The sequence below is a fragment of the Phaseolus vulgaris genome, chromosome 8, assembly GCF_000499845.2.
Source record: "Phaseolus vulgaris cultivar G19833 chromosome 8, P. vulgaris v2.0, whole genome shotgun sequence".
In the NCBI taxonomy this organism is placed as follows: Eukaryota; Viridiplantae; Streptophyta; class Magnoliopsida; order Fabales; family Fabaceae; genus Phaseolus; species Phaseolus vulgaris.
Genome location: NC_023752.2, coordinates 59839843 through 59909386, shown reverse-complemented (window position 1 = coordinate 59909386; position 69544 = coordinate 59839843). Strand labels below are relative to the sequence as shown.

General features: G+C 31.5%; 10 protein-coding genes across 13 annotated transcripts; 4 read left to right on the top strand and 6 right to left on the bottom strand.

Annotated features, from left to right (window-relative positions):
• The first annotated feature begins 2686 nt into the window (after window positions 1-2686).
• LOC137824403 (uncharacterized) lies at window positions 2687-4091 on the top strand. The gene is made up of 4 exons (XM_068630039.1): window positions 2687-2838; window positions 3072-3203; window positions 3335-3505; window positions 3798-4091. The coding sequence occupies exons 1-4, from the start codon at window positions 2761-2763 to the stop codon at window positions 3888-3890; spliced, it is 474 nt and encodes a 157-aa protein (XP_068486140.1). The 5' UTR covers window positions 2687-2760; the 3' UTR covers window positions 3891-4091.
• A 7784-nt stretch (window positions 4092-11875) lies between these two features.
• Window positions 11876-17091, bottom strand: LOC137823419 (putative tRNA pseudouridine synthase). 2 transcript variants are annotated; one of them, XM_068628537.1, is made up of 9 exons: window positions 16789-17091; window positions 16665-16700; window positions 16229-16341; window positions 15967-16115; window positions 15146-15290; window positions 13688-14110; window positions 12828-13253; window positions 12508-12574; window positions 11876-12186 (listed from the first exon to the last, which is right to left on the bottom strand). In XM_068628537.1, exons 1-7 carry the CDS (start codon window positions 17039-17041, stop codon window positions 12834-12836), a joined length of 1539 nt encoding a protein of 512 aa, XP_068484638.1. In that variant the 5' UTR covers window positions 17042-17091; the 3' UTR covers window positions 11876-12186; window positions 12508-12574; window positions 12828-12833. The 2 variants fall into 2 exon arrangements, with proteins under 2 accessions (XP_068484638.1, XP_068484637.1); XM_068628536.1 differs by having other exon boundaries at window positions 11876-12169.
• A 1227-nt stretch (window positions 17092-18318) lies between these two features.
• On the bottom strand, window positions 18319-22478 carry LOC137823417 (putative tRNA pseudouridine synthase). The gene is made up of 8 exons (XM_068628535.1): window positions 21997-22478; window positions 21832-21867; window positions 21201-21313; window positions 20954-21102; window positions 20609-20753; window positions 19471-19908; window positions 18562-18977; window positions 18319-18463 (listed from the first exon to the last, which is right to left on the bottom strand). Exons 1-8 carry the CDS (start codon window positions 22217-22219, stop codon window positions 18460-18462), a joined length of 1524 nt encoding a protein of 507 aa, XP_068484636.1. The 5' UTR covers window positions 22220-22478; the 3' UTR covers window positions 18319-18459.
• A 941-nt stretch (window positions 22479-23419) lies between these two features.
• On the top strand, window positions 23420-31573 carry LOC137827034 (protein TIC110, chloroplastic). Its single transcript, XM_068633230.1, has 15 exons — window positions 23420-24043; window positions 24137-24196; window positions 24391-24514; window positions 24620-24688; window positions 24794-24892; window positions 25178-25244; window positions 25623-25687; window positions 25808-25902; window positions 26121-26248; window positions 26333-26433; window positions 27225-27441; window positions 27696-27850; window positions 29562-29687; window positions 29777-30751; window positions 31101-31573. The coding sequence occupies exons 1-15, from the start codon at window positions 23577-23579 to the stop codon at window positions 31341-31343; spliced, it is 2991 nt and encodes a 996-aa protein (XP_068489331.1). The 5' UTR covers window positions 23420-23576; the 3' UTR covers window positions 31344-31573.
• Window positions 31574-35457: 3884 nt separating this feature from the next.
• On the top strand, window positions 35458-37805 carry LOC137826511 (cationic peroxidase 1-like). The gene is made up of 4 exons (XM_068632495.1): window positions 35458-35704; window positions 36264-36455; window positions 36890-37055; window positions 37156-37805. The coding sequence occupies exons 1-4, from the start codon at window positions 35492-35494 to the stop codon at window positions 37539-37541; spliced, it is 957 nt and encodes a 318-aa protein (XP_068488596.1). The 5' UTR covers window positions 35458-35491; the 3' UTR covers window positions 37542-37805.
• Window positions 37806-38543: 738 nt separating this feature from the next.
• LOC137826510 (peroxidase RIP1-like) lies at window positions 38544-40753 on the bottom strand. The gene is made up of 3 exons (XM_068632494.1): window positions 40437-40753; window positions 39995-40189; window positions 38544-39360 (listed from the first exon to the last, which is right to left on the bottom strand). Exons 1-3 carry the CDS (start codon window positions 40653-40655, stop codon window positions 38800-38802), a joined length of 975 nt encoding a protein of 324 aa, XP_068488595.1. The 5' UTR covers window positions 40656-40753; the 3' UTR covers window positions 38544-38799.
• A 2774-nt stretch (window positions 40754-43527) lies between these two features.
• Window positions 43528-46853, bottom strand: LOC137826509 (peroxidase RIP1-like). The gene is made up of 3 exons (XM_068632490.1): window positions 46119-46853; window positions 44554-44748; window positions 43528-44285 (listed from the first exon to the last, which is right to left on the bottom strand). Exons 1-3 carry the CDS (start codon window positions 46359-46361, stop codon window positions 43725-43727), a joined length of 999 nt encoding a protein of 332 aa, XP_068488591.1. The 5' UTR covers window positions 46362-46853; the 3' UTR covers window positions 43528-43724.
• A 3383-nt stretch (window positions 46854-50236) lies between these two features.
• LOC137824275 (biogenesis of lysosome-related organelles complex 1 subunit 1) lies at window positions 50237-52185 on the bottom strand. Of its 2 annotated transcripts, none has more exons than XM_068629842.1 (3): window positions 51931-52185; window positions 51639-51844; window positions 50237-50548 (listed from the first exon to the last, which is right to left on the bottom strand). In XM_068629842.1, exons 1-3 carry the CDS (start codon window positions 52043-52045, stop codon window positions 50459-50461), a joined length of 411 nt encoding a protein of 136 aa, XP_068485943.1. In that variant the 5' UTR covers window positions 52046-52185; the 3' UTR covers window positions 50237-50458. The 2 variants fall into 2 exon arrangements, with proteins under 2 accessions (XP_068485943.1, XP_068485944.1); XM_068629843.1 differs by lacking the exon at window positions 50237-50548 and adding an exon at window positions 50629-51247 and having other exon boundaries at window positions 51931-52160.
• Window positions 52186-55649: 3464 nt separating this feature from the next.
• Window positions 55650-59151, top strand: LOC137824293 (peroxidase 4-like). Its single transcript, XM_068629868.1, has 4 exons — window positions 55650-56157; window positions 57460-57642; window positions 57783-57951; window positions 58447-59151. Exons 1-4 carry the CDS (start codon window positions 55933-55935, stop codon window positions 58842-58844), a joined length of 975 nt encoding a protein of 324 aa, XP_068485969.1. The 5' UTR covers window positions 55650-55932; the 3' UTR covers window positions 58845-59151.
• Window positions 59152-61593: 2442 nt separating this feature from the next.
• LOC137825851 (U-box domain-containing protein 4-like) lies at window positions 61594-69042 on the bottom strand. 2 transcript variants are annotated; one of them, XM_068631637.1, is made up of 4 exons: window positions 68819-69042; window positions 64523-64808; window positions 62104-64077; window positions 61594-62014 (listed from the first exon to the last, which is right to left on the bottom strand). In XM_068631637.1, exons 2-4 carry the CDS (start codon window positions 64796-64798, stop codon window positions 61955-61957), a joined length of 2310 nt encoding a protein of 769 aa, XP_068487738.1. In that variant the 5' UTR covers window positions 64799-64808; window positions 68819-69042; the 3' UTR covers window positions 61594-61954. The 2 variants fall into 2 exon arrangements, with proteins under 2 accessions (XP_068487738.1, XP_068487739.1); XM_068631638.1 differs by having other exon boundaries at window positions 64523-64803; window positions 68819-69017.
• Between the last annotated feature and the right edge of the window lie 502 nt (window positions 69043-69544).

Genomic DNA, 69544 nt, shown 5'->3' with positions numbered 1-69544 from the left:
TATAATGATTATGATCAGCTGACGTCACATCAAACCAAGCATAACCAGGATACCAAAACTGTCAACTTCTCGTGATTCACAAACTTTTTTCCATAAAAGCCAAACAATCTTCATTCCTTTCAAACCACAACTTCGAAGAAAAATCCTAAAATTTTCTTCAGCACCAAAGAAGACACCTTATACAAAGAAACATTTTAACAAAATTAATAAAAAAGTCCTCTCTTCCCACGACAAAATTCTACCTTTCTATCTACCGAGTGTACTTTTAATTTAAAATGTACCGTATAATAAAACAAATCCATGCATAATATATTTCACATAATATTTTATGTGATAAGCTCATTTTTCTCTTGCGTACTCTTTTAATTTGAGATTGGGATATATATTACTGATTTTCTCAAATTGTATGGTTTCTCTAATTAAAATTGTAAATTGTTTCTCTATTTTACTATAAAATATAAAATTGTTTCTCTTCTTTCATCAAATTCTCTAGTATATTCTATCCTAATTTGTTCCAACTTGCATATCTAAACTAAATATATAAAAAAAATCCTTATTATAAAGATACTCAATAGAAGTAAGGTATTGGGTTGCAGTACTTTTAGTAGCATTCAGATTTATTTATTGTTTTAAAACAGTGAAGGGAATTGAGAATTTTGACAGGAATCCAAAGTGAAAAGCTTTAGTTAAGACAAAAGGAGGTTGATTTATTTTTCCATTTACCTGTTTGAAATTTCAAAGAAACTTTTGTGAAGAAATAAGAAAATGCCAGCAGAAAATCTAAAATGTAACTTTTTTTTTACGATTTAAATTTGATGGTTCCACAACAATGAAATAAGAAACGGCAGATTGAAGACGACATATCTTGCAACCTTTTTAACTCTAAGGTTTGGAAAGAAACTGAAAAGAATTGGCAATTGGCATCGAATTTTCTTTCTCATCAACACATCTATAATAAAAAACAAAGTTTGTTTAACTTTTGTTGGTAGCAGAAGCCAAATGAAGAACAGAGGGAGAGAGAGAGAATCCCTTCCCCGTGAGAAATGCTTGGAGGCATCCAAAGATGGCACATAAAACTGTAACATGTTTTTGACACTTAGCTTGGCTAGTTGCTACTATGGATTTGTGTCTCAATCAACAATGGAGATTCCTTTCCAGCATGTAACTTAACCAATGCATCACCATCTCTTTCATTGCTTTATCACGTTGCCATGCAGAAAGAAGAACGTTTGTTTTCTCAATGCTCTTCTTTTACTGACCCCACACGCTTCATCTTTCGTATATATCTGTGTTTTGCATACAGCCAAGCCTTATTTCACACGCCACACAACTGTACCACCACCTTCCACATTCTCCATTTCCATTCATCCTTCTTCATCATATATGTTTCACTTCACCTTCAACTATCTAAAACCATGTTTATACATTTTCTTTTATCTTAACAAATTCATTATGAATCTGGTTTAAGTTGAACAAAAACTATCTTGGATAGCTTTTGTTAGATTAAATTTATACCTATGAAACCATTCACACATGTAGATAATTAATGTCAATTAAAAATCCCTTTTACAAATTTTGATTCAAATATGCAAAAATGTTACTCATTTATATCCTTTTTAAATTAAATGTGTTTTTTAGATACCAAGAAGTATAATACATTTTCTTAATTTTAATAAAATATTTATAATACTTCTAAATTGATTAAAGATAATGTGAATGTATAATGTTGGTTTGAATTTGACAATGACATTTCAATAGAAATAAAAATATTTAAAAATTATAACACTTAAAAAAGATGTGGGGGATATGTTTTAAATGAGGTTTGAATAATTCATCAATTTGTATCTTATACTTTTTTAATTAAAAATCATTATTAATGGAAACTTTATAGTGAAGTAATCTTAACATCTTACAATTTCATAGGAATTTATTCAATTACTATCTTATAATATATCTGATCTTAACTAATGAAAAATTTTAATGTTGAAAAGAAGATTTGATCTATTTTTAAAATATATGTTTATCAGTTAAAATTACCAATAATAAAATATGTTTCAATATTAGATCAAGATAGAAGATGATTCATACCATGGATGATATATGGAGTGATCTTAATATGGGTGTGTAATATCTTGAAGTTTGTGGGATCTTATCTGCAATTAGTGTCTATGGTGGTCTCCAAGGGGTAGAACCACTTGATATCATAATTAATGGTTTTTTTTTCATTTTTATGAATTGTTCTAATATTGCAACAAGAACATTAATGAACAATCAATTTTGTACAAACATAACATTTAATATATGTACAATGTTACATAAATATGGCATTGGCTACTGATTTTTCTAACCTTGACATGATATCCCTCCAACAATTGCATACCATTAAGCCCTTGAAACAGTCTCAACTTGAGAAGTGAAATATGTTTTCATGTAACACTATTAATTAATTTATAAATATATCTGGACTAAGAAATATGCTGCATATCAAAACAGCTAGCTAAGTTTTAATCTGCTGATAGAACAAATTTGACTCTGGTGATTATGAATTTAGCAGGATAAAAAAAAACAAGTTTGTCCCTATAAGTTAAAGGTTAAAACAGTTGCCACCTACGGTAACTCCATATCTGTTTCACATGTGACCAACAAGATTCTTTGTTCTCGTCCTTTTCACTAACCATACACTTCTGTTTTGGATTTCTTTATATATAGTTCACTTCATAGTTTGTGTGTGCATGAGAGAGAGAGAGAGAAAGAGAGAAAATGGTTTACAGGGTTCACAGGAGAACAGTACTGTATAGGAGCATACAAAAGCTTCGTTCAATCACTAACTCCAATGCGGTGATTAATTACTCATTTCTCTTTTCTCCCTTTAATTATCTGATGTAGTACTGCATCCCTTTTAGTCAAAACTTCTCCACTCTTAATATTATTCTTATTTGAATAGAACCTTTAAACTTTTCATTCTACTTACTTTCTTGTTTCTTGCTTCTTTTTCCTCTAAATAAAATATGTATGTTCAAGAACTGATTGAGGTTATGTTGAAATATGATGGATTTGCTTGGTTGATGCAGCGGCGGAAAACCTCTCTGATACTGAATGCAACGAAGTACATACGTGGTTTAAAGCAAAAGTTACAAGAATTGAACCAATTAGGAGTTCCTGCTGCAGCACAAAATGTCATCGACAATGGTCCAATGCCTGTGGTATGTATGATTTAGTTATTTTTTTATCAGTAAAGAATCAATAAAATAAAATAAGTTTCAATCTTTATACAGAGATTTCAGGAGGAATCTTTTGTGTGATTGCTTTATGGTTCTTGGTGGTGTTTTTGCAGCTTAAAGTGGAAACTCAAGAGGAGGGGTTTATGATCAAGGTGGTGTGTGAAAGGAGTTGCCAGGGATTGTTGACATTCATATTGGAAGGCTTTGAAAGGCTTGGTCTTGAGGTGCTGCAGGCTAGGGCTTCTTGTGTGGAGAGCTTCTCTCTAGAAGCATTTGGAATCAAAGTAAGTAATACTAATAAGGTGAAACACTCACTCAAACATGCAAAGCACATTTCAGACAGAAACTAATAATGCATGGAATTCTGAATCATGAATACTGTCACTATCAGTGAATCTAACCAGAAAGGACTAGGTTCCATATTGATTTTATAGAGTTGTCCATATTTAACCTCCTATGATGTCTACAAGATAATTGTTTTCAAAAGAAATTATGTGGGAAGAAATATTGACACTACAATGTGACCTCAATTTGGATGAAGTCACTGACAAATTGGATTCTTTGTTGATCTTCCAGGAGAACAATACCCTCCATGTGGATGCACAAGTAATTGAGAAAGTGTTGTCTCAAGCTATACAAAATTGGAGGGAAGTTACAATGCAATGTTGATCCAGCAATGAACCTGTCTATGATAAGAACAAGTTTTCTTTTCATTGTTTTTCAGTTGATTTTGTTGCTTCATGTTCAAATGGGTTGGAGTGTTAGTCTTAGCCCAATCTAGTGATTAGATGTGTGTGGTATGTATCTTGTGGCAATGGTGACCAATCTTCTTATTGGATTATATGCAGCACACTGTTATTTTGTTTCCAACCCTTTTGTTCTGAGTGTGTCAAAGAGGTGATGTAAATATTATTTCAGATCCAAAAAACTCTCATTTCGGCTCATTTTAATCAAAAATTACTTTTAAGAAAAAGAATTGAATTGTTCTTGCTTCATTTTGGAAAACGCCAATTATGTTGCTCCTTGACATTAATGAAACCAATCAATATAAAATAAGTTTTTTTCCAAAGTCTCATGATATATATAACTTGAAAGTGTATACAAACTAAAAGGACTAACATGAATAATATCGATTAGAATTAAGTAACTTTTTAACTTTTTCTATAATTGTGAATTTTTTTATATAATTATAAGTAAAAAACATTATTTTGGTCTTTAATAAAAAGTTTGATTTTTTTGTTTTGATTCCCATTGTATACTAAAATCTGATAAGTGAAGACATATTTGTTAAAGTGACACAAAGGAGTAGAAGTTATACACGTATTCTTTTTTTTTTGGGTGTCAGTAACTTTTTATATTTTGTTTTTCTATCATAAAACTTTTATTTCTACCCTAGTTTTATTATATATTAACACTACTTAGGTATGAATTGTCTCTTAAGTGACACGTCGGTTATTCCTTGGAAGTGAGACATTTTTAAATTATTTTAAGTGACACGTCATTTACTCATTGGAAGTGAGACATTTTTAAATTATTTTTTATTAAAGAAAACAATTCATCAATTTACTAATTTCTATTAAGTGATGACACATCTCTTAAAGTAAATCATCAACGACCTTTGAGGCTCGGACACTTCTTCGCTCGGACACTTCTTCTTAAATGGCGTATCCGCGTCGGACACATGTATCTGTGTCGACACTCGTACGACATTCGTAGGATACTTATCGGTGAAGTGTTCAATTCAAAAAAATATTTGTTGAATTTTTGAAAATTCTAGCACAGTTCTAACACAATTTTAAAAGGTATAAATAAAAATAACTTTCTAAAAACTCAAATTTATTGTATAAATTTTTATTATGATTATAAAAATAAGAACAAATTCTTTTGAACCAGTCATGAAAAATATCTTTCTACTCCCAAAAGAATATGGAACATACTTTTGCACATAAATATTTATTTTCAATTTATATAATTCAAAATTATATAATATATAGATATGTGTCCCCGTATCCTACATTTTAGAGATGATACGTATCTCCGTGTCCGTATCCGTGTTGTGTCAGTGTCCGTATCCGTATATGTGCTACATACAACTGAATATAACTTTATATATATATATATATATATTATTTTAATTTTTTTTGGTCCAAGTAATTTTTAATTTTATTTTTGGTTCCATAAAATTTGTTTACATTATTTAAACCGTGAATTATCTATTATTTGGTGACCTTGTACACATATATTTGTTTAGAATTATTTTCTTTTAAGGAAAAAAGAGAGTAATGGTTTCATGAATGACGTTATGAACATCTATTAAGTGATGACATATTTGTTAAGTGACACGTAAGAATAATAAAAATGATGTAAATAACTCAGTTTTCTTCCTTTAAGATTTGAACCCTTTTTATATTTGAAGATAAAATTTAAAGAAGAAGAATTCCAGAAAAAATAAATAAATATTTATCCTTCTTTTATGTTCACCATATTCAATGAAAAATTTGAAAAAAAATAAAGATATAAATGCTAACTAATAGAAAATAATTTTTTTCCATAACATTAATTAATTTTTTAAAATATAATATTTTAAAAAAAATACATAAATTATTCTAATTTCGTTGATATTGTCATTTAACAGACAAATAAACATAGAGACTGAAAAAATATATAAAAAAGACTAAAATGAGAAAAAAAAATTACGAGTAAGAAATTTTAAGAATTTATTCAGAATAAAAAAAAATTACATGGCAATTTATACGCATCTGCGCACGTGTCAATTAATATACACATCATCACTTAATGGATATAGATAAACAGTAAATAACAATAACAATAAAATTTGTTTACCTCATTAGTTCAACCATAGTTACCCTGAAGTCAATATGAACTAAATATATATTTTAATATTCTATAATATATCAACTTAAAAACTAATGTAAGAATATTTAGCAGGGTAAAATTTTGAATTAGTATAAAAGGATTGATTTGCATGTCCTAAAAGATAAATGTATAATAAATAATTAAATAATATTATTTTATATGTTGTTCATTTATAGAATTTTTTACTTGTTAAAAAGAACTATAAAATATTTTTTTAAAAATCATATTAGTAACAATTCAAATTCAAATGATTTACAATAATTTTTCATAATTTGTGAAATTTTTCCTCTTAAATTTATAAAAATTCATAAAAAAAAAGTTAATTTCATTGTAGATTTTTATATACATTTTGTAAAATTCTACAAAAATTTATATTAAAAAACTTTGGTTGCTAATTAGACACCAATTTAGAAATCATTTAACAATAATAGAAACTAATTTAGAAAAAAAAAAAAAAATTAGTCTCTAAAATGGTCTCTGATTTAATCACTATAGCAAACTAATTATTTTTTGTCTCTAAAAATTAGTTTCTATTTTATGATTTTCTTGTAGTGTTAATCCTTGTGGGGTCAGTTGAGAAAAGTGATCCTATCAACTTATTTTACATAACTTATTATAGGTCCCTAGATTTTGGTATAAATTACTACTTGAAAACTGCCTTGAATATAAATTTTCAGGCAAGAAAAATTAATGTTAACCTTCAGTAGTACCCTAGGTTAGAAGGTTTGAACGTGGTGGGAATGTGGTCTCAATTTTCAATTTCTCTTACAAGGATGTTATTTGATGAAATTGTTTGATTATATGTTGTGCGAATATGAATAAATATTAGAGTTTTACAGTTTGGAGGTTAAATATTGTTTTTGAAGTTGAAAATGTTCTTGAATGTTATGAATTTTTTAAAATGTTATGTGATTGAATGATATGTATTATATGTGAATGATGAAAATTATTTCAAATTGATGTCATATATTTGGGATAATGTATGAGTTATTGTTTGATGAAAAGTCTATATTTTAAAATATCAGGTTGTAAGAAGTTGATGAAGGAATTCTTACACACCGGATCCCATTGTAGACACTCAATATTGGATGTTTGAACTTACCCTGATCTTTAATGTATGGATTAGATGTTAGTATCTCGTATGAAAATACTTAATGAGTCTTCCGGAAGACGATTGATTCATGTGTAATCAATATGATTAAAATGAAATCAAAGTACGGTAAATTGAAATGAAATTCAATGATTGTGATTAAAAATAGATCCATGTGTAGTTTATATGAATGATGTAATTGATATTGAAATTTTATATGACAACATTTAAAGAAATTGTTATGAATGATTAGTCTGATTGGTTATTTGTGCATGAATTAAGTATGTTATGAAAATTCTTTTCATTAACTTACCCTTATTTTTCTTATTGTGTTGTGAATTTCGATGATTGTACTACGTAAACAAGCAGATGATTATACAAGTATATGAGATTATGGAAATCTTTAGGATCTTAATTTGAGTTTTGTATTGTAAATATTGTATTTATATTAGTCCTAATCATGTATTAGGATTTTTTTTAAATACTCTAATCTGTATACAAACCTACAAAACTTGTATTATAATAATTAGTTATATTTCAGGGATAAAAATTGTACAACTTTACAATTTTTTTTAGTTTGACTTATATAAAATTCAATTTTCAATATTATCTTTGCCAAGCCTAATAGTTAAATCATATACTAAAAATAATTTTTTTGAGTATCATACATAATATAAAAAAAAAATAGCTATACACGTTTTAAGAAATCGGAGAGTGGGCATTTGTACCACTAGTGAGAAAGATAAGGGAAGCTTAGGAAAAAAAAACCATTGAGTGTGTTTTACTCAATCACAAATTTCATAAGCTATAATTTAATGGATAATGATACATCGAGAATTAATTTTTTATTTTTTTATGCGATCACATTATAAGTTTCAATACTATTATTTTAAAATTTTTTATATTCTTTAATTTCAAATATATACTTTATTATACATATTTATTTTTAAACACATCACATCAAAAGTTATATACAATCTATGTAGCACAAACACGGACACTGATATGACACGGACACGAAGATATGTAAAATCTCTAAAATATAGGACATGAGAACACGGATCTATATATTATATAATTATGAATTATATAAATTGACAATAAAGATTTATGTGCATAACTATGCTCCAAATTATTTTTTTGAGTAGAAAGATGTTTTTCATGACTGATTCACAAGAATTTGTTTCTTATTTTTATAATCATAATAACAATTTATACAATAAAGTTTAAATTTTTATAAAATTAATGTATTTTTCCTTTTTAAAATTGTGTTGGAACCGTATTAGAATTGTCAGAAATCTAACAAATACTTTTTGAATTGGACACTTCAGGGATACGTGTCTACAGGTGTCATACGAGTGTCGGTGTCCGATACCCGATACTCGTATCGGACACCGACACGCCATTTAAGAGGAGTGCCCGAGTTTCATAGTGTACAACTCTAAGGATTATAAAAGAAAAATATCATTTTCCATAATTTCATCGTCTATGATTCTCATCTATTGAACGATTGAACAAGGTTAAGCAATTTTTGTAATATGAAAGAGGAGAATTGACAATGTGGCATCATGGACCCGCCACTCACGCCAAAAGTAACCCATTTTCTTGTACTATTTTTTATCCAACCAATCAATTACTTTCTACACCATCAAACCTATTTATATGTGAAATAACAAAAATATTCTTAAATAAAAGAGGAGATACAAATAAAAAATTATTCTTGGAACCCTTTTTTCTAACACGTCTCTGCATTGAATCTCTGGAACACTTCTCCAAACTTCATAAACCCTTGTCCAGAATGCGATTTTTGTTTTCTAAATTTTTTTCCACAACGTATTTATTTATTTATTCCAGATTTGTTTTTCTAGAACGATATTTTAATTTTTAAATTCTATTCTAGAACTTTGTTTTCAAAACTCAATAATTTACTTTTTCAAAAGGTATTTTTCGAATTTCAAATTTTCCAATCCAGAATGAAGAGTAATTTTGAAAAATTGGAATATGGACCAGGTGCAAGGTGCAGAAAGAATTTGCCTCAATCAAATTGGTTGCTTAGTTACAAGACTTTTGACTCATTAATTTGAATTTTGAAGGACCTTTATCCCCACTTTAACGTTTCTTGCCAAACACATCATCCTCCAGCCAATGGAGGACCTTTCACTGACTTCCTCATTTCATAATCATATTGCACTCAAATCTTATGAAAGCTAGCTGTTACCAACTTTTATGCAGATAATGCTGAATTCAGATATTACAGTTTCATTCTTATAAAAGAAATCAACCAAAGCTTCTAATTTTGTTATTCAAATAAAGGATTTCAGAACTTTCTGTTAAAGTGATAATATACAACAGCAAGGATGTTTTTGATTCATAGTTCTAATATTAACTATTAGATTCAACACTTAACATTAAGCCAAAAAAATTATTAATAGTTAAAAGATAAGTTTTTCTACTTAAAAAGATAACCCCATAAGCATCACAAACAATTATCCTTAGTCCCCTTTTACAATTGTGTAATTGATATTCAACCAAATCCAAAATTGGTATAATTAGGATTGAGTTATTGAACTAAGGAAGCTAAAAAAGTTAATCTTACATTTTAAGTTTTTTATCTTACATATAAGTTCAGATTAAAAAGTTCTTTATACTTTAATAACAACACATAAGTCAATTCTAAGACACTACTGAATAACAACAAATGAGTTCAAAGTGGGTGAAAAAGGGAACAAAAGTAGAAGAAAAGCTTAAACACTAAATTGCAGAATTTAAAATTTAAATAATTAAATCTGACGTACTGATAGAGTTAGTTTGAATTGAAAAGGATAAATACAATAATTGAACAAGACAACAAGTTGTAATTAATTTTGTTGAAATTCATCAATTTTAAATTACTTTGAGTTGCTGTGATTATCAAGTCAAGTCACCCTAGGTAGACAGGAACACCAGAAACGATATACATATGTGTGTGTGTGTATATATATATATATATATATATATATATATATATATATATATATATATATATATATATATATATATATATATATATATATAATAAACACAAGACATTCATCGATCCCATGCAAGTGTTGCCTTCACACATTTTCACATCCTCGAGGAAACGCAAACATGAAATTTTTTTGGTTTCTTCAATGCCTGTTCTGCATGGCTATGCTTCTCATCAGTCCCTCTGTTGCTCCCAAGTAAGTAACTACCTTTCTCAACAACGCCTCTTACAATGAAGTAACTCCATTTGGTTTATGAATGTGTGAGAGATTGTCATAATACTTCCTGAAGTTAAAATTACTTTCATTTGAAATATACAATTTATTATTACTTAGTTACAACCATTATTATATATAATCTCTAACAGATATAACAGCAGGAAACTATTCTGATAGACAGATTTCAATTGAGAGATTTATTTGATATTTTTCTAATTCCAATAGATTAATATGACAATATCTCACAGATTCAGAAACCAAGTAAGGGTTTACTCTTTATCAAATCCTAAAAGAATTAAAAATATACTTATATATATATAATTCTGTTTAATCCTAAATAACTATGTTCATGGTTGAAATTAGATGGGTTGTTTTGTAACAGTGCACCAGCTCCTCCTTCAAGTGGTGACTTGAAGGTGCCAGAAACACCCCCCCAACTGCCACGCAAGGTCTCTGGTTCACGCCCATGAAGAATTTCCAGATCAGCTTATATATAAAGTTTGGTTCTTCTATATGTAGTACTATCTCTTTTCCTCTAAACCTTTTCTTGCTTGGGATCACCAGAAATAAGCATGGACTCCTATGTCTTTAGCTATATATGTAAAATAAACTTTGATCTTTCTTGTTGCGTGTAATAATAGTACCTCCTGTTAATTAACTACTAGTGCTTTCAATAAATATTGAAAATCCCTGGGTTAGTACAAGAATATTAGTTCCAAGTTAAGACTAAACTTGCCTTCAAGAATTGTATGATTAGTAGTAATTTACTGTTGGATTTTTTACGAAGTTGAAGGGACAGAAATATCTTGTTTCAATGCTAGTTTGGGACATAAAACATGTTCCATGGATGATAGGTACGCACCAAACAGCAAGCCAAATAGTTTATTTCAGTAAATATGAGATGAATGGCTTTATTTTCAAAAAAATTCCCAAGTTTTCAGCAGGTGCAAATAATACAAATATCAGTTCCTTGCTTCTTATCCACTGATTGTCCTATAATTATCTACACAAATAAAATAAATTTATGAATTTTTAGTTCCTATAGTTCATAACAAAAAGATGAACTCTTTGTTTGGTGAGGAGAAATAGGTGGAAAATAAAAATGTGAGTTTGTTTTGACTAAGAAAAATGAGTTGATAAATTAATATATGCAAGATCCACTATTTTTTATCTTATTTTTCGTCTATTTTCCTTCACTTGTTGTTTTGTTCAATACTTTTCTAACTAAAAATGTTTATTTCCATGCTATTTCTTACTTTGATTCACATCTTCTATTTCTATCCATCCATTCACACAGTGGACATTTTGAGTATGATGATTCAATTTCTACCAGTTATGTTTACAAATAGTAGTAATATAGTAGGTATATATTAGTTTATCTAAATAAATCAGTCATTGAGAGAAAGTAACTTTGTAAACATTCAATAATATGAACTACTGAAAGTGTAGATCTACTTTACTAGTTTTCTCAAGTTTAAACTTTAGATGTGCATTGTATTAAATATTTTAAAAGAGAATTTAATCGTCCCCAGTGATTATACCTGGATCGGATAGAACTGTCGTCAATAAAAAATAGTTTGGTCTCTACAAAAAGAAGCTTGTAATGAAATTTTAGCTATATGAGCTTAAAAGTACAAATTAACCTAACTCATTTAAAAAATGAACAAAGGTCAAGTCACATACACGAGAGAGGCTATAACAGGATACCCTGTAGGCATCCAATGGATTGACTAACCTATTCGCATCCCCAATTGGTCCTGCAAGAGGTATGTAGCTGAAATGGTAAGTTTGAGCATAGCTGAGAACCCTTTGCAGCAACTCTTCAAAGTTCAAACACTCAAAATGGTACTCTTACGTAAAGGGAAAACTTTGTTACTCTAAGAAAAGAGCTGATTTAATACTGAATAGAACGTAAGAAAATTCTCCTGGGACCATAGGAACGACTTATTGTCTCCTTTTCTTTGCAATTTTCACGAAACTTATCAAATAACATGCTCATTTTATCTTATTTTTAATGATTCAAATTACACATATCTCATATATAGTCTGTGCATGTAACATATGGTGGAAACTGGAAAGTTAGAATCAGCCATACCTTTCTTGAGAGCGATGGAGTGGTGCATAGGCTTGGCTTGGCTTGTGTAGCCTTTCATTTCATCCCACTGAAATGGAAAAGGAATTTAGTTAGCAATTAGCAATTGAAAACAAAACTTCATTATCTACACAGCTTTGCATGTAGCTGTGTTCAATTGACTTGACTAAATGTGGCATGATTTTCATTCCCTACACTACATCTTGGCAAACAATAAGAATGGCCATGGATGATTTGATCAAGCAAGCAGAACAAGAAAAGAAAATGCAGTTGGCCCACAAAGCAGAACAGATAAAATGTGGGTACAAATAGGACATGTATACCATGATTCACTGTGTGTCTGACGCTGACTTTACCCTGAAATTTTCCCTCCATGTCTTCCAAGCCTTTCTGACTTCATCCAACTCACCATCTGGAATGCTTGAATAGTTTTCCAAATTCTCAACCCATTTTTCCCAAGGAGAGTTTGATGAGTCTAGGAACTTCGACACTTCAGGCAAGACAACACACGTGTAGAACTCATCAACTGCTTTGAGAATTTGTTCTGATTCAACCATAGACACCATTTCTTGCCGTGTAAAGTTTCCAGCTTTTGATCTCATTTTGAAAGCATTTCCCCTCAAAATCAGAACTTCTGGTGGAGCAAGTGGGAGGACAATCCGTGAAAACTTGTTGAGTGACACCGAAATGACGTCTTTTGGGATTAACTTGCGCTTTACAGCCACAGCAGTCCCAACCATTTTGCGTATCTGATTAGTCATTCAGTTAGTGTGATTGTGTGATTAAGGTTAATGTAAAACAGGTCATCGGAACCAAGAAGTGCATAAAGCTATATTTTGTTATTTGAATAGAAAAGTGCCCAATGTACAGCCCTTTACAGTGTTTAGATACCCAATGTAGAACTGGTTATCAGAATACTAAATATTTCAAGAGAAGAATGTATGAATGCAGCAAACACACCGAAGTGTCCAGTTAAGAAACCCCAGTGTTGAAGTCATAAAGGACCACTAGTCAAATTCCAAGAATGAAGAAACAAATCCTATTTGAATTATGTCCTATAGGCACGCAAAAATTAAGGTTATGAATGGTCATATCATAAAGGACCACCAGTCATGTAATAAAGATTTAAATTAACAGTGTGTCAAAATTAAACTCTTAGGAGTCAGAATCAACTAAGACTTACTTGATGTAACATGAACGAGTCCCCCCATATATGGATCTCTACATAATCATATCCCATAGATGTTTCCAACTTCCCACAAGAACAACGAAAAACATTTCTGAAATGGGAAGCATTTAATCTATCTTTCTCATCTGGTTCGTGTAGCCATCTTGCACGAACTACTACATTAGAGTTTTGACTACTCAAGCCATTGGATTCACTAGACTCTGGAGGCTTGTGGCTCTCTTCCTTATCACTTAATGTGGTTGGACTGCCATCCACAAAATCATAATCATCACTGTCGTCACTCTCTGATTCAAAACCTGATGCCAAACTAGATGATCCTAATCTGTCTGACATGACATCACTTCCAGATGATTGCCTTACTTGGTATTTTTTCCTGTACTTAGATCGAACAGTATAATTATGGAAAGGATGCTCTCCCTGCAATAATAACATCAGCGAATACAAAAAGTAAATAAATACCTGATTTTAAAAATTAGAGCCAATTACAACTTTAAAATCATTACTTTAGCCTCCCCTACTATATATATGACTCCTTTAAAATCACTATTTTTTTCAATTAGTTTTCACACATACCCCTTGAACGATTAAAATTATTTCACAAGTATTCTATGTTTTACAAATATTATACAGGTACCCCCTATATTTTACAAAACTAACATACAATACCTCTGTCTCATATCCTGTGGTAGAATGCCATATATGGACCACAAATGTTTCTTACAAAACATTGTTCAAACAAAATGCATTACAAATTTTGAAAATCGCCACCATTGACCCAGCCCAGAATTAAAAAATCCCTCTCAAAAATACCTACTACAAACAGAGAAAACAGATTGTCCACAAATATAGTGAAGGAGAAAACGCACAAGGTGTCCAATACTTCAAACTGCAGGGCCATGGTTGTTTAATGAAGGAGATAATGACACTTTTTACATTAAAAACTTCATTAAAAATCACGTGCAGATCACATAATGTGAATAGTAAACAAAGTTAACATTGTTTGCTAGGGAGGGATACAACTATAACCAGATCAGAAAAGTTCAGAAATTTTGTGTTGGTGTAATTACATCAAGCTTTAAAGGGTGTCTCAGTAATTTATTCTAAATGGAGCTAACACCATTTGCAAGGAGGGAGTGCAACTGTAACAAGGTCACAAAAATTAGAGACTTTTGTGTAACATAAAAAAGGAGAAAATACAGCTTAATTACAACAAACCTCCGGAATGTGTTATTTTAATTAGCTCTAAACATTGTGTATCAATGATCTTCTTCTCTTGTTAACAATACATAAACAATCGCCCATTACAATTAGGTTTGGCCTATACACAGATTGAAAATACAGCAAATAAAGTTAGAAGCAGCACTTGATAGAAACTGAGATCTATACTAGAGAATTTATGTCAGGAAAAACCATTCAGCAACTAAACAAAAACATAAATGAAAATGAGTATACCTCAAAAACATTAAGTATACTGTTGAACTCTGAAATATGAAAATCAATTTCATCCTTGCTAAAATGACTCTGGATTCCTATTATATCAGCAGGGAGGAGATAAGAATATTTCCGCAAATTGCACTCCCTTCTAGGATCAAATCTCCTAAAACAAGCCAAAACTATAAAGCTATAAGTAACTGTAAGAGAGCAGCAGTAATTGAAAATCAAGGAACACTTGCAATTTGTGAGTCATCTAAAAAAACATAAGTCGTACCAATAGTCCGAAAGAAAATATTTTTTTTTCTTTGTGCATAATCCCACCGGTTAGTTCTATTCCCACACGGTGGGGAAATGGCTTTGGTTGCTGTTATAATTTTCCCACGGATGACAATTTAATCTGAACATTTTTAATTATATACATAACTAAGCATACAGGATTTGTATAACACTTGCATGATTTGTGAAACAAATTGGGCTTTCAATTTTCATACTGAATAGAAGCAGACATAGATGTGTCACGTCACGTGTACTTATAAAGTGGGTTCAGAAGTAAGAGCTCATATATCCTTTAAGATCGTAGTTGAGCAGTCAATTGTAAATTAATTTTCCTATATTAACATTATCAATTTCCTAGTGACAAATGTTAGGGTAGCATCCCTAATCAAATATCATTAAGAATGGACAAATAATGAGATGCAGGAAAAAAAATCATTTAATCTATCGAACCACAAGTACGTATGCATACCAATCAGCATACGAGAAGAGAAATTCAATTATGAAACAACCTCAAGAAATCAAGCATTACAATGTATATATATAACCAGCCAGAGATATCTTACTTCGTTGAAGGCAGAATGCTAAAAACTCTGATGGTATAAGGAAGATAAGAGTTAATGCGGTTTGCTAGCGCAATGCCATAGTCATCACCTTTCCATGCATTCTCAGGGATTTCCATCTTAAAGGATATCACTGTTGCCAGAGAGTGGACCTACACAAGCAAATCATACAAGTGGGAAAAAAATGAAGATATGTAAAAACACAATAACAACAACAAAACCAATTCATAAAAGGAATAACAAGAACTTCAAGAAGGTTACTCACTCCTTTATCAGTTCTGCTACTGCGGCCCCATTTCACTTTGTTCAAGTCCCCAAAATTACTATCACGCATGCCACCGGCAGTGAAAATCGCAGTTTCCAGTTCTTTCTCAATAGCTACATCATGTCAAAATTCTAATACTTTAGCAACACTCCATTGATTCACACACATAGGCTTAAGTATATATATGCCAGCAGTCAGAGTTTACTTTAAAGAATCAAACTATGTATAAATTCAAATAACAAACACACATTTGAATTTCACCACAGTACCTGTTAGGCCATATTCATAACACAACATGATTCCAAATTCCAAAAACACTTGCCTACATTAATGAGCTACATCCATCTTCATAATTTCAATTTTCAAACAAGAACTAATACTTTAATGGGAGATTTTCTACCATAACCAACAAGATAATAGAGAAAAATGGTCTTACTGGATAATGTGTGTTCATCCCGTTGTATCTGCAGGCCTGCAAATAACCCCATGAAATCAAATTAGCCAGATTTTAAAAAAAGAAATGAAATTTGAAAGAAGAAAGAAAAGGGCTAGAGGGTTACCTCTAAAATCTGTTCCAACATATCCAACCCTCATTACAACCTTTTTCTTGAGGAAAGGTTCCCATTTGTTAGAAGGGGTTGGAAGAGAGTGAGTGGAAGAGCAGAAGCAATTGAAAACAGTTGGAGGCAGAAGCAGATATGGCAAAGAACAAGAAGGGAATAACATTGCTACCAAAGTGGATCTTTTGCTCTGTCTTACACGAGTTGGAACTGAAAGAAAGTGAGGAGAAGAAGAAACACAGTTACTCATCATTTTCCAAACTTTCTTTCAACTCAATCTATTATGCTATGCACTGCCAACATAACATCTTCGTGGTACGCTCACGTTAAATAGTGCAATTATCGTACTTTTTCTTTCGCTCTATTTTAATTTTCGGTTTAATTAATTAATTACTAGGTGTTTCAAGGATTTTTTTTAATTGGATTTGTATTTTCTTAAAAAAATTATTAATTGCAATTGTGCAATTTTGATACTCCTGTTTTTAGTTGTGTAAATTTGGTTGCTTTGCTATTCTTGTATTATTATAATGAATGTTTAAATTAATATTAGTTATAGATTTACATTGAAATTTTGTCATACTGGGAAGAAATACATTCTAATGACACCACGTTTTTTTTTCAGTTCTAAAATAGACAAAAAAAATAATTTTTTTAAACGAAAAAAATTAATGGTTTAAGTATAATTTATGAAAAATATATATTCACTTGTCTTATCAAATTGTAAAAAAAAAAATCATATAAAAATAAATAATATAATGATTAAATTAGTATTCTATTTACATATAATTTTATTACAAATATGAACATAATAAAGAGTATGATTACTACTTTATTAATAACATAAGGGATATATAATGTAATTTTTTTCTTATAAAGATTTTCCTCAAATGTGATATTGTGCCCATGGTTGATCGGATAAGTTTGCACACATGGTAGTCATACAACACAAGTTTTTGAAAATCATGAATTAACCTCACAATGATATCAGTTAAGACACTGGAAAAAATGGAAAAAAAATAATCTATATAATAAAATCATTAATTTTTTGTTTATAAGAAAATTCTTTAGTTTTTATATTTTTATATTTTTTTTAATTTTTTAAAAGTTTTAGAAATATGTTATTTTAAAATAAAATAATAGATGTAAGTGTCACTTTATTAAATATATAAGAAAAACAAATGTCATTAGTTCAAAACATTAAAAAAAAACTTTCCATATTAAAATTAGAAAATGTGTAAATCATTTTATTAAAAATATAATTGAGATGTGCATTTATTTTAAAATTAGAGAAGGTGAGAATATATTTAGAATGACCGTTGAGGATCTAATGCAATTTCTTCTTTTATTATTGGTCAGAAATCAACCCTCATCTCTAACTCAGTATGAGAGATTATTCAATCTGTTTGTATGTAGCTAAGGTTATTATCATTGACTAGAGAAATTTTCAGCCTCTGAAGTTGTCATTTATTGCTCATATGTTCAACTTGATGAATTCTTCAGGAATCATTTCCACAGGGCATTCAAACCAAATAATTAAAACTCATCTTTGACTATAAATTCTTTCAGAACTAAAAGTATTGAGCAAACATGATTATCCATTGATAGATCCAAGACCAAGTAGGCTGAATAAATAGCGCAGGACAATCAGAACAAAAGTATTGAATTCCTTCTTCACCTAATAGCAAGAGCAGAATAGAAAAATTCAGGTGCTAGCCCATGGAAACTTTAATTGAGGGGTTAAGCAACCAAATTCAGAATAGGAAGAACAATCACCTCCTCTGAATGCTGGTTCTACTTTCGAGATTTTCTTGTAACAAATTCCAAGCCTTCCTGACCTCATCCAGCTGATCATTTGGTATGCTTGTGTAAGCATCCAATTTCTCAATCCATTCTTCCCAGGGAGATCCTGATGGGTCCAAAAATTTTGAAACTTGAGGTAGCATAACTGATGTGTAAAAGCCATCCACTGCCTTGTTAATTTCTTCTGATTCCACCATTGCCTGCATTTCAGGCCTTGTCACATTTCCTGGCCTTGTTCTTATTGAGAATCGGTTTCCCCTTAATATTAGAACTTCTGAAGGTGCAAGGGGTAGTATAATTCTTGAGAACCTTGCCAGTGATAGCTTTATAATATCTTTTGGCAGTACCTTGCGTTTAACTGCCACTGCTGTCCCAACCATTTTTCTTATCTGGTTAGAGTATAAAAGGTCAAATCACAAAGGTTATAAAAACAAGGAAGCAGAATACATCAACAATTTAATTCAATACATGGAAACAAAATGACAGTGGATGCCAAAATCTCATTTAAGGTTTGACAGATCATGCCATGACTAAAACAAGCAAATAGAGGTTAGTTGGTCAATCATGATCCTTACTGAATAACCAGGTATTGCAATAGTATATGCAACTTCATCATTTGTCAGAATATCAACTTTCATATTAAGTAATCAAATAGCAACTAGGAAATAAAATCAACTTCATTAAATACTGTGGGTATAATAAATTGCTTAGATCAAAGGGGGCTAAGTTATCCAGAATTTTCATAAATCAATACAAGTAAAGCATAAAAAGTTTACAACAAAAATGCATACTAGTGTCTATGCATGTGAACCTTAATCCTGGGGTATTCTCTAAGAATAAAAAAGTTAGAGAGGACTAATATGGGGCAAAGATAAGAAATACCTGATGCAACATGAATGACTCTCCCTGTATGGATATCTCTATGTAATTATATCCCAGTGATGTTTCCAGCTTTCCACAAGAGCACTGAAAAACTTTTCTGAAATGGGAAGCACTTAATCTGTCTGCTTCATCAGGTTCATATAACCATCTAGCACGAGCAACCAATCTAGAGTCTTGGCCAGGCAATCTATTTCCATTCTTATTGCTAGAGCCAACAACAGGTTTACCAAAATTATGAGTTTCTGAACACTTCTGGCTTCGGCACTCTATATTTTCTGTAAATGCCTCGTCAATTTCAAAATTTTCTTCCTCATCACTGTACTCACATTCAGACTCATATGGTGGCAACCTCTCTACACTCTTTGATGACAATTGCTTATTAGGAAAATGTTTCCTGTACTTAGCCCTAGCCGTATAGTTATGGAAAGGATGTTCCCCCTATGAAAGACAATTATAGATAGTAACACTAATATCAGAGAAACAACATAAAATATCAGAAAGCCTGATCCTAATATAGTCAAAAATCTAAAATTTCTAGCACACTTTCAGGAAACACAGCCATCTGGCATCCATGTCCCAACTAAAAAACCATCTAGTTAAACTGATAACAGAAAGAGGAAGAACTAGTGAATGTTTTGTTTATGTTACGCTTTTAAACTAACTGCTGGGTCCATACAAAATGTTGGGTAAGGAAGGAGACAATAATGTGATATATTAATACATGTATGAACCATCAGAAATTAACTAATAACAGGGGAAAAAAATATTCATTACTACTCTCATTGTTTCTTTTCAATTCACAGACTTTTGAAAGATTTTTGTTTCAGTTTAACTGTCATTTTTAAAATTTATCACAATAATAATTACTTTGTTGTCATCTGTACTCTTTGACTCTTCACCTAATCTTTTGCATATATGTATTTATTGTGATGTAAAAACGAAAAGGGTAAAATAGAAAATCTTATAAATACCTTGTTAAGATCAAGAACATTGTTTACAATTCATGGTTTGTCGAAAATAAACTTAAACTACACTTAAAAAGAAACAGACGGAGTAGCATTAGTAATTAAGAACCAAAATAAATGGAGGTTTTTCTTTTAACAGATAAGGGAGGGAAAGTGAGACTAGAATACCACACCTCAAATACATTGAGAATATCATGGAACTCTGATATGTGGTAATCAATTTCATCATTGCTGGAATCGCTTTGAATACCAATAATTTCAGCAGGAAGAAGGTAGGAGTACTTTCGCCAAGCACATTCCTTCCTGGGATCAAAGCTCCTAGGTCAAAGACATAAATCAAATAATTAGAGAAAGGGACCACCAAAGAGCAGCCGGACCTCACAAGTCTATCATTAAAAATTGAAATATGATATGCAGTACATTATCATTATATAAAATGTTCACATCACAACAGATTTCAGTTCAGAGATTACTCCATATTATGAATACTGAAAAATGATATCCATTCCAAGCCTTACCTTTGTGAGGGCAAAATGCTTAAAACTTTGATATCAAAGGGAAGATAAGAGTTAACATAATTTGCAAGGCCAAAGCCATAAGGGTCTCCATTCCAAGCATTCTCCGGGATTTCCATTTTAAAGGATACGATTGTTGCAAGAGAGTGAACCTAATATATAGACAGCATCAAATAGAAAAATCAGACTACATATGCACCAAAATCAGAATAGTACACAATACAAATCAAAACGACAGTTCACAAATTACTCCTTTGTCAGTCCGGCTGCTTCTAGCCCATTTAATCTTCTGCAGATCCCCAAAATTACTTTCACGAATGCCACCAGCCTTGAATACGGCAGTTTCTAGTTCTTTCTCAATAGCTTCATTTTTTTTAAATCACAACACTTTAGAAACGGTCGACCCAACTAGCTAGGTGGATTGAACCACACATGTACTCTACAAATTTACATTATACAGCCAATACAGATAAGAGAAATGCTAATAACACACTCTTTAACTTACTCTCTTAATCGTCTCCTTTATTATTAGCTAATTTTTTTTGAAAATCACAAAATTGTATGATTTCACTCTTTCTTCATGATTTTGTAGTATGTTTTTGTTAGTACTCCTGGAACACACAGTACTTCCTAGTCACTAATGCGTTGACACCAAACACGAAGAGTAAAAGATTTAAAAGTAACAAGTTTTTACTAAATTTTCAAGAATCCTTCAAATTAAAAAAAAGAAACTACTTTTTAAATAAATTTCATTCCTCCCCCTCCCTAGGTAGAGCATTTCTACAAACATCTTAGACTCAAAAAAAAAAAAAAAAGTCTTGTTCTTTCTCTTCTCAACCCCATATGCATAGAGCAATAAGGACAAGCAAAAAGAATCATACTGGAGAGAAAATGTTCATCGTGCTGCATTTGGAGACCTGAATGAAGAGTGAAAAACAAACAAGCAAACAAGAAATTAGACACGAGACGAAAAAGGGCATCGTAGTACGAGAATATTGGTGCTTTAAACAAAGATAGGAACAACAGGGTATGCTAGGAAATTGGACCTCGGTAATTGGTGCCAACATATGCAACGCGCATTACAACTTTTTTCTTTCGTGAAGGTTGCCATGACTGTGAAGAAGTAGAACAACAGCAATGGAATCGTGTCCTTCTCTTATTCTTCCCAAAAGCGGGTGCTACTGTAAAGGGAGCTTTCCTGAGCAAAGGAAACAATGGCACCCGCAAACACCAACTAGCCATTTTCGCACTCCACACCTCAGAGTACATTATGAACACTACTCCAACAACGTTGTTAATATATTTTTGAAAATATTATACTCTTAGTATCTTAGCAAAAAAGTTCATATTTGGCTATGTTTTATTTAAATAATTGCGTTGTAGTTCTCAACCAAAGGTTTAGATCATGATTTAAAAGATCCTATTATACTTTATAATAACAAGAAAATATCAATTGCAATCACTTGAAGAATTGAATTAAACTTGATACACTTGTTCATATGCTCACTTATGTTCGCAATTAAACTTTGGATAAGTAATCATAACCATACATTAGTAGTTATTTATAAAACAATTGTTGTTATGTAGGTTGAAATTTTATTTTATTTTTATCCTTTTTTTTATGTTAGTTCCTAAGAGTTCTTAAGTAAGAATGGGCAGGAATTGCAAAAGAAGATAAGTTCAACATTTAATAATAACATTTGAAAATAATAAATGTTATTAAATATTTAGATTAGTGATGGATAGTAAATCTAAATTAACACATATACTAGTTAATGGTTGTATTAGTCTAATATTAAGTACAAAATCTATATTTAAATGATTTAGGACATCTCGATCATGTATAAAACATTTTACTATATTTAAGTGATATTTACATTGCATATTGCATAACTGAAATGTTATAGATTTAGGTATTTCAAACATATATAATACAGATTGTGTAAAAAAAATATATTTATAGCTGACATTTTCTTTATCTTTCATATTCCAATAATATATAATTATAGAAAAAAATATTAGAAATAGTCCACTAATCTCTAATTATAGAAACAATATTAGAAATGGGAAGAAGATATTATTCACGTTCTTCCCTAGAATCTAATAATCATTTATTCAAATAAACCTTGTGTGGAATATTCCATTTTGAAATAAATCACTAAAGTCATATTGAACACTTTAAATAAATGACTAAAGTCATATTGTTGATTGTAGTTTAAAGTTTCATTCTCTCAACTAAATATAATATTTAAAAGTGTTAAAGAACACTTTTTAACACCAGAAATATATTGCACTGAATTAGTAGAAATCTGTAAAAGAATTAGAAAAAGTTGAGTCTTCTACCTTATTTAATGGTTGAGTCTTGTCTAAATATACGCACGCAAATGCGAGGGTACCCAAAAACTTTAGAATAAGTGTTGATGTGCCACGTGTAGGTGTAGGATTTAGCTTGTTCATAAGATTATAAACGAGGAATAGCCCAACCCAACCCAATAACGACGTTATCTACAAATCTACCCTTCTTTCTATCTTCTCTTCTTCTCCCTCTTTTCGTTAAACCCTATAATCACCACTGCACTCCACTCTCCCCTCTTCTTCTTACGACGTCGTTTAAGAGGGAAAAACCATGAACCTCTCCACCCTCACCTCTTCCCACACCCAACGCCCTCTTCTCTTGCCCTCTCCCTTCCACTCCAGACGACGTCGTTTCAGAGTCTCCCTTCCTCGCTGTTCCTCCGACACTGCCTCCGCTCCTCCTTCGGCGCCGCCACCGCAGCAGCAGCGACCGCCCAAGGACCTCAAGGGAATCGAGGTCCTCGTCGACAAGCTCTCGCCTCCCGCCAGACTCGCCACCTCCGCCATCGTCGTCGCTGGCGCTGTGGCTGCCGGCTATGGCCTCGGCTCCCGCTTCGGCGGTAATCGCTATGCCGCGCTCGGTGGAGCTGTCGCTCTCGGAGCAGCTGGAGGCGCTGCGGCGTACGCTCTCAACGCGTCGGCTCCGCAAGTCGCCGCCGTGAATTTGCACAACTATGTCGCCGCGTTCGACGACCCTTCGAAGTTGAAGAAGGAGGAGATTGATGCCATTGCATTGAAGTTAGCTTCCGTTTCTAAAAATGACCGTTCATTTTTTCTCTGGTAATTTTGTTCCTGCTAGAGTGGTTGATTTTGTATTGGTTAATTTTCCAGGTATGGTGTGAGCAAGCAAGACGAGGCATTCAAAGCTGAGATTTGTGATATATATTCCGAGTGAGTGACAAACTAGTGTTGTTGCTATCATTTAAGTTGAAATTTATGATATATTCTGTAGGTATACAAATTATTATTATTGTCATTATTAATGAGTTATACTTGTTAACGTGTAGGAGTATTGAGTTATATGATATTTGGCTGTTTAATTTTTTTTCACTGAATGATTAATTTGTTTATAACGTGTGGTTCAGGTTTGTCTTTTCTGTGTTTCCTCCTGTTGGTGAGGAACTTAAAGGTGACGAGGTTGATAGGATTGTTGCCTTCAAAAATTCTCTGGGAATTGATGACCCGGATGCTGCTGCTATGCACGTGGAGGTATTTTTGTTTTTATTTTATGTGCATATGTGGAGATAGATGTGTGTTATTGTGAGAGTGGAAGCGGTCTGTGTCTTACTGGTTTGGTTCTTGTTGATTCCCTAGATTGGGAGGAAAATTTTCAGGCAAAGGCTGGAAGTTGGAGATCGTGAAGCTGATGCTGAGCAACGCCGGGTAAGTTTGTTGTGTTGTAATGTTATCTTAAAGGGTTGGTGGCAATACCATTTAGATGAATAGTGGATACTTGGAGCTTGACCATTGTTGGAGTCTTCAGTGCAGGCATTTCAAAAGTTGATATATGTTTCAAATCTTGTATTTGGAGATGCATCGTCTTTCCTTCTACCTTGGAAGCGTGTGTTCAAGGTCACCGATTCCCAGGTATTTGTTACTTATTTGGTAATGGTATGCTGGCTTGTGCAATGTGATATTATTATGCAATTGTAATAAGATTTGAAGCATAGGCTCATAATTGTCTTTGGGCATTCGCTTATTAGGCAGGAAGAACTAATTTGCTGCATAAAATGCTTTTGCCATTTTTGTAAACAGTGGCACGCTGGCATGAATGTGGTCACATTTCTCAATAATTTTTATCTGTCCTCATTGTCATTATTTCAATTGCAGTATTTTTTGTTATTTTTCATTTGACTATAATCTATTTACCAGATTGAAGTTGCTGTACGTGACAATGCACAGCGTTTGTATGCTTCCAAGCTGAAATCAGTTGGCAGAGGTAAATGTGTAGTCAGTATTCCTCTTGGTCTTTGCTTTCTATTACTGTAACAAAGTTGATCAACTATCTGAAGTCACAATTTTATGCTTTAAAATTTTGCTTATTAATGCAAGAAGATAGTCTGGCACACTTTTACTATCTGTAATATGTATAGTAGTGGAGAAATGACTGTGAATGTTACCCCCTTTTTGTGGTTTTGCATGCACTTCTTATTAAATTATGCTTTAAACTTTGTTTGTATTTATCTGCTATACTGGATTTTATTCTTTAATTCTCTAGAATTACTGCAATCGAAATTAATGAATTCTTTCTATAGCAAATTTTATAAGTTTTAAATCAGGTTTTCTTCGAAAGTGCTAACCAATAATTTCTTGCCAGATATTGATGCAGAACAACTTGTTGCACTGAGAGAAGCACAACTTTTATGTCGCCTCTCTGATGAGGTTCATTTTCATTATTTCTTCTTTCATAAGTCATAGATAATTTTCAACTTCTATGTCCCTTCGTCTCACTATCAAATAGTTCCTTGGTATAGTATAATTAAAGGAAATTTTTCATTGAAGCTTGCTGAGAACTTGTTTAGAGCGCACGCAAGGAAATTGGTTGAGGAAAACATTTCAGTGGCAATTGGCATACTTAAATCTCGCACCAGAGCAGGGTAAGATTCATGATTCTTCTGCCTCAAAATATTATTGTTCGAGGGATTAGTTCAGTGCCAGTTTTCATTAATTGCTGAACCAATGATGGTTCCACATTAAAATTTTAAATCTGGACATCTTTTTCTTACTTTTTTTTCATTAGAGTTACTATTCATTTTTTAATTTTTACAAATGATGCAAAAATAGGATTTTCCATATCTGATCATTACTTTTTCAGTCCTGGAGTTAGCCAAGCAATTGCGGAGCTTGATGGGGTATTGGAATTTAATAATTCACTTATCTCATTTAAGAATCATCCAAATGTGGATCGCTTTGCCCGTGGTGTTGGTCCAGTTTCTTTAGTTGGTAAGCGATGTGATTATTAGGTGTCTATGTTCTTTGCTCTTTTTAATCTAATTCTTGATGTTTACCAATTCATTTTTGGCATAGGCGGTGAGTATGATGGTGACAGAAAGATAGAAGACTTGAAACTCCTATACAGGGCTTATGTTTCAGATGCTTTGTCTGGTGGTCGCCTGGAAGATAGTAAGGTAAATGACCATGACAATTGGATATTAAGTGTGAACTTGTTAGCATGTCTTCTCTCAATACACTAGTTTATTTTGAAGTGGAGTAGTGTTTTCCAGATTTATGTTCTGACATCAGATTGAGTAAGTTATTTTCTAAATAATGGGAATATTCAGTGGCTAGTTGGACAAAGTAAATGGTACTATAGTATATCATGTTTGATGTATTGATTATCTATACTTATGGTCTTCCACACTCCCATTGGTTTAATAGATATTGAAGCCTAGCAGTTTAGCTTTAATGGTCATTCGTAACTGTCTCGCATGTTTGATCTTTCTTTTTGGTGTAGTACCAAAGCATGATTGAACAGGTTGTTCAGTGCATGCTGCCATATCCATATTGTTCAGTGCATGCTTATTTTAAATATTTCAGCTACAACAGTATTTATTTTCCGTACAAGGTATCTGTTTAATGGTTCAAGCCTACTGGATTTTCACTTAATGGAGCATTTAGCATTATAAAACAATGTCCTAAATCCTTGCTTAACACTTAACAACTTAAAGATTTTTTAAGTCAGGTGGTTTTTTTTTTTTTACTGTTATGTACAAGCTTAAGATTCCCCTTTGAAATAGACATGTTCTCTAATCTTCCTTTCATGAGTAAAATTCAGATGAACAAAGACGCAACAATGTTGAAAACCATGATATCTGTCTATAAAGAGTTGTTATTGATACAAGATATGAAACTTGACCTTGACAACACTGTTTCTTTGATATAAAAAATTATATTTTGAATATATTGTTATTTGTTTCAGCTTGCTGCACTAAATCAGTTAAGAAATATATTTGGACTGGGTAAACGTGAAGCAGAAGCCATTTCACTTGACATTACATCGAAGGTATATCGCAAACAACTTTCACAGGCTGCTGCCGATGGTGAATTAGATATGGCAGATAGCAAAGCAGCCTTCCTTCAAAATCTATGTGATCAACTTCATTTTGATCCACAAAAGGCCAGTGAACTTCATGAAGGTAAAACTCATCATGTTTGCAGTTATTTGGAAGTTGATTATATTCGAGGCCTGGATTATTGAACACTTAATTTATATTTATGTGCAATTCTTAAATCTTAAGATTGTAAACTTGCAATGTAATATTCAATTCTGTTTCTGCTTTCTCAGTTGTTAAGGTGGTTATCATTTTACATGATGTATCTGTCGTTTTTTTTTAATATTATATATTTATTTGATTATAACAAAATCTAATGATAGTTTGTTATTCTTAAGAAATTTATCGGCAAAAGCTTCAGAAATGTGTAGCTGACGGGGAGCTCAGTGAGGAGGACGTTGCTTCATTGTTGAGGTTGCGTGTAATGCTCTGCATACCTCAACAGACTGTTGAAGCAGTGCATTCAGATATCTGTGGCAGTATGTTTGAAAAGGTAGTTGATGTTTCTTTTTACCTATCTAATTTCTTTTTCCCTCAGGTGTCAACTTAGTGAAATTACATATTTCCTGCTATGCAGAAGTAGGATTCATCAATGAATTATAACAGACTGAGAATACTATTTAATCTTGTTCATGGTACTGTCAACAATAGTTGACATGTCAAGTTGGGTGGCTAGCTGTTTGTAGAATATTTTAAATCCTGGATAGTGGCTTGGTCCGACGTAAAAAAGCTTTAGCAGGATATCCACTATTTTTGGATTTTTTATATAGTTATGATAAATATTACTTAAAAATTAATGATATTCATAACTACTGGAAACATAGGTGCCCTGAACAAAACAATCACCTAAATACCAACAAGTTAAATACTAGTTTTGTAGATAGGAATCATCAATCATCTTCTAAATCCACAACCTTTTTAAAATTTTCACTACTATTACAGTTGTAGATTTCCTTTTTAAAACGAAGTGCCATTACCGCTGCTGTTCAGCCAGCTATTTGGTCTGCTACAGCTGCTACACTAACTGCTCTGCTGTGACAGTCCCTGTAGTTGGCAGGGCTTCTTTGAACCCTGCCATGCCTCTAAAAGCATAATATTTAAAACCCTGGTTGTAGGAGGCATGTAAGAGATTCATTCAGGATACACTAACTGCTCTGCTGTGACAGTCCCTGTAGTTGGTAGGGCTTCTTTGAACCCTGCCATGCCTCTAAAAGCATAATATTTAAAACCCTGGTTGTAGGAGGCATGTAAGAGATTCATTCAGGATATACTCGGTAAGGAAAAAAAAAGAAATAGAGAGAATGGAAGAAAAAGAAAGAAATAGAGAATGGAAGAAAAAGAAAGAGATAGATGAGGAATGGGTAAAAATAGAGGTTGTTTGGTTAAAAAGAAATAGGTGGGAATTGAATAGAAATAATTTTTTTTTGTTGATATTGTTTAATTTATGATTTTTTAATATTATTTTATTTATTTATTATTAAGAATTATTATTATAATTTTTACTATTTATTACTATTATCATCATTATTGTTGTTGTTATTATTCGACAAGAAAGATTTGTTTATTATGATCGGGGATTTATTTAACAGTCAAAGAAAAGAAGGTTATTATTATGGCAGCTGCTGCACCTGCACTAGTAGCGAAAATAGAAAACACATAATCAATTAAATGTTGCAGAATTGGTTTCGGTGCAGTGATAAAAATGACTTTCCGGTCAAATCTCTCTATTTGCTGTAAAGAAACTCTTTAATATGGGTCCCATTTACTTATATTTCCTTCCTTTTCCACCCTTCTAAACAATCTATTTCCACTCTTTTCTTTTCTCTCTTTCTTTCTTTCCGTTGTACCAACCAAAATTTCTCGTTTGAGGATGTGTTTTCACCTTGGAGGGTCGTTCTATTATATGATAAGTTACAACTATTGCATTTTAGTGTGGTGATAAACCTTGTAGCTTACATGAAATATACACTGTTGTTACTTAGGCTGTCTATTCAATTTGTAGACCTGTATCTAATTACTATTAATCTGTTTTTTGGTTGGATTATCTTAATCAAACTTGTACAAGTCTAAATTACCTAGTTAATGACGTTGACGTGAAGAAAAGGTTTTGTTCTTTTCATGTTGTTTTAGCATGACATGTTTCAGTCTCTGCCAGAATGTTCTAAAGTTTTTTGAGTTATTTCTAATGCATATTTCTTTGATAGGTTGTCAAGGAGGCAATTGCATCAGGTGTTGATGGATATGATGCTGAAATCCAGAAAGACGTAAGAAAAGCTGCACATGGCTTACGACTTACAAGGGAAGTTGCTATGTCTATTGCAAGCAAAGCTGTGAGTATCAAGTTACCAAGAAACCCAATACTCTTTTATCAAGATTTGAGTAGGCTTAAATTTTACTCTGGTGTTTTTTGGCATTACAGGTAAGGAAAATATTTATTAATTACATAAAACGGGCACGAGGAGCTGGAAATCGTACAGAGTCTGCAAAAGAGCTAAAGAAGATGATAGCTTTCAACACCTTAGTTGTAACTAAGTTGGTTGAGGACATTAAAGGGGAGCCAAGTGAGATTTCAACTGAAGAACCTGTGAAAGAGGAGGACATTACACAAAGTGAGGATGACGAAGAATGGGAGTCACTTCAGACACTCAAGAAAATAAGACCGAATGAAGATCTTATGGAAAAGTTGGGCAAACCTGGCCAGACAGAAATTACTCTTAAAGATGATCTTCCTGAAAGGGATAGGACTGATCTTTACAAGACATACTTACTTTTCTGTCTAACTGGTGAAGTGACAAGGGTTCCATTTGGTGCTCAGATCACTACAAAGAAAGATGATTCTGAGTATCTTCTTCTAAATCAGCTTGGTGGGATCCTGGGATTGAGTGGTAATGAAATAGTGGAAGTGCACAGGGGTCTAGCTGAGCAAGCTTTTAGGCAACAAGCTGAGGTAATTTTAGCTGATGGACAGTTGACGAAGGCCAGGGTGGAGCAGCTTAATAACCTCCAGAAGCAAGTAGGCTTACCTCAAGAATATGCTCAGAAAATAATCAAGACTATCACCACTACAAAAATGGCAGCTGCCATTGAAACTGCTGTAACTCAAGGGAGGCTCAATATAAAGCAGATAAGGGAACTTAAGGAAGCCGGTGTTGATTTGGACAGTATGGTATCTCAGAACTTGAGAGAGATCCTCTTCAAAAAAACTGTGGATGATATTTTCTCATCTGGTACTGGAGAGTTTGATGACGAGGAGGTATTTGAAAAAATCCCATCAGATCTCAACATTAACAAAGCGAAAGCAAGAGGGGTTGTTAAAGAGCTTGCAAAAAGTAGACTGTCCAACTCGCTCGTTCAGGCAGTGTCTCTACTGAGACAGAGAAATCGCGAGGGCGCGGTAAGTAATACTCAAAGCTTCATGTTTGATTATCTAAATTCACGTTGGAATGTGAGGGTAACAAGATTTTAGGTAGATGTTTACATCTTTACGTTTCACAATAAGAAATTTATTGTGTCTAAATCGGTATGACTTGAACAATTTTTAGTAGTTTTTTGGCACTTGTAGAAAATCTCATACTAAATTTTATCAATACTTTATTTCAGAATAAAATTTAATAAATTTTAACCAAAATGAATTTGAAAAAACAACTTGATTCAAAATCAATTTTGCTAATGTTGATTTAAACAGATTTTTAGGTTGGTTGTCATGAATAACCAGGTGTGATTGCTTCTTGCCTTTTGTGCAGATTTCTTCACTCAATGACTTGCTGGCTTGTGACAAAGCAATACCCTCACAGCCAGTTTCATGGGAAGTGCCAGAAGAGCTTGCTGATCTATATACCTTATACTTGAATAGTGATCCGGCTCCTGAGAATCTGTCTCGCTTGCAGTATCTATTGGGTATAAATGATTCAACAGCTGCTGCTCTTGGGGAGATGGGAGATAGATTGCTCAATTCTACTGCGGAGGAAGAGAACTTTGTATTCTAGTCTTCTCATCAAATGTTTTGTCATTAGGCATACATACTGGAGAGACCGCAAGTGCTCTTCATTTTGCCATTTTTTTTATCGGTAGCAGAAACAAAATATCAAAATATCACGATGTAGAAATCTTTGGATTAGAGATGAGTGCAGTGCAGTGTTGAAATATTAGATGATATTTTTGAGACAGTTGACTTTATTAGCTGTTATTTTGTATGAATGAAAATAAGTTGTCATAATCGGGCGAGGACAAGTTCTTTTCACGGAAATTGTGAGCTAGTGGTTGTTTTCAAGTTTATGACTCAGCTTAACTCTAGGGCTTTTGCTTCCTGCACCTCTCAATTGGGTAAAATTGATTGAATTGTCCTTTTGGGTTTTACATTTTTCTCTCTCCTTTTCCACTCTACTTTATTGTTGTGTTTGTTGTTACACTACACTGTTGTTACTGTTATTGCTACCTCAAGCTCGTTCTGGAAAGCTTATTTTAAATTCTATGCGTTCTGAAAATTTTAATTTGGAATCTTAGTTTGAAAGTTGTGATGGAAATTTTGTTTTGAAATTCTTATTCCAGAAATTCTGAAAACTGTGTTATGGAATCCTGAAGTCACTTTAAAGAAAGATAAAATAGTCATCTTAAAAATACTTCACTTGGTAGTATCTAGTCATTGTATGGCATAAAAAGTTAACATAGTTCTAATGAAGGTGTATTCACCGTGCAACTTAAATGAAAAGCAAGGAGATTTTAGACAATCAAATACTTGAAAGTTATGGTGCATCATATGAGATTTTAATGTTGTTAAGAAATTAGAAGAGAGAAGAGGCAGGAGTCACGGAGGGAATAATAGAAGTGAAGTACCAACCCAATCATTATCACCTCCACAACAATTTATACACTCACTATGTAACATAGACACTGATACGGACATGAAGATACGTATAATCTCTAAAATGTAGGATACGGATACACGGATCTATATATTATATAATTATGAATTATATAAATTGACAATAAAGATTTATGTGTCCAAGTATGTTCTAGATTATTTCTTAGAGCAAAAATATGTTTTTCATGATTAGTTCAAAATGATTTGTTTCTTATTTTTATAATTATAATAAAAATTTATACAATAAGTTTGAGCTTTTAGAAAATTAATGTATTTTTTCTTTTAAGATTGTGTTAGAACTGTATTAGAATTGTCAAAAATCCAGCAAATACTTTTTGAATTGGACACTTCACGGATACGTGTCCTACAAGTGTCATACGAGTGTCAGACACCGACACGAGTATCAGACACCGACACACCATTTAAGAGAAGTGCCTGAGCTACACAATTTTTTAATTTTAATAAACTCTACTTGCCAAAATAAATCAGTTTACAATAGGAACATTTTTTTTATTGTTACATATAATTTTAAGAGTTAAATATGTTATTTGTATAGTAAAATTGATTTTCTTATCAGTTTGAAACTTTATATCTTTTGAATAGTTATAATAATAAAACTATTGAAATGAGTCCTTATTCGTTTTTTTTAAAAAAATGTTAAAATATTTTATGATAGTTAAATATTATAATATTATAATATATTTTAGGTTGAAGATTCGTTTGTTACGTAAAAAAATTCTATTAAGTAACTATTTCAATTATTTTCTTATTACAAACACTATAGAGATCTAAAGTTTGAATTAGTAAAAAAAAAAATCAATTTCCTAATTTTAATTTTATCATTGATATAAATATATATAGGCATTTCCTTTTAGAACTATCTTCCATTTTGTCATATATCTATAACCCTAATAGCATACAATTCTATTAATAAATAGTCAAACTGACCCTTATCCAAAGTTAACAAGAGTTTGTTTTTGCTTTGAGTGAAAATTTTGTAAGTGCATGCATAGGAATTTGAAACTGATGCATGATTTGGAATAAGGATTAGTGGGTGTTAGCATAATGGAATAAAAAGTACTGGGGTAGGTATTATTGCATATACCCAAATTCTAATGAAAATGTAGCATTCAGCATGCACACAAGGTAAACTATCCTAAACAGTCAAATATATGCTTATGCCACTCATTAGTTTTTTTTTCCATATAAACTTCTTCATAAATATTTTTAAAATTTATAAATGGTAACCAATTTCCCTATTAATAAAAATTAGTAAAGTGGATTGAATGATATGATTAAATTAAAATATAAAAATGATGACAATTTTTATTTCTTTAAGTCAATTTTATATATAAAGGTCTCCATTTATGTTAACATCAAAGTTATTCTTACTAAGTGCTGTTTAGAGAGAAAATTCGCAATTGATTCATTATCAACCACTCACCAAAGTCTATTCTCAGTATAATGTATCCAATATTTCACAATGATTTTGTTTTATTTTATTTTTTTTAAGTACAAATTAGTGACATTATCTCCAACTTTTGCTTTAGAATTGACTTGTGCAGCCAACTCACTTTTCACCTGCTTCTAAGTTCTTCACTTACTCGCACATACCAAATTTAAATACATGCTGTTTACTTTTGGAAATTATTATTATTATTAATATTATCATTATTATTATCATTTGAAGACATAGAGGCAATAGACACTTAGAAGTCATAGTTGAAACTAACAACACTTGGGAGTTACAAGGTTTGGCGGGTTTGCAAAACTTGATTTCTAAAGTTTCTCAAATAATTTTGTTGACTATACTTTGATACCTTTTATCATATGTTCACACTCCAAATTCATTATATATATAATACATATTTTACTATATATATATTATAAATATTTTACTATGTTTCAATAGTCTTATACTAATTAAGAGTAGAGATTAATGATAATTTAAATACATATTTTTTCTTTAATTATCTGATACAATTTTAAAGAATAAAATTATAATAAAACTCAAATTTCAGAACAATAAGTAAACAAGTGTAAAAATATTTCTTACAAACTTTTGCACTCTTACAAAAGTCTTCAAAGATATTTAATTACGACAAAGATAAGTATACAGTGATTAAAACAAAGAGTTGTTACCAAATTAATATCAATCACTGAGTTTTACTTTATATATACTTATTTCCATCTTCACCTTAATTAAGAACAATTTTTTTTTCTTATCGTTTTAGGATTTAATTTGTACTAATAAAAATTTACAATGATTAGTGAAAGTAATACCTAATCGAGCATTTTGGCATAAAAGTCTAGTCTTACGACAATGGAGTAAAAAGTGAAGGAATATTTGACTAGAAATGAAATTTGGTAGCATTTGTAACTACTAAGCAGCATTCATGAAAGATTAGGCAATATAGTCCAAGCGTGATGGACCCAACTAGCTTCAGCTGTTTTCAATTACGCAACCAAATCTAATAATAAATATTAATATTAACATTGATGAAGATCCCACATCGATTAGAGATAAGAACGTTTCATTGTATATAAGTGGGTGCAAACCTCAACTTCCATGAGCCGGTTTTCTGAGGTTGAATTAGGCTTAAAGTTCACTTTGTAACATGATATCAGAACCATTTTCGAGCATATCTTAGCAAGTATTCGTTGGGTTTATCGGACCACGCATGAGCTCCTATCTATCACTTTGTAACAAACATTACAACTAACAACTTCTCTCACCCATGCTCTAATCCCATATAACCTCTATTTTTATTTCTCAAACATTTTGTTGTCTTTTTAAAGGACATATTGCTGTTTTTGAGGGTAATAAATGGATATGTTATTGACCGTCTATGTGTTGGACCCTCGTAGTGGTGAGTTTAGGTTATCTCAAATATGATAGTTAATTATGTTTCATATTGTAGTTTAATTTAATCTTACTAGAATTGTGTCTTATGCAGTTATAAAGTCTTAAAGTTGATAATATATGTGACTTATTGGTAAGTTGTGTTGAAAAGAAAAGAAAAACTGAGACTCATTAATTATTCATCAACATATTTTAAAGGATTCACTTACACCAATTATGCTAAAATTAGTCATATTATGCATTTTTAGTATATAGTAATCATATCAAAATTAAAGTGGATCATAATTGAGCATAGAAAATTAATTGCTCCATGCATAGGGTCCAAAATGGAGTGCTCATGCCTCACTATAAATAAAGCTTGAGGAGCAGTGTTTTCTTCACAATGCTAAGACATAAGCACCATATTAAGAATGGCATTTCATTCATGTGCTCATAGTTTTTCTTTCTCCATTTTGTTTTGCATGTTTGCCATGGTTACTTCTCAGCTAACTTCAATTTGCTACCAATCAACGTGTCCCCAAGCCCTCTCCATCATCAGATCCTCAGTTATCAGTGCAGTTGCCAAAGAGCATCGCATGGGAGCCTCATTGCTCCGTCTTCATTTCCATGACTGTTTTGTCAATGCATGTTTTCTCTTCATTCCCACCTTCATCTTTCTTTCTCACTTTCAACTAATCTCATGCCTATATCATTCAAATTCCTCAAGTCTTATAGTTTTCAAACTTTTCATACAAAATTCTTTTATAGAGCAGCCTTCTTTCAGAAATTATACATCATTCTAAAATATTATGAACTCTGTTTTTCCTAATATGCGTGTAAGTACACATGCATGCATCCAGTCCTTGATAAGTGAATGTGAACTTTGAACTCAAACTGCTTTTGGGAGTGGAAGAAGAAAATTGTTTGGAGTAGTAGTTGAAAGTTAATTGAATTTATCAAGCATGGAATGAAAAGTTGACATGCAAGTTCAGTTAACCAAATAAAGCTACATTGTTTAGTCAAATTAGCTCAAGTTTTTAGATTAGTTAAACACACATTTCTTTACATATAGTTTTCATGGTAATATAGCTAATGAGTATGCGTTTAATGCTGATTATTTGAAGTGTGAGAGGCATATCATATTAACTGCATTCTTATCCTTGTTGATATTGTGAATTAATTGTTAAGATACAACTTTTGTAGGGATGTGATGCATCTGTTCTGTTAGATGACACTTCGAGCTTTACTGGAGAGAAATCAGCTGGTGCAAATGTGAATTCTTTGAGAGGTTTTGAAGTAATTGATGACATCAAAACTAAAGTGGAGGCTGTTTGTCCCGGAGTTGTTTCTTGTGCAGATATTGTAGCTGTTGCTGCTCGTGATTCTGTTGTTGCAGTAAGTTTACACCATATAATAAATATGAACAGATAATATCTATAATAATAATAAACAAGACAAAGACAGTATATATAGTATAATGCTATTCATATATTAGTTTGCTAGTTACATTCTTAAACTTTTGTTGTTGCTATAGCTAAAATAGTTATTATAAAAGTACATAAATTTATCATACATAATTGTTTATGATCATATGATAGTGTAAATTTGTTATTATTCTAATGGAAATATATTAGAACTGTGATTTGATTGATACAATTTCAAAATAATTTCATTTCAACAAAAAAGTTGTTTTTCTTTACTGTTGTAATCTGGTGTATAGTTGTCAACATATCACACTCTTTCTCTACATAGCATACTCTAATTATATAGTGGGCTCTTTAGTATCTAACAATCTACTGGTATATGTTTTTTGGGTGTTTGTATCTCAGTTGGGAGGTCCATCATGGAATGTTGGGTTAGGAAGAAGAGATTCAACCACGGCAAGTAAAGATGCTGCCACTAAGGATATTCCATCCCCACTTATGGATCTTAGTGCCCTTATATCTGCTTTTGCAAACAAGGGATTTAACTCCAAGGAAATGGTAGCACTGTCAGGTAAATTAGAACTACTCTCTAGTAAGATTATGCATGCAACATTATCACATGTTGTGAATTTTCAAAGTGTTTTATCTTTCAAATTTTCATGTACATATAGGAGCTCATACAACGGGGCTAGCCAGGTGTCAGCTATTTAGAGGCAGGGTTTATAATGAAACCAGCATTGAGTCAAACTTTGCAACATCACTCAAGTCAAACTGTCCAAGCACTGGTGGAGACACCAACCTTTCCCCACTTGATGTCACCACAAGTGTTCAATTTGACAATGCTTATTTCAAGAATCTCATCAACCAAAAGGGGCTTCTACATTCTGATCAACAGTTGTTTAGTGGTGGTTCTACAGATTCTCAGGTCACTACCTACAGCAATGACCCTTCAGCTTTCTATGCAGACTTTGCTAGTGCCATGGTGAAAATGGGAAACCTTAGCCCCTTAACAGGGAAAAGTGGCCAAATTCGTACTGATTGCCGCAAGGTTAATTAAAAGTTACTAAGAAAATAAGATGAGCAAAAAAACAGAATGCTCATGCAGTCACAATATGTGATCTTTCATGTATTATGGTATTTTCTGGCGTATGCTTAGTGATAATAATCTAAGAATTTAAGTGTAAGGCGTTGTGATTAGAAGCTTCTGTCCTCTCAAAATAGAGGGGAATTAAGGAAAGTGGTGTATTTGAAATTCTGTGGCTTTTTAATTGAGTATTTTGCATCAATGTATCACATTAGCAAGCAGAAAATTTCAGCTCCATATAACTAGTTTTGTATGTACAATGTCCTACTAGTACAATACAACAGCTATAGTGCATTAATAGTGGCTAGCTATATACCATTAAAAAAATAGAAAAGTTTGATAAGATAAACCTTCCAACCAGCTGAAAATGCAGAACAACTTATTATATAATTCTTTCTGAAATAAATTTGGTCAGTTCCTTGTTAATTATCTGAAATGCAATAAACTAGACCATCTGTATCAGAACGTGAAACACTACCTTTGTCAATAGTTTATAAATTGTTTGTTTGTTACTCTCCACTCAACATTTTGGTTAGTGATGTTCTTGAGTTAAGTCAGGGGAGTGATTGGTCCATTATAACCTCTAACATAGCTCTGTGTTGTAAACATTATGTTTCAGAACTGTCAGAGATATAATATAACTCCTTTGGAGTAAAATACCCAAATTATTTTTTTTAGATTTAAATGTTAATTTTTAAAAAATTTACAAATTTTTTATTTAGTGTCTAATAATTTATTTTAAATTTTGGTTCTTGTGTCATGGCTAATTGAGTGAATGAAAAGGGAAATACTCAAAGCCTTGCAGAAGAGTATAGTGTTAAGTACAGCAACACGCGTGCTCTATTCTTTATTAGCAAAAGAATACATTTTCCCTTATGCTTCGTTCATTTGATTTGAACCATTACACGTTTGTAACCACATAAAATTTTAATTAATATAAACACTTCCAAGGCACAAGGCACAAGGCAATTGATCTAACAAAAGAAGCAAAGAAAAATATTAATAGTAACAGCAAGCAACACATGTCCCGTTTACAGACTCTTTTAACTCTTTGTGGTTCATTATGTGAAGTTTGAACCAAGAGTCTTATTATCAACATTGATAAACATTAATTTAAGATAATGTATAGAGTATAAAAATTGGCACATATATATACGACTTTATATCAAACAGTTGCTCAAATCATTATCCTTCTCCTGTTGTGACCAAGACATTGAAATAGTATGCAGTGCTAGTTGACTTTTCTGCAATTGTACCTGATCTCTCCATAAGACCCTGTAAGAGGCTTCAAGTTACCCATCTTAATCATGGAAACTCCAAAATCTTTGGCAAAAGCATAAGGGTCATTGCTGTATAGTTGCACCAATCTGTCACTTTCACTACCATCACCCTTGAATAGCTCTTGATCAGAATGGAGGAGACCCTTTTTGTACAACAAAGCGTTATAGTATGTGATGTCGAATTTTGAAGAAGTGGCATCAAGTGGTGCTAAGCTACTGTCTCCTCCTCTTCGAGGGCATGACTTACGCAAAGTGGCTGCAAATTTGGGGTCTATGTTGGTGTCATTGAAGATCCTGTCCCTGAAGGTTGTACACCTTGCTAATCCAATGGTGTGGCCACCAGAGAGGACCACCAAATCCTTGAGGTTTAGTCCATGAGTTTGGAAATTAGCAAGAAGCTGTTGAAAGTTGAAAAAAGGAGGAGGAAGATTGGCATTTGCAGCATCCCTGCTTGCCTTTCTTGCATCTCTTCTGCCTAGTAGCACTTCGTACCAATATTGTTTACCACCCAACTGTTGGCGATTAACACGTCAAGCAAAATATATTTATACAAAACAAAAGTTATTCTAAGGTTAGAATATCATACGTCTACAGTACATGATTTTAACTGATTTTTTAATGGTATACGTGAGGATTGACTCTAATGTACTAAACCATAAACCATATGCTGTTTAAGAGCTTAGTTAAACAATTTGGTTAAACAGTATAATGTAAAGGAAAAAAAGATTATTTAATTAAGACAGTTTAGTAGTTTGAAGATGAGTTAGACCGTCTAATATAAAGGAGAAAAATATCATTTATTTAAGACATATTAGTAGTGTTAAGAGGAGTTAGACCATCAACTAAATGTTTATTGTAACTTTCTTAACGGTTTTTGTTATTTCTTGTTATAGGTTCTATATATATGGAAGCTTTGTGCACTTAGAACAAACATATTATATTGTAAATAGACTCTTTGTACAGTTTTGTGTTAATTGTTTTTTTTTTCTTGCTTTATTTATAATCAAGCTTTTTGAATTTATAACTAAAATTATTATTTTGCTGTATGTATATAGAAGTTGGATGGATATTACGATGAACATGGTTTTAACCACACAATAATTTCTTGCAGAAGGAGAATTGATGAAAGATTTGGATTGAACTCACTATGGCTACAGAGTCACGAGCTGCTACAGCCAAGATATCTGCACATGATACTACAGGACGTTTGCAAACTTTATCAACTGCTGCTTTGATTTCATCAACCACCTCGAATCCTCTGATTGAATTCAGATTTGCAAATGCAGTCTTCTCCCCCAAGAAGAAAGGTGTGTCATCTAGCAGCACTGATCCATCACAGCCCTGCATTTTAGGTTCATGGTAAATTTGTTTAATACTATAAAACAACTTTGCTTTTGGTTCTGTTCTTTATCATATACTGCTTAAACTTTTGTTACAAGGTTCTGACTTGTACCCTACGCATCATATTGCACCACACACAGTTCTTTCATTCTGCTACCATTGCAATACATGCAACTAGCATTTGATATGTGGAGCATGTGAAGTGATGAGAATTTTGTTTGAGGATAAAATAATGTGCAAAACTTACATTAACAAAGCAGTCATGGAAATGCAAACGCAGCAAGGATGCTCCCATGCGTTTTTCAGCAACAATTGCCTTCTTAACAACTGAGTATATGATTGGCAATGCCTCAGGGCAAAGTTTGTCATAATAATCAGGACTTAGCTGAGCAAAGGTAGGAATCATAAATGTTGCCACCAAAGTGGCCATAACAAGCACAAGAAAAGATTGGAGATGAAAATTCATTGTGCTAATAAGATATTTCTGTGTCTGTAGCAAGCAAAAGCGTATAGGATTTATATAGGAGGGAATGATGCAGAGAAACTACATCCTAACTATAGCTTAGTTCCTTGTCTGAGTTACCAACATATATAATATTCAAGGTCATAATAACACACCTAGTGATTTTGTGCTCAGTACCATTGACCACTATGCATAACAGTTGTTCAAGCATGTTTCACCAACTCTTAGATGCAGACATATAACATATACACATGTTTCAAATTATATACTCATGATTAAAAAATAATTATGATGAAATTGTTGGATCTTTCAAAATGATATCCAGAAGATGCAACACTAATAAACTACAATAAGAAATTACAACATCACTAATCCAAAATCATGAGACAATAGATTTATTTTCTTATATTTATTCGTTCTTTCTATTTTTATTTAGTGAGAGAGGCAACATAATTTTGAATGAGTTTGTTTAGATTTGTTTTTAGAAGAAATGTGTTTTTTTTGTTAATAAATCAAGTAGGTTTCACTTTTTTTAATCTATTTTGTGTTTATTTTAAAGAGAACATCTTCTTCTAAATAAACAAATCCTATATGTTTTTTGAATGAGAGATTATTTTAAAATTTACTTGTATCATAAATATTTACTTTAAGTTTAACAAAACTTCCTTTTTTGTATAATTATATATTAATTATACGGTCGCGAGGGATTATTTGGTTTAAGACTATTTTATATGTTATAATTTTAAATATTTGTATGAGAAAATAGTGGAAATGTATTTTAAATAATAAATTTATTATTGTTTCTTCATATATAAACTTTTAAAAATAGGAAACAAAAATAAAATAATATGATATTTTTGCAATTAAAAAAATAAAGTATTAATCTTGGTAGCTGTGAAATTTGATGCCATATAAAATGAAAAATCCAATATAGAAATTGGTGGAGCTAAGCCTCTTTAGATATGTCATTAGAAAGAACATTTAATTAATACAGTGGCATGAGAAAACACATTAATTAGATGGTTCATTACTCTTACTTTTTCTTAATTAACTATATATTGAGTTGAAAATTATGAAAGGGACACCTAAACTTCTGACCAGTTGTTCAACAAGGAAACCCAAACGGTTCTTATGTAATCATAATAAGATACATTGAAGAAAATAAACCTTTTTTCCCTCCACAATATTAATACCCTTTTTAATATATTTTTATTATAACATTGGTTGGGAAGTTTAAGCTGAGTTGAAAGTCAAGATTAAATAAAAATGACTTACTTAAAAATTAATTCCATACACAGACCCTACAAGAAAATTATGAAATAAAAATTAATTTTAGAAACTAAAAATAATTAGTTATTATAGTGACTAAATTAGAGACCATTTTAGAAATTAAATAAACTTTTTATTTTTAAATTAATTCTATTATGATTAAATGGTTTCTAACTTGGTATCTAATTAGCCATGTTTTCGCTATCAAATTTAGAATCTAAATAATTAGTAGTTAAAATCTTGGTTGCTAATTAGATACCAATTTAAAAACTATTTAATAATAATAAAAATTAATTTAGAAATCAATTTTTTTTTAGTTTATAAAATAATTTTTAATTTAGTTACTATTGTAATTAATTATTTCTATAAAATTTGGTTTTTATTTGATGATTTTATTGTAGTAAGAAGGTTAAACTAACTGAAAGACCAAAATTATAATAAAGATGTAAGAGATAGCTTTAATGATTAAAATTGTATTCTTTTATTTGATTATTTAACAAGTTTGAATTTAGTTTGTCAACGTAAAAAATAACATTATCTAATTGTGTTAGGATCTAAATAACTATGGCCTACGATATTTCTTCTCGATTAACAAAAATTAAACTAAAATATATTTATCACACGGAAAAAATAAATAATGAAGTTTTGTGTTTTAATATGTTTATTACTTTTCTGTCTTTAGTCGCTGACAAAACTCACCTCTTTATTAATTGTTGAGTAGGATCATGATTCACGTCACTTCACCACATTTTTTCTTTCTTTCTTAATTTCAACAGATCTCACAGTAGTTAATAAATCGTGATCTTGAGATTTTTTTTTAAAAAATAAATCGTAATATTCTATTTGCATATGTTTATATATTAAAATTGTTTATGAATTTTTTCAAATCATAATTCAGTTGACAGAATTTTTCTATCAATAAATTAGACTTACTGATAAAGTTAGATTATTGGTTAATTAGTTGAGACAAGTTGCTTTCAAAGCTTACAAGAATATTAATCCATTAAAACACTAGCTGAACTAAATTGAAGTTGGGCCTTGTAGTTATTATACTGGGCTTCAAATATTTCAAATATTTATCTGTGAAACGAAACTCTTGGAAATTCTTAGTTAAAAATCACTCTTCTTAAACGTTGTGTTCGAACACACATATTAGGCTTGATATTCTTAAAATATTTATAAAATATATATCGGTAAAGTGTCTAATTTAAACAAGAATCTTTGACAATTCTAACACAATTTAAAAGAAGATAACATTAAAAAATGTGTCCTATATTAATTGATTTCATTTGCCTTCAAGTATTTAGGGATCAATATCTATGAAGTACTTTTAAATAGAAACTACAATAAAATTATAAAATAGAAACTAATTTTAGAAGAAAAAAAAATTAGTTGCTATAATGACTAAATTAGAGATAATTTTAGAAACTAAATAAATTTTTGGTTTCTAAATTAGTTTATATTATTGTTAAATAATCTCTAATTTAATTACTATTACAACTAATTATTTTGATATATAAAAATTAATTTTTATTTAATGATTTTTTTTTTAGATAATTACTTGTTGAAATGCATAACAGACAATGTGATTGTCACACGTCTCAGGTTTCAGATTACCATTTGAGTTCAACTATTCATGATTTGAAGTTGCTTAAAACAACACATACAGCACGCAACATTTTTCTTGAACAATACACAGTCATGTCTAAAATTGACATGACTAAGCATATGATACACTATGATGCAATAAATAAAGATTCTTATTCTTTCCATTGCATAATCCAGAGCTTGTAATCTGTGATTCTAATTGATCCTTCTGCAATGACATCTGATCTCTCCCTGCCTCCCAGTAAGAGGCTTCAAGTTACCCATTTTAATCATTGAGGCTTTGAAATCTCTAGCAAAAGCTAAAGTGTTTTTACTGTATAGCTGCACCAGCTTGTCACTTTCTCTGCCTTGTCCCTTGAAGAGTTCTTGATCCGAATGGAGGAGACCCTTTTTGTGCACCAAATCTGTAAAGTATTTGGTGTCAACTCTTGCAGGAGTAGGATCCAATTTTTGTAAGTTGTTGTCTCCACCACTTCGAGGACATGTATTCCTCAAAGATGCTGCAAACCTGGGGTCAATGTTGGATTCATTGTAGATTCTGTTTCTAAAGGTAGTACACCTTGCAAAGCCAATGGTGTGACCTCCAGAGAGGGCCACAAGGTCCTTCACATTCAATCCGTGAGATTGGAAGTTGGAAACAAGCTGAGAGAAGCTGAAGGTTGGTGGAGGAAGATTGGAATTTGCAGCACTTCTGCTTGCAGTCCTTGCATCTCTTCTGCCCAATAACACTTGGTACCAAAAGTGTTTACCCCCATACTATTAACAGTGAAGAAAAACATGTTACACTTTCAAAGAATCACAATAAGAAAAAGGGTAAAACTTATATTTTTTTTATATGATTACAGATAAGTCTAGTTAAATAATGAATATTTTTGTTACCAGTCATGATGGCTGGGTTAATAGTTTAGTTTAATATTATTCCCATTGTCCATGGAGAGCAAGGTTGATGATTGTTATTAATTATATGAATCTTTGTCATTTTGTACTTTTCCTTATGAGAATGAAATGTTTGTGTAAGACTTACAATGGCTACGGAATCACGAGCTGCTATGGCTAAGATATCTGCACATGACACCACTGGGCGTTTGCAGGCCTTGTCCACTGCTGCTTTGATTTCATCAACCACAGAAAACCCTCTTGCTGAATTATTATTTGCAAAAGCTGTCTTCTCACCAATGAAGTTTTTAGTGTCATCTAGCAAAATTGATCCATCACACCCCTGTTGTTTCCAATACATTTATGTTATGTTTCAGTAAATCAAATCAAGCACTATAGTAGAAGTGACATGGTGATTAGTATTATCTTTGATCTTTGGAATATATGTTTAACTATTACTGTTAATTGGACCACCATTACTGTTATACACCATTTTACAGCTCACAAGGCATAAAAGTCTTTAGCTACTGTTCAATCAACCTTTTCATTGGACATCATGAAATTTAAATTGTAATTACAGTAAGGTACTGTTTTTATTTGAAAAATTATTGGAAGCTAGCAGCCAATAGTTAGGTGTGCATTCTTTTCCATGCAATTAAATTACTCTATAGTTTCATATCATAACATGATTTGTGTCAGTTTGTGTAGAATATAATAATAGAGTTTAAGTAATTATTGCTTACTGCTCCACTGTTATGGTACGTGGATGATAAGATAGAAAGTGGTTACAGGAACAATGATTGAAAAAAGGCAAGAGTAAAATATACATGAAAAGCATTGGTACGTGCAATTTGTTAAGAAGTTCCTTTCAATGTATGCATGCAGTTACCTTTAGAAAAATTGTAAAAGAAAATTTGTAAAAGGAAAGAAAGAGAATCTTTAAAGATAATAGAGGTGATATATGATAAGAAAAATATAATTATAAAATAAGTGTAAAAGTTACTATTAAAAAATCACAAGAGAAAAAAAAATTAAAACTCCAATCAATCATTATACTTTTTTATCAGAAAAAAATTAATAAATTAAAAAAAAGTGTTCTAACCCTTAAAAAAAATAATTAGACTATCTAAACTTGAGACATAATCCTCTTCTCAAACAGCACAAAACACAATAAAATTGGTTATAAAATCGAGTTTCACATAAGAAATATATACAAAACTTTACATTACAGACACAAAAACTCTTCACCTCTGTGAAACCATTCCAAACATAAACAAAAGCAAAACATTCATTAAAATTTCATAAAGTATATATCACTGGGGCAAACTCATAATTTAGAAAAGAAAAAAAATGTTTTTAAATCATATAGTTGAAATTTCTTACAATTAATAACATTTTTTTTAAATTAAAAAAAAAGCATTACACTTACATATCTCTTATAAAGAAAGAAGTAGGAAGTATAAATATAATTCAAGATCTCAGAAAATATAATCTGAGTTGATATTTTTCACCAGTTTTTTTCTCTATATGCATAAAAGAGTTCAAACTTACACCACAACACACACCACACCACATGTTTAAGGAATAAAAGTTATTTGAGAAAGTGTATTTGCATACATGTTGAGTTAGTAGAGTTATTTAATGGTTAAAAGCTAAGATATTTTTGTTGTGTGATAGGAGCATAGCCTGTATCAGATAGCAGTAGTAACTTACATTGACGAAGCAGTCATGGAAATGCAAACGCAGAAGAGAAGCTCCAATGCGTGGTTCACGGTTAATTGCTCGTTGAACCACTGTTCTTATGACAGGTAATGCCTGAGGACAAACTTTATCATAGAAATGGGAAGAGAGGTTTGCATTGGCAGGGATCATTAATGTGATCACCATGCCAATTACCACAAACACAGCCAATGATTGGACACCATCATGAGAACCCATGTTTAAGCTATGACTCATAACTTTGCTACCAAAACAAACCACTTATATAGAAAGAAGGAACATGCTAACCACAAGCCATGTTGTCTCATTTTTCATTACTTTAATAAATGTTATTGTTCACAACATTATTCTATTTTTCTTCAATATTATACATATATAATATAACCACCTTTTTGTGTCTGCTACCTTTGACCAAAATATATAAGTTTACTATAACCACTGCAACATCAAATAGAAAGGGAGGAAGAAGCCATAGCTTATCTTCAACATCAAAACCAGTGATTCAAATACAGTAGACGGCCATCACCTCCAACTTTTATATAATGATGAGTTTTCAGTGATACATCTTTATAATACAAAACAAACTTCGTTTTTTCTTCTTTCTGTAGATCTACTTCAAAGAATTATTATGTGTTTCATAACTTTTTACATGCTTCAGTCAGTGTACACAACAAAAACAAAACTTTCTCTAACTATTTATCATGCTTGTCATTCGAAACTTACTGTTATAAGTTGAAATAGTCTGCAGTTATTAGTTGATCTACTTATAAATAATTTTTCACCATCATTCAATCATGAAATATATATTTGTACTGAGGTGGTTATTTTTTTTTAATTTTAATTGGTTTTAATTGTATCAAAATTAAATTAAAGAGCTATTAAAACCAGTTGCTGTTTATTACGAATTATTAATAAATAACTCATGTAATAAGACAGTATGCATATATATATATATATATATATATATATATATATATAAAATAAAATTTATAACAATCAAAAGGCATAATTATTGGATCTTTGTTGGTTTTCGTCCTTTACTTTTTCTTTTTCATCTCTCAATGATTTGTAATGAACATGTTACTATTCTTCACGTGTAAAACTATATATATGTTTTTATACACTACAAACTAATAACAACAAAAAAATCATCAAATAAAAATTAATTTTAAAAATAAAAAATAATTAATTATTATAATAATTAAATTATAAATTATTTTAAAGATTTAAAAAATTTTAGTTTTTAAATTAATTTTTATTATTGGTTTCTAAATTAATTTCATTTATTGGTAAATATTTTCTAAATTAGTATTCAATTAGATAATATAAATAATTGGTAGTTAAAACTTTGGTAGCTAATTAGATACCAATTTAGAAACTATTTAACAATAATAAAAACTAATTTAGAAACCAATTTTCTTTTAGTTTCTAAAATGATTTCTAATTTAATCACTATAGCAACTAATTATTTTTTGTCTTTAAAATTGGTTTCTATTTTATGATTTCCTTGTAGTGATAGGTCCAAGTACGAATTTACTTTTGTTTCGTTGTTTCAAAAATTAAATTAGAATCAGTGTTTAGAATTTTATTTTCATTTCCATTTTTTATCAAATTAAATTTAAATAAGTTTATATTTTGAACACGTAAAGAATTAAAATATATAGTCACAATTTTTAGCACACATCGAATTTTAATGAAGAAAAGATACTAGAAATTCTAGTAAAAGACTTTCTAACACATTTTTATATACTTTCTATTATAAAGAAGGATGATTAAAGCAATAATGAAATTAAAGAAATTATGAGACTAATATTTTTATATGAGATTATGCTCTTATCATTAAGGAATATAAGTGTTTGGATGATAGAGTTACGATAGAATGTGTATTAAGATTTTAATGATTATTGAGTTGAGTTCATAAAATTCAACACTAGTAATTTCTTTATTTTATCATCAACTAATTTAATACCTGTAAGTTTTTTTTTTTCTAAGAAGTGTAAACATATGTTTTCCTCATTTATATATGTCAATGATAGCAGTGTAGTTAGTTTATTTGTCTTCGATTCAAAATTCTTAACTCACTGTAAATAAATATTTAAAATGTATAAACGAGTATATATGTAACACTCCATAATAACTATTTAACTCACATATAATATAAGGGAGGCCAAGAGATGTAAAGACTCCTTAAGAATTTGTGGTCCTTTTCTTTGAAATTAATTATTTTTATTAGATTTATTGATTTCTTTTATTTACTCTAAAAAAAAAATACACTAACCAAAACAAATATACTAATATCTTCTATATTTAGTTCTTGGACATGTAGTCATGCCTCTTCATGTATCAAATACAATCATAAGATAAGATTCATTTTAAATATATTCTATTAGAGACTAATATCTAATCCATTCTAAACATTCAGGTTTACAAAGTTAAGCTTAATAAGCGTCTTGTTAATTTTTGAGTGATAATCTAAATTAAAACAAAGTTTGTTCTTAGGTTCTCTTTGCTCGAGCTACAATATGTAGACCGAGTGATAATTCTCAAACTTGAACATGAAAATAAAGATTAAGTGATACACAATTTTACAAGTTACGAAAAATTAACCAGACACTCACTCAAAGCCATAAAACTTCATAACTTGAGCAAGGAACTTACAAAGAAGAGGGGATAGCTATTGTTTTTCTCTTATTGAAATTTTGACTCTAACTTGAGAGTAAGTCTCCAATTAGTCTATAATGATTTGAGAAATGAATATGAAAAGCAATCATCTCAGACACTACAGATAAGTTTTGCAGCGATTTGAAGCTCCAACTTACGCATGTGATATGATAAGTAAAAAAATATTATATCAGTATAACGTGGCTACATTCATAAACCTAACTCGTGGACTAATTGTATTATTTTGTTTATATATTTTTATGTTTAGAAATTATGAAGGAACAGCTAATATTCCTACAAGTTGTTGGACAGACATTTGATTTCTGGGGAATATCAAAAAGCTGATCAAATTAAGAAAAGGACAAAAGGACCCATATACCAGTCAATGGAGTCTGTTAAATAATCTAACCGACAACATCATTGAGTTCTACCAAAACTGTTTTTTTTAAATACATAAATACAATCAAGTTGACCATCTTTTACATTGTGTTCTATTGAGTGCGTTAGATAATAGAGTTAGGTTCATCATTGTTATTAGATAAGCAAATGGGAGACTTTAAAATGAAGGGTAGCATATGACAAATTTGGCAGAGAATACTTTCAATATCTTTTTATCAACTGAACACAGTGTAGATCGAATTCCACACATACACTGTTTCTGCTCATATTTAGTAATACAGCCCAAGCTTCTTGCACAATCATGGCAGCAAAATTCATGGCTCAGCAAGCTCTGACCCAACAAAGCAGCACGTTTGTGATCCAGCATTCAACATACAAACATTATTCTGCAAAACCAGCAATTCATGGCAAACTAGACAGTGGCAACTGAACCCAGCCACAAATTCAAATATTTTTTCACTGATCGGCTATGTTATCAGAAAATGTTAATCACTTGCTATTTATGTGTTCTATTCAGCAAAATCTCTCAGTGATGAGTTAAATTATTTGCATGATTCTGTTAGGTTGATTGTCTTTATATTTACATGTTTTGAAATGTTGGGGACATGGGATTTTGTCTGCTAGTTTATTTCATTAAATGACTTTACATAATATTTACAGAAATCAGTAGCTGGAGAAATATTTCCCACCTGGTTTTTTGGAATTATTTTATATCAGGTAAACACTTGTGAGTTTATGTGATGTGAGTCTATTCACATGACACTGCATGAGTATGCATAGACTTATAAATGCAACCCTGGTTCAAGTGCTACAAAATAGCAGAAAAGAGGAGGAACAGGGGAAAGAGTGACTACATAGCTCAAATCCGTTAGAAAACGGGTGGATAAAATTTGCCAAAAATTTTCAAGAATTGTGCTCTATCTGTCTATTATATCCAAATAAACCAGGCTCTATGACAAAAGCACAAAGACAAAGCATCGTTGTTTTTTCTTTTAATCCTTTATACACTCAAACTTTTTAGTTAGTAGAGAAGAAAATTTCAAATTTGAACATTTATAAAGGCCAATAATAGCAGCACATAACTGATTAAGAATAAGGGTAATAATCAATCTTTCCTTCTTCAAGCCAGTTAAGTTACTACACTGAAAACTAAGTAAAATGGTTATCTAAAACTAACACATGATATTTGGTATTATGCTTAGAATAGAAAAACGAATGAAAAGGGATTAGATATTTATAATTACATGGTGACATGCATGAAAACTTGCAGTAAATCACTCTTGGTGAATATTCTGTATAGCTGTGGTGATATTTTTACAATCATATTCCATGATCTTCATCCAGTTCTCAAAGTCTCCAATTTCCTACGAATTCAGATGAAAGTTCATAGCAAGTTAACCTCACTTTATAACAGTAAAAAGTTAAATAATAAGTTAAGCACATATCATACTTTAGATGGCTTGTCTTTGACAATTAGCATTGCAATCCAAAGAAAAATATACAATATATACAATCTGAGCCAAATTTCATGAGAAGGAATTATACATTAATCCTCTTCTTCAATTCCCACTTTAATTTTGTATAAGGAGTCTCTCAAAATAAAAAGGGATTCTAGGTACTAAGCCATTTATCCCATCCCATGGCTACTCTAAACTTGATGGATGCCTATTGCCCGAATTAAACTCCTGCACTAACCTTAAAATTACAACCATCTTCATTATTGGGATATCCCTAACCATAGACGTAGAACCAAACCTCTAAATTATTTCACAAATCAAAAAGTGCCAAAAGAGAAACTCAAAAATGGTGCCATCAAGCACAATGAACATCTGGCAAGAAGAAACATCATCACATTCTAGGATTACATAATTTTAGTTTACCAGCCCAATTACAAACTCAATAACAAAGGTTGCTTAGAAAACGGTCAGCAACCGCAATTCCACACCAAGGATTTTGTGGTCTTCACATCAGCATTGCGGCCACAGTTTGTGACCCATTAGTGTCTACAATTTTCTGGAACATAGAAGATTATGATGCAACTGCAACCACTGTAATTTAAAACCCTGCCCGATAATTTCAAGAGAAAGCATGTCAATCACACCCCTAAACTTGTACCCTGATTTGAAATTAGATGACGATGAAAACAACAAAACAATCTTGTACAAATAGAACTGTCAAGCATGTTGTTTTGTTACATGTCCCTTCTAATTCTAATCCACACAAATTAGCCAGAGCTGTGTCCAATGCAAAACACAACAATAATAGCTAAATTAAATAAGGGTTTTAAAATACTATCTACATCGGCATTGTCATGGCACTAACATAAATTTAAAACCTTGATTGCAAGTAATAACGATAACAACAAATTTAAAAAACACCCATCTGAAATTTCAGCAAAAGCAGCACATTGATCGAAATTAAAAACGATGAATGAAAGAAAGAAAGTAGTGGCACCTTGAGAGCAGTGTTGAGGGCATGAGTGGTAGCGAGCCACTGATCAGTTTGCTTCATGAACCTTGTGATGGTGGCAGCAAGGGTTCGAATTTCGAGCTCAATACGCTTCTGGTTGATGAAGGAGTCCTGCACCCCGCCATTGACTGCTTCCACCAACAGATCAGAAACGCGTTCAGTTTTCCTGATGGCGTCCTTCTTGGCTTTCTCTGCGTACCCAGATGAAGAAAGTTGGTGTTAGCGAAACAAGATTGGATTTTGATGGAAGGAGAAGAAAGGGGAAAGAGAGATATACCTGTGCGGTGGGCAAGGACGAGAGATTTGTGGTGGTGGAGTTCGAGCAAATTGTGCAGTGAAGCTTCTAACCCTTTTGGTTCTGCCTCCATTCCCACGTACCCTTTTCCATTCATTCGATTCTAAACAAAGTGAAGGAGCCCCTCTGCTTCTGCTTCCTGCCAAAAACTTACCCTGCAAATTTCCCAATGTAATATGGGTCCTGTGTTTCATGAAAGAAACTATCCAACAAGAGAAGAAAAGGAACCACATAATCAATTAATATTTTTTTTAGAAGTGAATATTTGGTACAATAAATATTATTATATTTTATTTTAATATAATAAAAAAATTACAATTTTACTATAACAACTAATTTACTGTCACACTGAGTTCATTTTTTCCCCAGGAGTTTGGTATTAGAATTTTTTTTTTATCAGCTTGGTATTAGAATAAACATATCATTTTAACAAATTATAAGATAAACATAAACTCATCTCATTCAAGAGTTTTTAGATTCGTTATTAATAATATAATGAATATTAGTTTGTAAAATATAAAAAATGTCTATTTAAAATTCTAAAATCCCCAGTAGTTTAAAGTATAAGAGTTGAGTTTTGTTAAGTTTGATAGGATCATTTTGTCGTTAAGCTTAACACATAAAGATTAATTCCACACTAAATTGTATTTTAAAAATCAATTTGACATGGAAGTTTTCAATCTTTTTTCTGTATTGAAATTATCATTGGGTTAACCAAAATAAACATCTACCGTTAATAATTTAAATATGTCAATATATGCCACATAATAAACTGAAGTTAAGCATCCACATATTGAATTAAAATAGTATGAAAAATCTCACCTAATTGGTTATTTTGAATGGAATCTTCAACCTATTTACATTTTCATTTATTTTTATTTATTTAGAAGTTTAAAGTGGAAAGATAAACTTAGCTTAAAAGGTTTGAAACCAGCTAAGTTAACAAGTATTTCAGCTTCCAAGAGTTCAAACATATAAGAAAAATGACAATGTGACAATTTAAAGAGTGATATACAATCTTGATGTGATAGGTTTATAAATAAATATATATAATAAATAATAAATTTGTAATTAAATTATATAAAAAAAATTAAAATAATAATATTGAAAGTTGTAATGTGATTGTATAAAAAATTGGAGTTATTCATATATCATTACTCAACATATAAATGTCTAAGGTCTTCATTTTCAATATTCTTATCCTAACCTAGGTCTAAAACTGTAGCTCAACCTTGATTTTTTTCAGCAGTCGTGGCTCAAACCTCTTTGTATTTAATACAAGATGGTGTCCTTGGTAGAGTGGAAGTGGTCAAGCTTGTATAAACCACTTTATTGGAACTGTTCAAAATCAATTTTCAATATCAGAGTGAACATCGTCACCTACCTCTATTATGGAGATATAGACATTGCATTTATCTTTTCCCTCCCTTTTTTCAAAGAAAATGAGTAAAATGAAAATGACTTAGTTTTTGGTCCCAAAATAAACGAATGAAAGTGAGATTGATGGAGTATTTATCAGTTCAAGTCATTGATTTGTCACATTGCTATATGAAATTGAGTGCATAACCAAGTAGTGTGTGTTAAGTTTCGAAAATCAGAAAGCGATTGCTACCAATTGCATGCATCTCTTCCAAACCTTTCTCACTTTTGGTAAGCTTCAATGCAAAGAATATGCATTCTTCCAGCATGCGACGCCCGAATATGACGAATTTTGAAAGCTTTTCAAGAACAAGATAAGAATATTCAACCTACTAAACTGTAATTTGTTAATATATGTTTGTAGCAGATAAACAAATGCAATGATTGTGTTATGGAATTATAAGTTAATTAATTTGATGTTCAAAATATGCCACCTTTTTCTTGATTGCAGAAGTTCAAGCTTGAGGGGCATGTGATTGAAGCAGCCTCTTTTGGCTTGAATGAAGATGTTTCTGACCCTTTGAAAATCTTTTAGGTTCCTTACACAGCCATAACATCACTATTCCTATGATCGTATTACATTTACCATCATCTTTTTTTGAAGCAATTCTGCATCTTATCCATCGTTGGTTGGTGATGTAGTTTTTTACTTCAACTTTACCAACTTGTCTTTTTCAAATCCCACCCAAGTTTTGGCATTATCATACCCTAAAAGTTGTAAATTTTGGCAGCCATAACTTTCTTATTTTTCTCAAAGTTCGTGTCTTCTTCTGTTTAACACAGTGCCATTCAAAGGAGATTCAAAGAGAGGCACTATGTAATAATAGTATGGTTAGGGAGAACAAAAGTCTAAAAGCAAAGAATAAAATAAGGTAAATCCGACAAAAGGAAATAGAGATTCCAAACAAAACATGATTGGAGAAATAAAAAAATAATGTTAAGAAAAGGTGTCTGCTAAGGATGACTCTTCTGCGGTAGATAAAGTCTATAAAAATATAGCCACTTTGGCTGTAACTTTCAGATAATATATAATTAAACTGTATTAATATTAACAAGTGTTGCTAAGATTACACTGGAGAGTGTTTAACCTTTTGTTTAACAAAGAGTAGATATGTAAGAAATTACACTAAAGCTTACCAAGATAATCAATCACAGATTATAGAGATTCTTTAATTATTATTTGAATTTATAACATGCATTAATGTGCCTTAAAAGATATCAATTACAGATTCATTCATGTCAAAAGCTTGAGTAACATTCGTATCATTTTAACTTCAATGATTAGGGTATTTTCTCTAGGAGTACCAACAAAAAAACATGTTTCTAAGGTGAATAATAATATGAAAAGAAAAACGATGTAATCATTTTATAAAGATTTTTTTATATCAGCAAAAATAAGTAAATAAATTCACTGAAAATTACGATACTCTTAATGTCTATGAGTGTGTAAAAATTGTCTGAAAAGTATAATATGACATCTTTCAAACATGATTTAAAGCATTGAGATACAAAACATTGCATGGACACTAATGCAACACGTTAGTTTTGGATATAATAAACAATAAAGTGACGTGTAGAAAAAATTAACAAAATTTACCCTACTATATATTATCTTCCATAATAAGGTTTGCTGAAAAAGATGAATCACAGGAGAAAACAAGATCTGCTGTTAAGAAGTTAGTCACAATTTCTTAAATAAAAATATTAAGTAAAGGTTTGTTTAAAAACAGTATAATCTCGTAAAAATAAAAACTAGTTTCGTACAATTTAGATGTAACCCTAAACCCTAACTTTCCTTTAAATTATTTGGGTTCTCAAATTCTAACAAGCTGTGTGTTGAAGCAACTGAACAATGGCAAATTATATAATGCTAAATTTATAAATATATATAGTGACATATTAATTAGTATACTGAAACAAGAGCTAGCAAACAAGCATCGAAATTTCCTTTATATCTACGAACTTATGCCCTTAAAATTTTGATTGAAGCTCCACCACTGGTTTCTATGCTCTTTAGATAAAATGAATATAATTAAGTAAGATGATGATTGACGATGATACTACCCAAACAAAATAAATTCAGGCACTTTTGATTGGGTAACTAGACCAATTTTCTTGCTCTCATTGCTGAACCTAATATAATATTAATTAGCACCTACTTATTCAAGTAGCATTTCTCTTTGTTATGTATGATATAATATAATACACCAATAGCATGGGCTTTTTGCAATTTTTTGAATAGTCAACCTAGGTAATGTTCTTCAATCAGCATAGCCAAATGCATCGACCAAGTTCATTTCACCACAATCTTACTGTGTTCCAAATTGCAAAAAACAAATGTATAATAAAGGAAAATGTGCTAATTATTTTCAATGGTCAATTTCAATCTACATTTTCCAGACTCAGACAAATTTTATGTGCCATGCATTCATTTGTCAAGTAAGTTCTTGATGATTAGGTGAGTTGCCATCTCAAAACTCTCACATACCCTCTCCTATATATCTATGCACCATTTTCTTTTCATCATCTAAGCTCATCCATCCACCACCTTATACTTCTGCAAAAATGGTACTTCATTCTTTTTCTTCTTCAACAACCACTTTTGCTATAGCTTTCTTCACGCTTTTTCTTATAGGAAGTTCTTCAGCTCAACTCTCTGAGAACTTCTACGCCAAGAAATGCCCCAAGGTTTTGTATGCTGTAAAATCTGTGGTTCAATCTGCAGTGGCTAAAGAACCTCGCATGGGAGCTTCTCTCCTTCGCCTCTTCTTTCATGACTGCTTTGTCAATGTAAATCACTCTCACCTAAATTCTTCACTTTTTATTTATCTTACTTACATACACTATAATACTTTATCTGCTCAAGGGTAATACTTACATAGTTTTAGCAGCAAAAATTTCCTATTCTTTCACTTTATATATGTATATGTATGTATATCTATATGTATATATGTATATGTATATATATATATGTATATGTATGTATATATAATCATTCACGAACGTATTATTTCATGAAGAATGTAATGGACGTTGTAATACTAAAATACTGGTATTTAATAATGTGATAGTATGTTCTTTACGTAATTATTTTTCTTTCTTTCTAAGTTACTATCACTTTCAAAGGTCAATATCGATGATGTGACATCACCAATATGACACGGCATAAAAAAATGAAGTGAAAATGTTCTTATCCAGATGTTTTCATGCTATGTAAACCACTTATTTTAAAACATAGGTTGTTTTGGTTATTCCACCCACAGGACATAGGTGGGAGTAGAAAAAACCTCTTTTTACACCCCACAATTTTTTTTACATTTATTTAAGAATTAAATATAATAAAAAAAATATATTAAATTAAATTATTAAATAATGAAAATATAAATTTTGAATAGTGTCAAACTATCATATCCTGTCTCTCTGATAAAATAATTAGCTTCAACATATTTAAATATTCGAATTCGTAGTCAATTAGAATGATCATGTAATATAGTATTCTACTTATTTATAACTGAATAAAGTGTTTGTCATATGAGTTCATGTTTCACAAATATTCTTATTTCTACTTTTTTTTCCTTTTTATTAATCTCCTTTGCATAATACGTTAATTTAAAACAACACTTAGATCGAGTAAAATAACGTTTCATTTCATATTTCAACAAGAAGGAAAAGATAATCAATTAGAAAAATTATTTGCCAAAACAAGGATTCAAAAATGGATTGAATTAATTGAAGTAATCTCATTCAATCTGTTAAATTGAATTGGTTTAAGTTATATTTTTTAAAACTTAATTGAATAAGTTATGAGATAAAATGAATTGAGTTGATTCTTTGAGTTTGGTTTGCTTCTTTTAATAAATATTTTTGTTAGACATTATTATGTGAACAATTGAACACTTCATGTTATTTGGTTCAAATAAATCATATACAATATCACAATTACATTAATAATTTATCAAACTAAGTTATCAAAAACAAATAGTATTGTTTAAATTGTATTAACTTTGTAGCTATGCATTTTATGTATTAGAAAGGCTTGGTGGTTACATAGAAGTAATTGGTGATATTGTGTTATTGCTTAATTGGAAATAGGGTTGCGATGGTTCAGTACTACTTGATGGGCCTTCCTCAGAGAAGACTGCACCACCCAATGATAAATCTTTGAGAGGCTATGAAGTCATTGATGCCATCAAGTCTAAGGTGGAAGCACTTTGCCCCGGAATAGTCTCATGTGCTGATATAGTAGCCATTGCTGCTCGTGACTCTGTCAATATTGTGAGTTCTAACCCTTCCATTTCTCAAAATAAGTACATCACCCACATCAAAATTATCAAGGGTTATTCAACACCTATATGATGTAGTAAAATGATACAAAATAAGTATTAATTTTTGGTTTATAAAATTTGATTATGCAGCTTGGAGGGCCATTTTGGAAGGTTAAACTTGGTAGAAGGGATTCCAGCACTGGATTCTTTCAACTTGCAAGCAGTGGTGCTCTTCCATCTCCAGCTTCTTCCCTCGACACCCTTATCTCAAGCTTTAAAGATCAAGGCCTCTCTGCCAAGGACATGGTTGCCTTATCTGGTATATATGTCCTTCTTTTTTCTACTTTTGCCCTTAACTCTTCCATTGTGTGACACTGTGTATTATTGCTAATATCATTAAGAAACAACTTTTTCTGAAATGAAACAATTTTAAAAATATATTGATTAAATTACACTTCTAAACTGATGTCTCAATACTGATAAGAAGAAGAAAAAGTGAGAGAAATGTGAATAATATTAATATATAGATGAGTATTGTGACAAAAAGTAAAGTAAAGAAAAAGAAATTTCATAGTATAATACAGTATCTCTTTACTTAATAATTACATATGGTGGATTAGTGGACCTGATGTGACATTTAAACAACTACGTGCATGCATGTCATGCTCGTTCTCTAAGCTAAAGGCCATGTATGACTTCTGAACACAGAAGAGTCAAGTTAAAAGAAAAAGCATGTTTATTTGGTAATATTATATTACTGAAATTAGAGTACTCATCATGTTTATTTGATATTTTTTTTTTTCTGTGGTTTCAGGAGCACACACAATTGGGAAGGCAAGGTGTGCTGTTTATGGAAGTCGCATATACAATGAGAAAAACATTGAGAGTTTGTTTGCAAAGGCAAGGCAAAAGAACTGTCCAAGAAATAGTAATGGGACACCAAAGGACAACAATGTAGCACCACTAGAATTCAAAACTCCTAACCATTTTGACAACAACTACTACAAGAACCTCATCAACAAGAAGGGACTCCTTCATTCTGATCAAGTTCTCTTCGATGGAGGATCCACAGATTCACTTGTTAGAGCTTACAGCAACGATCAGAGGGCATTTGAGTCTGATTTTGTCACTGCAATGATTAAGATGGGAAACATCAAACCTTTAACAGGGTCAAATGGACAGATAAGGAGGCTTTGTGGAAGGCCTAATTAGAGGAGAAACAACAGATAAATTATAAAGTGTGTTTTTCTGTGTTTTACATGTACACCCAAAAGTGGGGGGAGTTCTTTTGTCAGTTCATCTTAAGGTGTTTTCCTGTGCCTTCAAATGTACTTTTGTTTGTTAAGTTCAGTTTCAATTTTAGTGTACACAGTTTCTGTAAGGAATTAATTGTATTTAAAGCATGTTTCTTACTTGTAATTTCACTTTAAGGATGTATACATACAAACAATTGTAATGTTTCAGAAAAAGTGATGAGATATGTTGTTTTTTATAAGAATTATACTTTTGGTGTGTATCAGTTTACTGAGTTAAATTATTTAGATGCTGCTAATGAAGATTGAAGAAAATTTTAAATTCAATAAAGTTGTGCAACTTAAGAAAAGTATAGGAGTAGAGGAATACAATTAAATGAAATGAAAGAACTCTTTCAATAAGGTGTGAGTTTTCTCAAATGGGCAAAATCATCACCAAATTGATATGGATTAGTAGTTGATATATTTTTAATTACAGCATTTCCTTTGTGATTAGAATTGAATTTTATTAAAATAGCCACTACAATAAAATAAAATCATGAAATAGAAATCAATTTTTAGATACCAAAATAAATAGTAACTAAATTAGAGACCATTTTAGAAACTAAATAAAAATTTGGTTTCTAAATTAGTTTCTATTACTGTTAACTAGTTTTTAAATTGGTATCTAATTAGCAACCAAAGTTTTAACTACCAATTATTTAGTTTCTTAATTTGGTCTCTAAAACCTTGGTTGCTAATTAGATACCAATTTAGAAACTATTTAACAATAATATAAATTAATTTAGAAACTAATTTTTTTTAGTTTCTAAAATGGTCTTTAATTTAGTTACTATTGCAACTAATTATTTTAATATCTAAAAATTGGTTTCTATTTCATGATTTTCTTGCATTGAGTTCTCTCTATTATAATTTCTATAAAACTCACAAATTAATTAACCCTTAATTAAAATTGTGTGCGAATAAGGATGTGTTTAAGTGGGTTTTTATTATTTAGTTTTAAGGATATTTTGAAAAATAATTTAGCAAAGAGAGTGGAAGAGAAAAAATGGAAAGAAAATGAATAATTAAAAATCCAAACAGCTTAAATATGTTTCGAGTTTTGTTTTAAAAGTTAAAAACAATATTATTTTTAAAAATCATTTTTAAATTCACATCATAGAAAAATTGTTTTTCTTATTTGATTCCATAAGATTGATGAGACCTGTTCCAACATATTGAATTATATCTATAGTCATGGACCCAATATATTTAAAGGAATCAATTAGAAGAATGGTCCAAAACTATATTTTCGAATTTCATAGTCATTACTAACTACTACATTTCAAATATTCTTTATAAAGGTTGCTACTACAAAACAAAAGGTTAGATTAAGAGTAGTCAATTACATCACAATTGACAAATCAATGACAAAAGAATATGTGACATAAAAAAGGTCATAAAAGTAAATAATTTTAATAGCTCATAAGAAAATAAATGACTAATATTATACATACATAACAAATCATGAACATTTTAAAATTTTCACTACTAAAAAAAATCATTAAATAAAAATCAATTTTAGAAAAATAAAAAATAATTATTACTATATTGATTAAATTAGATACTATTTTAGAGACTAGAAAAAATTATTGGTATCTAAATTAGTTTTTATTATTGATAAATAGTTTCTAGATTCATATCTAATTAACTACAAAGTTTTATCTACTAATTATTTAGATTCTAAAGTTGATAGCTAATTAGATACTAATTTAAAAACTATTTATCAATAATAGAAACTAATTTAAATATTAATATTTTTAAAAAAAATAATATCTAATTTATTCAATATAGTAACTAATTATTTTTTTTGTCTCTAAATATGGTTTTTATTTAATAATTGTTTTTAGTGTTTAAATCTTAATTTTTTATATGAAATAACTTACTTTATCATTACTCACTTTAAAAGGGCAGATTGATTTTTATAGGATACCTCAATTTCTTAAAATTAAATAATTTTTATTTAATATCAGTTAAATTAAATGCACTTAAATAGTTTGAAATGTCTTATTAAACCCAATGCCTGTTTATTTTAACCAACTTGGATAAAAAAGATTATAGAACAATTTGCAATCTAGTTGAAGAGAAAATAAGTAAGCATTAACTCTAAAACCGAAATAAAAGTCTCTTTTTGAAGTTCTTTTTGTTGAATTTTCAGATTCTTATTTTTATTGAGAAACTTGACCATTAATAAAATGATCAATATAAAGAAAAGTATCTCTTCCTTCTTAAAAAATACACTCAAACCCCAGGCAAAAGTTCCAATATATTGCTGCTGAAGAATAAAATATCCACAACTGCATATTGCAAGCAATTCAATCGGTTTAGCATAAAAATGCAACTCTTGTGTCGCTTTAACTGTTGATACTTATTTTACAACTTCTCTTTCTATTTTATTTCTTAATAAAGTAGTGGTGATAATTTTCAAATAATCTCATATTAATAGACTAACTCATGGATTGAATCACTAACTCAACCCTATTCGGTTCATGCATATGATAAAATAAATAAATTGTGGATGTCTGTATGTTTGATGAACCAAAACTCAAGAGAATGTAATAGACAGAAAGAATATGATTTTGGAAACAAAAACAACCAAACACAAAGCCTAATAAGTCCACAAGTATCAATTATTTTTTTTCTTCAAATGCTTGTTATATACCACCATCTAAGGAAGAACACAACGTCCAGATCTCTATCTCATTGAAAGGGATAATTAGGACATCACCAAACAAGCCAAATACAAGTATTTGTCCTCTTACATTTTGCCTTAGCTCAGTAACAGAACCCAGGAATTTTTGTTTCTTAAACAAAAGTTACACTTGCATCAAAGAGACGTGTGTCACATGAGGATACAATCAATCCTCCTCATACATACATATTGCTCCCCTCACGCCTTTACAAGCATGTGTAATAAAGAAAAAAAAAACGCCTTTCCGCATATTATGTGCACAATGGAGCGTATAATCTTACATGTTCTGTAAACTGATTCAAAAACTTTGGATGGCCCAACTGGTTGCAAAATTGAGATCAAGCTCTCCCACCACCACCATGTCTTTGGCTTCTAAATTGATTAAGGAGCGCAAGGGCCTAAACAGAAAAAGAAATCCATCATCTCTTTTTGTACCAAAAGAAATAAAATAAGGCAACTAAATTATTAAAACTTAAAGAACCCATACCTTTTCTTTGGCCCTTGGGGTGCCTGATTGTGACAATGCTACCAAAGGTGGCACGGCTCCTTCTTGGAGCACCTTGTTTAAATATCTGTGATTGTATGAGCATAGATGTAGAAGAGCCGCTGCAGCATTCTCCTTTCCTCTCACAGAACCCAACTCAATAACCTCAACCAAAACAGGAATCCCACCTTCATCACCAATTGCTGCTTTCCCTTCTGGTATTGTAGCAAGATTTGCTAAAACAGCCACAGCCTTGTCGACCATTCCAGCTGCTGGGTCCATTAACTCTACAAGGTGTTTCACAGCACCAGCTTGCACAATCCGGTCCTTGTTTTCATGAAATATGGAAAGATTAAACAAGGCAGTGGCAGCATCTTTCTTCCCCCTAGGGCTTCCGTTCCCCAACAAGTCAACCAGTGGTCTAATTGCCCCAGACCTCCCTATCCTGATTTTGTTTTCCTCAGTAACTGAGAGGCTGAAAAGAGTGGCAGCTGAATTTTCCTTGGCTTCTGAACTCCCTGTCTTAAGTACATGAATCAAAGGTTCAATTGCACCAGCATTTGCAATAGCAGCCTTGTTGTTATCATTGATTGATAAGTTAAGGAGTGCTGTAACAGAATTTTCCTGGATCATAGAATCAGTTGATTGCAGTAAATCAACTAATAGGCTAATCGCTCCACAATTTGAAATCACAATTCGGTTATCCATATTGTGCTTAGCAAGAAGGCGAAGTTCAGATGTTGCCTCTCTCTTAGCATCAAGAGAATCAATCTTTAGCTGCTCCACTAATTTCTGAACCTGGGTTTCAGCAGCAGAAAGAGCAGCTCTTGTTTCAATAGACACTACCCTAGGAACAAGCCACTCGGATGACCGTTGCCATATAGTTTGGCTTCGAGACCTTGGCACTGCTAATTGGGATGAAAACTCAGATTCTCTATGCCGAGTTGGCAAGGGAATAGCATCTTGCCCTGCATTCAATTCACCAAAAGCATCCCGACTGTGGACTGAACTGGTTGACAGCAGGGTATTGTTGATATCAGTAGTTCTAATATCAGCTTGAGATTGTTCTGAGCTCAAGGCATTTCTGGATGGGGATGTTAATGATTCACCAACTGAATCGACGCTCCCTTCATGTGAGCTGGCAGATCCATCATCTGAACCTGTGTGTGATATTCTTTCAAGATCCGCATATGGCTCATGAACCGTGCCATTTAAAGAACCACCTGGATTAGAAGAGTGATGCAATGTTGATGTTCGTTCTTGGTGGGGTTCACCACTAGTTATAGCAGGTGAATTCTTGATCAAACCAGACTCCATAGATCCATGAAAGGGAGATGGTTGATTTAAGTTTTTGTACTTAATGGGATCAGGGAGCTTCACATCATGTGTTTCACACCAGTTAGCAATTAATGCTTTTACAGTGTAGTTAGGTATTAGATTGGTGTGCACCAGAGTCTGACGTGTCTTTGGACAAATAGTAAGACCTAGGTCAATCCAGTTCTTGATGAAAGCCCGCTCATATGTTTGTCCAGATGCCACAATGACCGGATCTGTCATCAATTCCAAAGAGAGAGGACAGCAAAAATCAGCAGGTACCGGCACTGGGATAGAACTCTGAGCTTGCTTAAGCATAACAAGATGCTCATGCATTCGATTCACAACTGATATCATTTTATCAATATATTCAACTTCTGAAGTGTTTTCAATTTGTTCAGCCTTCTCCTTCAACTTTTCAAGGGATACAGCCTCAATCAGGACCTCTTGATTAGACCTTAGACCCAGGTGGTCAGCAATGTTTTCCAAGACCTCCAAACTTGGTCCTACACCTTCCAGTTGTTCCAAAATAGCTTTTTTAATGGTTGATGATGTTTCATTTCCCAAATTATCAGGGAGACATTGTGGCGAATCCTTCAGCTGTTGTAAAATGCTGACACCCAAGGCCTGAATTGTTGATACTAAGAGATCAACTTGATTAACCTAGAGAGTAAGAAAGAGGAAAGCGTGAGAACCAACACATACTTAATATACAATAATTAAGGCAAATAACATCTGTGATAAGCAGGCCTGAAAAAACAACTAGTTCATAATATACTTCTATACCAGATGAAATCCCAAGTTAAACAAATATACAGGCAAATTGTTCGCTCAAACCTCAGCACATCTTGTCTAACCAAGGCGTACAAGGATAATGCTATGTAGTTAGACTCAATAAAAACTATAATTCGGGTGAACATCTAGTACAAAGCAGAGGTTTGTTTAGGCACTGGGTCAACATAAAGAATACACGTAGACAACAATTAATGTGAGCAACTATAATATTTCTTTTTACATAACAGTATATAATCTATGATGTGGTAGTTTTGAGAGGAAAAAATAGGGTGGGAAAACCCTTGATTATAATATCGAGACAAATGAAACTTACAAAGTAAAACTTGCTAGATAATGGATGCCAGTTCAGAATAAGCTCCCTCAACTCATCAACTGCCGGACAAAGTTCCTCAAATAGTTTCCTAAGCACTTCATTAGAAGCTATATCTGAAAAATCAGTAGTATCAATAATTGGCTTCAACAGCTTAAGCATCTTCTCTGCCTTTTGATAATATTTTGATACAGGTTCTAACTTCATCTTTTCAGAAAATGATAAATGCAAAAATGAGGATATTGCATCAGATAGAACCTTCAACAAAGATATCTCCATAACACCTGCACTATTAACAGAAAAATTGTTCAGTTGTATATCATTAGGAAACCAGACACTGAAAAAAGAAAAGGAAAACTTTTATTTCTCATTTGAAAATGAACAGGCCGACGAGAAATATCTCTCATTCAAGGTTTCCCCTTTCTATGACAGATCTAATACTAAATACCCAGTTGATACAAAACAGAATGCAACTCCCTTCTATTCACGCTATTTAATTAACTGACTAACTAATTGTTCTACCTATTATTGTAATTATTAGTGTTCAAAATGTAATATTATTTTTTATTATTTCTCTTGTGTGTAGCTTTAGGGTTAGGGTTTTTGGCAAGTGTCTTGCCTCTTCTTTGTATCTTACATATACATCAATAAAATTCCAACAGTATAGGTTGAGTACACTGTTATTTTCAATCCTCTCACCTTCTCCTGACTTTGATCATGCTTGGCCTATTGCTCTTAGAAAAGGTATTCAATTTACTCGTAATCCATATCCTAGTTATAATTTTTGAAGTTATCGCCGTTTGTCCCCTTCATATTCCTCTATTGTTTTCTCCTTGTATACCATCATTGTTCTTAACAATGTTCATGAGGCACTTGATCACCCTGGATGGCAACAAGCCATGATTGATAAAAAGCATGCACTTGAACAGAGTGGTACTTGAGCGCTTGTACCTCTTCCTCCTAGTAAGAAGTTTGTGGGTTGTAGATGGGTTTATGTTGTTAAGGTATCCTACTGGTGAAGTAGATCGTAAGAAAGCTCGCCTAGTAGCTAAGGGATACACTTAGATTTATGATCTTGACTATTGTAATCTTTTTTCTCCTGTGGCTAAGATCATCATTTTTCGTGTTTTTCTTGATGTGGTCGGTTGTCATTTGCCATTGGCCTCTTCATCAGCTTGACATTAAGAATGTCTTTCTTCATGGTGATCTAGAGGAGGAGATTGACATGGAGCAACCTCTTGGATTTGTTGCTCAAGAGGAGTTTGGTGTATTTTGTAAATTACATTGGTCTCTCTTTGGCTTGAAGCAATCACCTTGAGTCTGGTTTGGTAAATTTAGTTATATTGTGCAGATTTTAGGACTGAAATAGAGCGAGGTAGGTCATTCAATGTTTTATTGTCATACTTCTTCTAAGAAGTATTTATCTTATGGTCTATGTTGATGATATTGTTATTACGGGAAATTATATCACTAGAATTTCTCAATTAAAAAAGCATTTATTCAGCCTTTTAGACCAAATATTTGGGCTATCTAAAATATTTGTTTGGTATTGAAGTGGCACAATCAAGAGAAGGTGTCATCACTTCACAAAGAAAATATGCTCTTCATATTTTGGAGAAGACAGACAAGCCCATCAATAGTCCTATGGACTCAAATCAAAAGTTAATGAGAGACCAAGATGAACTTTTCTCAAATCCAGAAAGATTTAGAAGGTTGATTGGGAAGCTCATTTATCTTACTATAAGAAGACCTGCTGTTTCTTTCCCAGTGGGAGTTGTGAGTCAATTTATGCAAAACCCCCCACATTGATGAATGGAATGTAGTGATTCGCATTCTGATATATGTAAAAGAGAACCCGGGACAGGGATTGTTGTATGAGAACAAGGGAAGTACTCAAGTCTTAGGGTATTGTGATGCAGATTGAGCTGGTTGTCCCATTGATAGGTGATCTACCATAGGATACTGTGTATTTCCTGGAGGGAACCTTGTATCTTGGAAAAGTAAGAAACAAAGTGTTGTTGTTGGATCTAGTGCAAAAGCTAAATATCAATCTAAGACCCTAGCTACATGTGAACTTGTATGGATTAATCAACTCCTTCAAGAGTTGAAATTTTGTGAAAATGAGCAAATGAAGTTGCATTGTGACAACCAAACAGCTCTTCATATTGTCTCCAGTCTGGTGTTTCATGAGAAAAATAAACATATAGATATTGATTGTCATTTTGTTAGAGAGAAGTTGTTGTCCAAGGATCTTATTACTGACTTTGTCAGCTCTAATACACAACTAGCAGACATTTTAACTAAATCTCTAGGAGGACCTACAATTCAATTTATATGTTCCAAGCTTGGTGATCCGATCTATATGCTCCAGCTTGAAGGGGAGTCTTGAAATCTAATGGTATTTTTTTTTTCTTGTGTGTGTACCCGACTTTAGGGTTAGGGTTTTAGGCGAGTGTCTTACCTCTTCTTTGTACCCTCCTATATACATAAAAAAAAGTCCAACAGTGTAGGTTGAATACACTGTTTCTTTTATTCCTTGCATATGTTCAAGTATTAGTATTTGGAATCTTTAACATATGTAAATCTGAAAGAACAACAATTTAATAGTTCCAGCTATTAAATTATATAGAATAACATCGGATTTGAGGAAACTATAAGATCTAATATAATAACAAACTGACAAGTCTTTAACACTATTAGCTAACTGATTGTGTGAAGACCTAACCATGTGTTAGTGAACTGTACATGACCTAATGATGCAATTAAATGCCAATTTAGAAAAACAACTTTTTAAGAAGAGGAAAAATGAAATTGCTGCAAGAGCAGGGGAAGAAGTGCATAATATTAGAGAGTAAAATTAATCAGTATGAAACTATTAGAACATTACAAGTAGAGTCTAAATAGCCAGTGAAAACATGAAAAAATTCAATGAAAATGAGAATATCAATGCATAAGATTGCAAAGTATAGTGTTAGTCAAATGGACCATTCAGTTTTACAAAAAACAGAGATCATTAAATAATTCATAATGCATTTTCCCACCCTGAAAAACTCTGATGCATAAATTCACTTGTACAAAAGATTTTAGTCAACTGAAATTCTGATACGAAGAGAAAAACCCACTCCTACTATATTCATGTCTTGCACATTGCCAACAAGGGACTCATGCATATTACCCATTGCATTTCCAATTTAGTGTTATCCATAGAAACTCTACATAATAAAGCTTTAAGATTTATTACTCGTACAGTATTACACTCTTGTGCACATGAGCAAATATCCGTTATCACTGGATAACAATAGAACTTGAAATGCTAGCTAAGTTAAGCTAAAAGTACAGTAGACTGACTTAACACAATTCCAATAATAATGGTAACAAAATCTTTTTCCCACCTGGTGAGGCTGACAATACAGATAAAACAACAACCTTGTGTTCTTCGAAAATCTAATTTTTCAAAATCGTCATTTAGATCTTTATCTTGTTTAATGGTTTCTCTTTATAGTATTCCTTGTTTTTTTCTCTTCCTTTATTAATTGGATTATCATTCATGGCTACATCAACTAAACATTTCTTCTTTGGGGCATTTATTGGTCTTCTCCAACACATGACTAAATCAACTATGGCAAGATCGTAATCTTTTCCTTAGCAAGTGCTACATCACATTCTTTTTTTTATCTTGCCTAAATCAACTATTGTCGTAAAAAGTCAAGAAAGTTGTACGTTAACAATTGATTAGACAACACAGCTAGTCTCTTCTACTAAGGCAAGGCACACACTATGTAATAACAACAAAGCACAACATAAGCAAAGTTAGACTCAATTCAACTCAATCAGGAAGAAGAAAAAAAGCATGCAAACACAGCTTGACTCCAAATTACTGATAAGTTGATAACCAGCGTAGTTTACTTGAGCTAGACCACAGGTACATTGCAGTTGGAAATATAAGGCCAATCAAAAGTTCTGAGTTTCAAGCAGAAAACACATCACTACACAACAGTGAATCAAACCAAGCAAGACCAACAAATTTCCAGATTAAAAAAAAATAAAGTGCTACAACAAATTTCCAGTTAAGCATGCAAACACAGCTTGACTCCAAAATGCTATAACCAATAACCAACACAAATCAAATGCAGCAACATATGCTCGATGAGAACAACTACAAACTCAACACTAACCCTTTTAGTGAAAATGCAACCTTTTTGTCCAAATGAAAGCACGATGTGGTGAAATAAGTTGCCAAATTCAAAATTATATATAAAAAATAGCCAATAATTGAGAGTTAAGAAACATGGGTTTTACCAAAAAAAGGGGTGGGGTTGAGAGGAGAAGTGGCAAATGGTTCCCAGTTGAAAGTAACAGAAGGAGAAGAATTGGTTGACAGCACCGCGGAAATGGGCTTTCCGGCAACCGTTGGAATGGGAGGAGCTTCAACGCGCAGTGGTGGCGCTAAAATAAATGTGGAATTTTGGGGAATTTGTATTCTTCTAACCTACACTTTGACTTGCATAGATGAATTATAGAAATAAAAGGTGTGAAAAGTAAATGATTATTGTTATAATAATGACATGTTTAAATTGTATATTCCGGGAACTTTCATGAGAAAAATAAAAACAAAAACTGCATATTAAATTTTTTGTATATAAATTAATTTATAAAATTATGTAATTTTTTGAAACTTATATATATACACATATATATTAAATTTTACATAAATTAATTTTAATTTATTAAGATATATTTTCTCATAAAGAAATTTATAAAATAAAACTCTATGTGTTTAAAAATAATCAGCTTTTGATTTTTCTTTTGATGGAACAGTGTTTATAACTGTGTGTGTATGAGGTATTTGAATATGAGTATTACATAATTAATATTTAGTAATGGGTCAAAGTTATTAAGTTGGAATATTAGTTTTTTCTTGACCAATGAGTGATTGTAAAACTAAACTTGTACACTTCTTCTAATAGATTTCCTATGAAAATGTTGACCACCAGTTATTTTAATATATATATATAATTTTTGTCA

Bases quoted from the DNA above. Each gene is read 5' to 3' on its own strand.
- LOC137825851 (XM_068631637.1), bottom strand. From the start codon at position 64,798: ATGGAGATATCTTTGTTGAAGGTTCTATCTGATGCAATATCCTCATTT. The intron at 64,078-64,522 runs GTAAGTTTCATT...CTTACTCTCTAG, and splicing joins TATCTAGCAAGTTTTACTTT to GTTAATCAAGTTGATCTCTT. The intron at 62,015-62,103 runs GTATGGGTTCTT...TTTTCTGTTTAG, and splicing joins CCCCAAGGGCCAAAGAAAAG to GCCCTTGCGCTCCTTAATCA.
- LOC137827034 (XM_068633230.1), top strand. From the start codon at position 23,577: ATGAACCTCTCCACCCTCACCTCTTCCCACACCCAACGCCCTCTTCTC. The intron at 24,893-25,177 runs GTATTTGTTACT...TCTATTTACCAG, and splicing joins TCAAGGTCACCGATTCCCAG to ATTGAAGTTGCTGTACGTGA. The intron at 25,903-26,120 runs GTAAGATTCATG...TTACTTTTTCAG, and splicing joins AAATCTCGCACCAGAGCAGG to TCCTGGAGTTAGCCAAGCAA.
- LOC137826511 (XM_068632495.1), top strand. From the start codon at position 35,492: ATGGCATTTCATTCATGTGCTCATAGTTTTTCTTTCTCCATTTTGTTT. The intron at 35,705-36,263 runs GCATGTTTTCTC...CAACTTTTGTAG, and splicing joins TCCATGACTGTTTTGTCAAT to GGATGTGATGCATCTGTTCT. The intron at 37,056-37,155 runs GTAAATTAGAAC...ATGTACATATAG, and splicing joins GGAAATGGTAGCACTGTCAG to GAGCTCATACAACGGGGCTA.
- LOC137826510 (XM_068632494.1), bottom strand. From the start codon at position 40,655: ATGAATTTTCATCTCCAATCTTTTCTTGTGCTTGTTATGGCCACTTTG. The intron at 40,190-40,436 runs GTAAGTTTTGCA...CCTAAAATGCAG, and splicing joins TCCATGACTGCTTTGTTAAT to GGCTGTGATGGATCAGTGCT. The intron at 39,361-39,994 runs GTGAGTTCAATC...AATCGCCAACAG, and splicing joins CTCGTGACTCTGTAGCCATA to TTGGGTGGTAAACAATATTG.
- LOC137823419 (XM_068628537.1), bottom strand. From the start codon at position 17,041: ATGATGAGTAACTGTGTTTCTTCTTCTCCTCACTTTCTTTCAGTTCCA. The intron at 16,701-16,788 runs GTAACCCTCTAG...GGTTATTTGCAG, and splicing joins TGTTGGAACAGATTTTAGAG to GCCTGCAGATACAACGGGAT. The intron at 14,111-15,145 runs GTATACTCATTT...TTATTATTGCAG, and splicing joins GTATACTTAATGTTTTTGAG to GGAGAGCATCCTTTCCATAA.
- LOC137824403 (XM_068630039.1), top strand. From the start codon at position 2,761: ATGGTTTACAGGGTTCACAGGAGAACAGTACTGTATAGGAGCATACAA. The intron at 2,839-3,071 runs GTGATTAATTAC...TGGTTGATGCAG, and splicing joins CAATCACTAACTCCAATGCG to CGGCGGAAAACCTCTCTGAT. The intron at 3,506-3,797 runs GTAAGTAATACT...TTGATCTTCCAG, and splicing joins TAGAAGCATTTGGAATCAAA to GAGAACAATACCCTCCATGT.
- LOC137824275 (XM_068629842.1), bottom strand. From the start codon at position 52,045: ATGAATGGAAAAGGGTACGTGGGAATGGAGGCAGAACCAAAAGGGTTA. The intron at 51,845-51,930 runs GTATATCTCTCT...CTGGGTACGCAG, and splicing joins CGTCCTTGCCCACCGCACAG to AGAAAGCCAAGAAGGACGCC. The intron at 50,549-51,638 runs GTGCCACTACTT...CTGAATTCGTAG, and splicing joins CCCTCAACACTGCTCTCAAG to GAAATTGGAGACTTTGAGAA.
- LOC137826509 (XM_068632490.1), bottom strand. From the start codon at position 46,361: ATGAGTCATAGCTTAAACATGGGTTCTCATGATGGTGTCCAATCATTG. The intron at 44,749-46,118 runs GTAAGTTACTAC...TGGAAACAACAG, and splicing joins TCCATGACTGCTTCGTCAAT to GGGTGTGATGGATCAATTTT. The intron at 44,286-44,553 runs GTAAGTCTTACA...CACTGTTAATAG, and splicing joins CTCGTGATTCCGTAGCCATT to TATGGGGGTAAACACTTTTG.
- LOC137824293 (XM_068629868.1), top strand. From the start codon at position 55,933: ATGGTACTTCATTCTTTTTCTTCTTCAACAACCACTTTTGCTATAGCT. The intron at 56,158-57,459 runs GTAAATCACTCT...AATTGGAAATAG, and splicing joins TTCATGACTGCTTTGTCAAT to GGTTGCGATGGTTCAGTACT. The intron at 57,643-57,782 runs GTGAGTTCTAAC...TTGATTATGCAG, and splicing joins CTCGTGACTCTGTCAATATT to CTTGGAGGGCCATTTTGGAA.
- LOC137823417 (XM_068628535.1), bottom strand. From the start codon at position 22,219: ATGTACTCTGAGGTGTGGAGTGCGAAAATGGCTAGTTGGTGTTTGCGG. The intron at 21,103-21,200 runs GTAATTTGTGAA...TCTATATATTAG, and splicing joins GCAGCCGGACTGACAAAGGA to GTTCACTCTCTTGCAACAAT. The intron at 18,978-19,470 runs GTATTTCTTATC...TACTCTAACCAG, and splicing joins AGTCATTCATGTTGCATCAG to ATAAGAAAAATGGTTGGGAC.